The sequence below is a fragment of the Heptranchias perlo genome, chromosome 3, assembly GCF_035084215.1.
Source record: "Heptranchias perlo isolate sHepPer1 chromosome 3, sHepPer1.hap1, whole genome shotgun sequence".
Classification (NCBI taxonomy): Eukaryota; Metazoa; Chordata; class Chondrichthyes; order Hexanchiformes; family Hexanchidae; genus Heptranchias; species Heptranchias perlo.
In genome coordinates, this window is record NC_090327.1 from 6,219,344 (window position 1) to 6,291,432 (window position 72,089).

Here is a 72,089-nt window from a genome sequence, read left to right on the forward strand (position 1 = left end):
GTTAACTCTGTTTCTTTCTCCACAGACGCTGCCTCACTTGCTGAGCTTTTCCAGCATTTTCTGTTTCGATTTCCCTCAGGATACTGGCACAGGGAGTGTCAGCCTAGGTTTTGTGCTCAAAGTCTCCGGAGTGGGACCTGAACCTATGACCTTCCGACTCAGTTCGGCAAGAGTGCTGCTCACCGAGCCACAGCTGAGGCCTCATGCGAACTGTGGGCAGGTCCAAAAGCCAGAACAATGTCGATGATTGCTGTGACAAAAGCAGATTCAAACAAGGCATCTCTCTGTGTCCTCCATCTCCATTAAAACTATTAGACGCTGTTTGATTTCGATGTGATTCAGAGTCCTGTCTATTTCTGTACGTTGGAAGATTACCAGGGATTAGACAAGCTGAATTACTGTTTGCAGAATGTCACCAATGCATTCCCGCTCTCTTATCTCTTGCGGACTGTCTTTTGATATGGCAGGATATGAGTAAATATCTGACCGCAGCAGAGGCAGTGCAAGGAGGCTCAAAATTATTCACGAGGGAATATTGGGGGGGCGGGGGGGGAGCGGTGAGAATGGAAATGTGCTCTTGAAAGCTTTAAAACATTGATCTGTCGATTTCTGCGTTAATGCCTGCATCAGATTTTCAAATGCAAATCGCTGGGTTGCAGCTTTCTGGTCCCACTTGCATACTTTAAACTTGGAAGGAGGTGGGGGGAGGGGCAGAACAGACTGATGTTTGGATGAATTACAATGAAACTGGTAAGGGTCCTGACCCCAAAGGAGTAATGTAAGCAGTATGATGTTAACCTGCTACCCTACTAGGGTCACCAACCCTCCAGGACAGCCCTCGGAGTCTCCGGGAATTAAAGATTAATCTTCTGGACACTGCTGCGAACAAAACACCCAGGAGGAAAAATCAAAGGGGCATTAAAAAAAATTTAGTGCATTAAAAAAAAATTCTTTGCACACTTTAGTTTGTTAGTTGTAAAATTATCAGACATGGGAAACAAAGGCTGTTTGACTGAGAGTCAAGAACCATCCAATCGGGCAATGAAGAGTCTGTTCGCTTTCCGATTGACCGTGGGAAGGCAGAGTGTTGTGAGGATGGACGTGTCGGGCGACCAGTGGCGGGAGAGTGGGGGCAGGGCGGTTGGAGGCTGGAGGTCATGTGATGAATCCTCCAGGAATATGTCCAACCAGAGTTGGTAACCCTATGGACGGGGAGTTCAAATCTCAGCATTAACTTTTAATCATGCCTGTTAGCTGCCCGGGCGAAACCGGACATTTTAGATTCAAGTGCTGGTAAGCTAAAGCCTCATTCTAAAGACTGTGACGCGTGAGCAATTAGGCGTCGGGAATTTCCGCAGAGCTCTTCTCGCTCCACCGTCGTGCAAATGGGGGTTGCCAACTCTGGTTGGGCGTATTCCTGGAGGTTTCATCACATGGCCTCCCACCTCAAAATACCCCGCCCCCACACTCCCGCCATTGGTCCATTCTCCAGGTGCCACTGCCTTCCCACGGCCAATTGGAAAGGGACCAGGCTCTTTGTTACCCAATCGGGTGAATCTTGACTATGAGTGAAACAGCCCTTTCTTTCCCCATCGCCAATATTTTTATAACTAATGAATGGAAATGAGAGGGTAGTAGGTCTGTGGAATTTGCTGCCCCAGGAAGCTGTGGAAGCTACATCATTGAATAAATTTAAAACAGAAATAGACAGTTTCCTAGAAGTAGGGGGAACTAGGGGTTACGGGGAGCGGGCACGAAATTGGACATGAATTTAGATTTGAGGTTAGGATCAGATCAGCCATGATCTTATTGAATGGCGGAGCAGGCTCGAGGGGGCTGATTGGCCTACTCCTGCTCCTATTTCTTATGTTCTTATGTTCTTATGTCACAGCGGTCTCCTAGAGATTAATCTTCAATTCCCGGAGACTCCAGGACAATCCTGTAAGATTGGCAACCCTATAAGAGGAAGCAACACAGAGGAAATTCTCATGTTGCTCTTCATAGCTTGGGTGAAATCGCTCTTCGGTAAAGCTGTCAATTCACACTAAGTAATCAAGGAATGTAATTGCTGTAACTTCTGATGAAAGGTCTTCGACCTGAAACGTTAACTCTGTTTCTTTCTCCACAGATGCTGCCCGACTTGCTGAGCTTCTCCAGCACTTTCTGTTTTTATTGCTGTAACTTGTGTCAGATTGTGTTGGAGGAGGCAGTTTATTCCAACTAAATAGGTTAGGATGGACCAGGGGGTCACAATTTGAAGCTGTACAAGGCCAGATCGAGGTTAGATGTCAGGAGGTGGCTCTTTCCCCAGAGAATTGTGGGACCTCGGGAACAGGCTGCCGGCTCATGCGGTGGACGCTGATTAACTGAATTCCTTCAAGCGAGAGCTGGACCTGTTTCTGGCTGGGGCGGAGATCACCTCGTACAAAAGGAAGGCACTGTATCAGGGTCAGAGTGATCTCCTGGACTAGTTTCCAACCTCCCCTGGATTAGTTTCGTTCACCTAAGGGGGTTGGATAGGAATTTCCCAGATTTTTTCCCCCCAATTTGGCCTGGGCTTTTACCTGGTTTCTTGCCTCTCCCAGGAGATCACATGGTCTCGGGTGTGGGTGGGCAGTGAATATATTGTGATGCACAAGGTATCACAATTGTGTGGGACAGGCTGGATGGACCATAGGGTCATTTCCTGTCCGTCATTGCTCGTTTGTTCGTAGCTTGTATATCTATGCTGTAGGATGCGACTGAGTGATCTAAAAGGTCCCTCCCTATCTATGTAACCTCCTACAATCCTCTGAGGTCTCTGCGCTCCTCCAATTCTGGCCTCTTGCGTATCCCCGATTACCTTCGCCCCACCATTGATGGCCGTGCCTTCAGCTCGGCCCTAAGCTCTGGAACTCCCTCCCTAAACCTTTCCGCCTCGCTACCCCTTTCTCTTCCTTTAAGATGCTCCGTAAAATCTACCTCTTTGACCTCGTTGTCCTAATATCTCCTTATGTGGCTTAGTGTCAAATTTTGTTTGATAATTGCTCCCGTGAAGTGCCTTGGTAAGTTATACTATGTTAAAGGCGCTATATAAATGCAAATTGTTATTGCACCCTGAGCCTCCTGTTCCTGCTGTGCTATATGGGCGCTGGATGGGAAACCACAGGCAAGTTCATGGCAAGTATCGGGGCAATGCCCTATGTTGTCCCCCTCTCCCAATAATGCCCTTCTCAGGCCTGTGACAGCCAAAGGCACACCGCACAACAGCAGAATTTTAACTCTCTGGCCTGGATTGTCCTCCACAAAAGGGGGTTGGCGGGGGGTGGGATTGAGCGAAGAATAAGGCAAACCTGTACCATGAGGCTCACTGCCACCTCACGGCTCCAACCCCCCTTCCAATTTCCATCTTCAGTCTCCGCCGGGGACCACTGCTGCCATCTTATTCCCGCCAACCCATTTCCCTCCTGCCCAAGCTAGTTTTCATTTATTCCTGGGACCACCACGGGGAAAGTAGTGATGGGCCTTAGATCTGGGAATTCCAGAGAGTGGGGCCCGAGAATTGCCTTCCGTCTAATGGTACTGTAAAGGGATTCAGGAGAATGAAGAGTATGGTTCAAGATAGAAGACTTGAGGATGTCGCAGAAATAGGGTCGGGAGAGGTCGCGTAGGGATTTCAAGATGAGGACGAGGATTTTTTAATTTAGTATTTGTTGGGGGGAGTAGAGCCATTGTTGGTCGGTGAGGGTAGGGTGATCGGGACATAAAATGTGGGCTAGGATACAGGCGGCTGTGTTTGGGAAAAATTGGAGTTTGAGGAGGGTAGAAGGAAGGAGAACATTGAAGAAATCAAGCCTGGAAGTGATAAAAGCATAGATTAGGTTTGGGTAGTGAAGGGGTTAAGGCCAGGGTGGATGGAGGCAAAGTAATGATCCAGGAAATAAGTGATCTCATAGGTGAGGAATAGGATGTGGGAGTAACGTGGCTGATCAATTTATGCTAGAATTTCAAACTTTGGTGAAAGAGAAAGAGAAAGAGTGAAAAGTTTCACACCGAATGGTGGCAGATGTTTGTTGAGTAAATATACTAAATAGTACACTTATCTGTATTGTGTGAGTGCGTGTGAGGCGTTTTCCACTAAAATTAGTTCGTGTGGCTAAAACATAGCCTCACCTGTGTCTTGTCAGCGATTTCTATTGGACAACCCTGAGACAGGTAGTAGAACCATGTGAGGACAATTCCATAGTGCTGGACCACAGAGGAGAAGTAACACTTCTGTGTTACTTTGTGGGAGCTTGCTGTGTGCAAATTGGCTGCTGCCCTCCCTGTAGAAAGAGGGATGAGGTCCTGCAGGCAGAGTTTAAGGAGTTAGGAAAGAGATTAACAAGCAGGACTTCAAGGGTAGTACTCTCCGGATTACTCCCAGTGCCACGCGCCAGTGAATATAGAAATAGGAGGATAGAGCAGATGAATGCCTGGCTGGAGAGATGGTGCAGGAGGAAGGGCTTTAGATTCCTGGGGCATTGGGACCAGTTCTGGGGGCGGTGGGACCTGTACAGGTTGCACCTCATCAGGGCCGGGACCAATATCGTTGCGGGGAGGTTTGCTAGTGCTGTTGGGGAGGGTTTACTAACTTGGCAGGGGGATGGGAAGCTGAGAGGAGAATAGGAAGGGAGAATAACAAAGCTGGAAGTGGAAGGCAGAAAAGTAGTAAGTGAAATTGGAAGGCAGCAGAAACAAAGACCAGCAGCAAATGAGGTCAAAATAGGAAAAATTGTTAAAACGGCAAAACTAAAGGCACTTTATCTGAATGCACGCAGCATTCGCAACAAGGTAGATGAATTGACGGCATAAATAGAAGTAAATGGTATGATGTAATTGCCATTACAGAGACGTGGCTGCAGGGTGACCAAGGCTGGGAATTGAATATTCAAGGATATTCAACATTTAGGAAGGACAGGCAAAAAGGAAAAGGAGGTGGGTTAGTGCTGTTAATAAAGGATGAGATCAGTACAATAGTGAGAAAGGATCTTGGCTGAGAAGATCAAGATGTAGAATCAGTTTGGGTGGAGCTAAGAAACAGCAAGGGGCAGAAAACATTGGTGGGAGTTGTTTATAGGCCACCAAACGCTAGTGGTAATGTAGGGCACGGTATAAAGCAGGAAATTAGAAGAGCATGTTACAAGGGCAATACAGTAATCATGGGGGACTTTAATCTACATATAGATTGGGCAAACCAAATTAACACTAATACTGTGGAGGGCGAATTCCTGGAATGTATACAAGATGGTTTTCTAGATCAGTATGTTGAAGAACCAACCAGGGAACAGGCTATTTTAGATCGAGTATTGTGCAATGAGAAAGGGTTAATTAATAATCTTGTTGTAAAGGAGCCCTTAGGGAAGAGTGACCATAATATGATAGAATTCTTCATTAAGCTTGAAAGTGATGTAGTCCAATCCAAAACTAGGGTCTTAAATCTAAACAAAGGAAACTACGAAGGTATGAGGCGCAAGTTGGCTGTGGTTGATTGGGGAACTACATTAAAAGGTATGATGGTGGACAGGCAATGGCTGGCATTTAAAGAAATAAAACATAATTTGCAACAAATATATATTCCTTTAAGGCACAAAAACCCAACATGAAAAGTGGTCCAACGGTGGCTAACAAGAGAAATTAAAGATAGTATTAAATCAAAGGAAGAGGCGTACAAAGTTGCCAGAAAAAGCAGTAAGCCTGAGGATTGGGAGCGTTTTAGAATTCAGCAAGGGAGGGTCAAGAAATTGATAAAGAAAGGGAAAACAGAATATGAGAGTAAACTAGTGAGAAACATAAAAACGGACTGTAAAAGCTTCAATAGGTATGTAAAAAGGAAAAGACTGGTGGAGGCAAATGTGGGTCCCTTACAGACAGAGACGGGAGAATTTATAATGGGGAATAAGGAAATGGCAGAGAAATTAAATAAATACTTTGGGCCCGATATTAGTAGGGCAGCAGGTTGGCAGCGGGGGGCCGACTGGGCACGTGGGTAACGCGCCCAGTGAATTCAGGGTGCTCCGCACTCAATCGCAGCCTAATTGAAGGCACTTGCCCTGACTTCCGGGTTTCCCGTCCTAGACCTGCGCAGTGGGCGCACTGCGCACCCGCATCACAGGCTGTCAGCGGGAGCAGCCCTATTTAAAGGGGCAGTCCTCCAGCGCTCTTCCTGCAGCAAACAACCAATTCAGGAGCATGGAGCAGGCCAGAGGCAAGGCTGCTCCGAGGTTCTCTGACTCCTCACTCCAGGTGCTGCTCGATGGGGTGAGGAGGAGGAGGGAAATCTTTTTCCCATCGGATGGGAGGAAGTGCCCTCCCTCCGCCACCAAGAAGGTCTGGCTGAAGGTGGCCGAGGAGGTCACCAGCAGTGGCAATCTGTCCAGAATCTGGGTGCAGTGCAGGAAGAGATTTAATGACCTAACCAGGTCAGCCAAAGTGAGTATACTTATGCATTCTCGCACACTCTGTCTTCCACATCACCTCCACCACCACACAACTCCTTCTGCACTGCCACCACAATGCTCTCGCATCACTCCTCACATCCACTCAACCATCATTCTCACCTTGCCTGCACGTACTCACCGCCCCAGTTCCCATTCGAACATTACCACGCAACCCAATCCTCATACAATCTCATGGCTATGTCTCACACGCACCCTCCCATGCATCTCCCTCACGCTCAACCCCACCCACACCAATGCATGCAGCGGGTCACCATGCAACCATCACTCAATCACGCCTCTGTGTTTTGCCTTGATAGGAGAAGAGATGCCAGAATGCCCGGGAGAGGGCAAGGACCTGACGGGGCCCGCCACACCAGGTGGCATTAACAGATGCGGAGCACCAGGCACTCGAGATAAGTCGCACGCTGGAGTGCCTGTCCGTGGCGGATGCCGAGACTGGGATTGCACAAGTGGCTGGTGACAGAAATCTAACACTCAGCACTCATGATAGCGAATGATCTTAGCATCACTTGGCATCTGCAGCACCTTAACATCTGTCCACATGCTTAATATTGCTTTCTGTTCTCTTGCAGGGCCATCTGCGAGCGCCGTGACTGTGGAGGGCGATTCCTCAGAGGCCGGTCCATCGTCACATCTGAGCCATCCATCCACCAGCGCAGATATACACGCCTCGGTGGGTCCCCGTCCTCACTTAGTTGTGCTTGTACATGGTGAGTCACCACGCACGTGTGAGCACGAGCGGACCCTGGTGGCAGGGGCAGCTGTGGAGAGTCCGCGTCGGTGGGAGCACTCTTCTCCAGGCTCTGCTCAGCTGGACCCAGATGCTGAACCCTGGGGGCCAGCCTTGAAAAGAAGAGTCATCGAGGGCCAGCAGCACATTGCCGAGGTACTGGAACAGTTGCCACATGCACTCTCCACAATCGCGCAGAGGATGGAGGAGTCCAACTCCTGCATGAGTGGAATACTGTCACAGGGACATGAGGGCATCCCTGAGATAGCGTCACGGGTAGGTGCAGGAATGTCTGCGATGGAGGGAAGTCTAGCCTCCATCGAGCATCAAGCACGGCTCAACAATGAGTCCATTCAGGCCCTGACAACGGCTGTTCGGATTCAGGGTGAGGAACATTCTGCCGCCTTAAACAGGCTGACAGATACCTTACAACTGGCCTGCCAAGGCTTCACACATGTCCTCCAAACTGTCGTCTAGCAGGGTGGAAGGAGTGATGCGGACCTGGGCCATGAGAGAGATGATGGTGAAAGGGGACATGGAAGTGGGGACGCCACTCAAAGCGCTCCCACGTCTCACCCGTTGCCCCCCTCTCAACCTGTACCCACAATGCTGCCCCCTCTCCAGGTGGCTGAGTCTGCCCCTGCACAGGTGCAGGTGGAGCAGACTTTGGAGGGGCCCTCACGGGCACTGAAACCCAGAGGCCGTCCGCGCAAAGCATCTGATTGGTCAGGGCATGGGCAAGAGCAACCTACCACTACCTCTGCTGAAGCCACAGGGGTAGCACCATGTAGGGGTTCCCGTAAACGTAAGGCAAAGGATTTGTGAGCACAAAGGGGATACATAAGGGTGAAAGACGAAATGTCATGTTTTTCATTTATTTTGAAAAAAATCATAAAAATTGTTATCACTGCTACTGCCACGTCTTTGAAAATCTTGTCTGGTTTGTGAAATAATGCCCTTTCCTGAGGATCGCAATGAAGATCCACACCTGATGCCACCCATTGTGTCACTGCAGAGTGGGTGTAAGTGTATTTGCAGGGCTCTTTTGTGCAGACGACTGAGAGACGTCGGCGATGTCCCTGGTGGCACCCTGGAAGGATGCGGAGGAGAAGTTGTTGAGAGTAGTGGTGACTTTGACAACGACAGGTAAGAAGATGGTGCTCAGGCCAGCAGGGAGCAGCTCGGCATCAAGGAAGCTGCAGATGTCCACGACGACATGTCGAGTGACTCTGAGCCTCCGTGTGCACTGCTGCTCAGAGAGGTCCAGGAAGCTGAGCTTCGGTCGGTAGACACTGTGGCGAGGGTAGTGCCCTCTACGACGCATCTCTCTCTGCGGGTTTGCCCTCCCTCCTGCTGTGGAGGTGGATGTGTCACAGCACTGTGTTGTGGAGCTCCACGTGTCAGAGGTGGACGGCGTGGCCGGCGAGGCTGGTGATGCTGTTCATCCTCCAAGGAGGTCATGACTGCAGCTACGGTGGCCCCCATCCGGAAGATGTACGTTTGAGGGGGCCCGCAAGGTAGGTACATGTGTCTGCACACCGGGGTTGAGGTTGCAAGGTTGTGAATTTTATTGTCAGGAGGAGGGTGGTGGAGGCCAAACTTTGTCCAAAGTGACAGAGTGGCCTCCTGCAATGAGTGAGGGTCTCCCCCCACCCCACCTGTCAAATGGACCTTTGCAGCTGCCACAGGCTGATGGCTGCAACACGTCTATTTCAACTGGGAGTGTTTCCCCCAGTACAGGAAACAGTCTCAGTTGATATGAAAATCCCACCCCTCCAAAAATATCATGTCAATCAGGTCTGCAAACGACCTGAAGTACCGAATTAATTGGTTTAAGTGGGATCCCGCCGGATTTAATTTCCGGCGGGAGACCCGCATGCGGGGTCTGCGCGCGCATGTAAGCACGTCACTGGGGAACCCGGAAGTGGGCGGGTTGGAGCCGGGCTCCAGACCTGCCCCCGGGAATCCCCGATTTTCGGAGCCCCCCCGCCACGAACCCGCTGGCTCGGAGGTCCGAAAATCGAGCCCTTTGTGTCTGTCTTCACGGAAGAGGACACAAAAAATCTCCCAGAAATATTAGAGAACCAAGGGTCTGACGAGAATGAGGAACTGAAGGATATTAGTATTAGTTAAAAAATAGTATTAGAGAAATTAATGGGACTGAAAGTCGATAAACCCCAAGGACCTGATGATCCACATCCCAGGGTTTTGAAAGAGGAGGCTATAGAGATAGTGGATGCATTGGTTGTCATCTTCCAAAATTCTGTAGATTTTGGAATGGTTCTTGCAGATTGGAGGGTAGCAAATGTAACCCCACTATTTAAGAAAGGAGGGAGAGAGAAAACAGGGAACTACAGACCTGTTAGCCTAACATCAGTAGTAGGGAAAATGCTAGAATCTATTATAAAGGATGTGATAACAGGACAGTTAGAAAATAATAATAAGATTTGGCAGAGTCAACATGGATTTATGAAAGGGAAATCATGTTTGACAAACCTATTGGAGTTCTTTGAAGATGTAACTAGTAGAATAAGTAAGGGGGAACCAGTGGATGTGGTGTATTTGGATTTTCAGAAGGCTTTCGATAAGGTTCCACACAGGAGGTTGGTGAACAAAGTTAGAGCACATGGAATTGGGGGTAATATACTGGCATGGATTGAGAATTGGTTAACAGACAGAAAACAGAGAGTAGGAATAAGTGAGTCTTTTTCGGGGTGGCAGGCAGTGACTAGTGGGGTACCACAGGGATCGGTGCTTGGGCCCCAGCTATTCACAATCTATATCAATGATTTGGATGAGAGAACCAAATGTAATATTTCCAAGTTTGCTGATGACACAAAACTAGGTGGGAATGTGAGTTGTGAGGAGGATGCAAAGAGGCTTCAAGGGGATATAGACAGGATAAGTGAGTGGGCAAGAACATGGCAAATGGAATATAATGTGGAAAAATGTGAAGTTATCCACAAGGAAAAACAGAAATGCAGAGTATTTTTTAAATGGTGAGAGATTGGGAAATGTTGATGTTCAAAGGGACCTGGGTGTCCTTGTACATGAGTCACTGAAAGCTAACATGCAGGTGCAGCAAGCAATTCGGAAGGCAAATGTTACGTTGGCCTTTATTACAAGATGATTTGAGTACAGGAGTAAAGATGTCTAATTACAATTATACAGGGCCTTGGTGAGACCACACCTGAAGTATTGTGTATAATTTTGGTCCCCTTACGTAAGAAAGGATATACTTGCCATAGAGGGAGTGCAACGAAGGTTCACCAGACTGATTCCTGGGATGGCAGGATTGTCGTATGAGGAGAGATTGAGTAGACTAGGCCTGTATTCACTCGAGTTTAGAAGAATGAGAGGTGATCTCATTGAAACATACAAAATTCTTACAGGGCTTGACAGGGTAGATGCAGGGAGGATGTTTCCCCTGGCTGGGGAATCTAGAACCAGGGGTCGGCCATTTAGGACTGAGGTGAGGGGAAATTTCTTCACTCAGAGGGTGGTGAATCTTTGGAATTCTCTCCCTAGAGGGCTGTGGAGGCTCAGTCATTGAGTACATTCAAAACAGAGATCGATAGATTTCTAGATATTAAAGGCATCAAGGGATATGGGGATGGTGCAGGAAAATGGCATTGAGGCAGAAGATCAGCCATGATCTTGTTGAATGGCGGAGCAGGCTCGAGGGGCCGAATGGCCGACTCTATCTCTTATTTCTTATGTTTTTATGTTCTTCTTACATTACAACAGTGACTGCACTTCACAAAAGTACTTAATTGACTGAAAAGCGTTTTGGGACATCCTGAGGTAGTGAAAGACACCAAATAAATCCAAGTTTGTTCTTTCCTTCTTGAAAGTTATTTCTTTCTTCACTCAGAGGGTGGTGAATCTTTGGAATTCTCTCCCTAGAGCCAGGGGTCGACCATTTAGGACTGAGGTGAGGGGAAATTTCTTCACTCAGAGGGTGGTGAATCTCTCCATTCCCTGTACTCTTGCACGGACTAAAGGGAGCAGGTTAGCTCGTTCACATCATCAATTTATGAACATGCCGTGAAACAATAATAACATTTTTAAAAAAAGTGTTCACCTTTATCGATTTTATTCTGTTTAATTATATTCTAGTTTAAAAATATCAGTTTGTACGTTTTGCCAACACGGATATTACAAACTTGTTTCCACAGATTTCGGCTCCTTTCAAATAGCGTGAGGTATTTAATTTGTTTTGAAATCACACAACTTTGATTTATGACCAGCTATCCGTGTCACAACTGACTGTAGTGCTTTCCACAGTTTTACCTAAACTGCGGGCTGACATATATCTTTCTTCTCCCTCTGTCCCAGGCGCCATTATCAATGGAGAAGAGTCTGGTTATCCTGACTGTGTAAAACTTGCCCATTTGTTAAGCAGCAGCACCTTTTGCATGCGTGCCGTTATTGTAGAAAGAGTGTTGAAATAACCCAGTAGGGAATTCAGGAGATTTTCAACCTTCACCCAAAACCAGGTAGGAAGCTGCAGCCGCCCGATAGATTCAGCAGGAAACCTCAACCGTTCTAAGGTTTGGGGCCTCATTTGAGGTCCGTTGTCGCTCTGCTCGACCAGCAGCTTACTGGGAGGCTCCCGTGATGAAACCTCCAAGGAATACGTCCAATCCGATTTGCCAAACCCCAGGCGGGAAGTGGCCAGGCACCCATTTAAAAACCTGCTTGAAAAGTCGGATTTGGCATGGTTTTGGGCCTCCAAGGGGCAGCTGACATTCCCCTGCCAACTTCAACTGTCAGACGCACAGTAAACAGGGCAGACGGCAGTCGAAAATCAACCCCCCTAAGTGTCGGCTCAGTCATCAACCCGCTTTACTTCAACAGAATGATACCGGGGCTAAAAGGGTTAAATTACGAGGACAGGTTGCATAGACCAGGCTTGTATTCCCTTGAGTGTAGAAGATTAAGGGGTGATCCCTGAAGGCAGCTGGAAAAGCAGATAAGGTGGTTAAGAAGGGACATGGGATACTTTCCTTTATTACCCAAGGCATAGAATATAAGCCATGATGTGGAGATGCCGGTGATGGACTGGGGTTGACAATTGTAAACAATTTTACAACACCAAGTTATAGTCCAACGATTTTATTTTAAATTCACAAGCTTTCGGAGGCTACCTCCTTCCTCAGGTGAAGCCTCCGAAAGCTTGTGAATTTAAAATAAAATTGCTGGACTATAACTTGGTGTTGTAAAATTGTTTACAATAGAATATAAGAGCAGGGAGGTTATGCTGGAACTGTATAAAACATTGGTTAGGCCACAGCTTGAGTACTGCGTACAGTTCTGGTCACCACATTACAGGAAAGACGTGATTGCACTCGAGAGGGTGCAGAGGAGATTTACGAGGATGTTGCCAGGACTGGAGAATTTTAACTATGAGGAAAAATTGGATAGGCTGGGGTTGTTTTCTTTGGAACAGAGGAGGCTGAGGGGAGATTTAATTGAGGTATATAAAATTATGACGGGACTAGATAGAATGGATAAGGAGGACCTATTTCCCTTAGGAGAGAAGTCAATAACCAGAGGGTACAGATTTAAAGTGATTGGTAGAAGGATCAGAGGGGAGTTGAGGAGAAATTTTTTCACCCAGAGGGTGGTGGGGGTCTGGAACTCGCTGCCTGAAAGGGTGGTAGAGGCGGAAACCCTCAACTCATTTAAAAAGTACTTGCGTATGCACTTGAAGTGCCGTAACCTACAGGGCAATGGACCAAGTGCTGGAAAGTGGGATTAGGCTGGTAGCTCTTTTTCAGCCGGCACAGACACGATGGGCCGAATGGCCTCCTTCTAAATTTCTATGATTCTATGATCTAATTGAGGTGTTTGAGATGTTAAAAGGATTCGATAGGGTAGATAGAGAGAAACTATTTCCTTTGGAGGGAAGTCCAGAACAAGGGGGCTTAACCTTAAAATTAGAGCTGGGCCGTTCAGGGGTGATGTCAGGAAGCACTTCTTCACACAAAGGGGAGTAGAAATCTGGAACTCTCTCCCCCAAAAAGCTGTTGAGGCTGGGGGTCAATTGAAAATTTCAAAACTGAGATTGAGAGATTTTTATTAGGTAAGGGTATTATGGGATACGGAACCAAGGTGGGTAGATGGAGTTAAGATACAGATCAGCCATGATCTAATTGAATGGCAGAACAGGCTCGAGGGGCTGAATGGCCTCCTCCTGTTCCTGCGTTCTTACTTATTTGATCAGTTCGTGACATCGTGCTCTGAACAGTTTTTTTACACAAAACAGGTAGCATTACACAGCATACCAGGGAATTTCTGTGATTAAAAGTGATATTACACTGTTTGGCTAAAAGCAGGAACTCTTTTTTTTCTCATGAAAATTGAATTTTGCCACACACGGTATTAATATGCAAATGAGAATCACACGACAAAGAATGCAAAAAGAAATGTTCTGATGGGCGAACAATCGCTTGTAGCACCAAAACTTTCTGTGCGATCCATAATTTTTACAAAGGATCTGTTAGCAGCCAGGATTTCTGATGAGCGCTGTTGCTTTAAATTATGATGTGGAGATGCCGGTGATGGACTGGGGTGGACAAATGTAAGGAATCTTACAACACCAGGTTATAGTCCAACAGATTTATTTTAAAATCACAAGCTTTCGGAGATTATCCCCTTCATCTGACGAAGGGGATAATCTCCGAAAGCTTGTGATTTTAAAATAAATTTGTTGGACTATAACCTGGTGTTGTAAGATTCCTTGCTTTAAATTATAATATCGAGAGCTGAGGATCAGTAGGATTTGCTGGTAAACGTGCAGTTAGAATTTGACATTCAGGTTGTTCACAAAAATGTCATACTTCCATTAAGCAACAATGGGTGCTGCAAATCTTGCCATTCATAGTTAACGGGGTCGGGGCGGGGCAGCGGAATTATATTCATCTGAATATTGTTCCAAGATCCTTTGTTAAAATCCATTTCCGCCCTGATCTGGCCAACTGCAGTTTTAAATTGGCAAGGACAGCTGCCCCCTAGCCGACGGGGTCCCCTTTAAATATGCAGATTGGGCTCTGATGATGTCATTGGGGCCTGATCTCCCATTTTAACCTGAGGCCGAAGTAATAGTTGCTTCCCTGCCAGGAACAGCAGCCGGGGCCCAGCAAATGGTAAGTGTTTACATTTTAAAAAAAGTTTCCTGGTAGGCCAAGCGGAGCAGGGGAGTCAGCTGTGGCTCAGTGGGTGTCACTCTCACCTCTGAGTCAGAAGGTTGTGGGTTCAAGACCCACTCCGGAGACTTGAGCACAAAATCCACGCTGACGCTCCCAGTGCCGGTACTGAGGGAGGCGGTGGTGGAGGTGCCGTCTTTCGGATGAGACGTTAAACCGAGGCCCCCGTCTGCCCTCTCTGGTGGGTGTAAAAGATCCCATGGCCACTATTTTGAAGAAGAGCAGGGGAGATCTCCCCGGTGTCCTGGCCAATAATTTATTCTTCGCCCAACATCACTAAAACAGATTATCTGGTCATTATCTCATTGCTGTTTGTGGGATCTTGCTGTGCGCAAATTGGCTGCTGCTGCCGCCTTTCCTATATTACAACAGCGACTGCACTTCAAAAAGTACTTAATTGGTCGTAAAGCGCTTTGGGACATCCTGAGGTTGTGAAAGGCGCTATGTAAATGCAGGTTCTTTCTTTCCTTCATTTTCTTTTGCTCCTTCGGGCCCTACAAGGAAACATTGGGCATCCCCTGTCTCAGGCTTCGTCCTCCCTACCCCCCCCCACCCCATCCCGGGATTCCCCTCCCGGTAAGCACTTACCTTATGCCTGGGATCGTAACCCCTGAGTTCTCGGTGGCAGCCCAATTTTAACGCCTGTGTAGCTGCTTCTCACCGATTTCCTGGCCAATCTGGTTGGGAAATCGCCAAGTGACATGCCGTTAAAATCGCCGGGACCTGCCCGCTGTCATTCTCGGATGAATACGCCACTCGCTTTGCCATGTTGCTGCCTGGGAGTTAAAATCGGAGCCAAGATCTCTTTCCACCCCAGTTTCCATGTTAAATTTCCTGTGCGGTTACCAGATCTTGCTAACAGGGAGCCCTGACCCACAGTGCATCGCACAGAAACATTAAGGCTGAACATTGGAGGTGTGAAGATAATTTTCAGCAAATTAGCGCTAATTGTTCAATCTTCAGCGTGATATTTCTGGCTAAACATAGCTGGAAACAAAAGTGCCAGAAAAATCATTCACCTCCTTTACATGAAGCAGCTTGATTAGCTTTGGCAGGAGTAGGTGGTCTGGATATTTGTTCCTTGCTTGTTCTCATTTCTTCACTTTTGTTCACACTGCTCTGCTGATTTGCTCTTATTACATAGAATCAACAGCACAGAAACAGGCCATTCGGCCCAAATGGTCCATGCCGGTGTTTATGCTCCACACGAACCTCCTCCCTCCCTACTTCATCTCACCCTATGCAGCAAGACCCAAGCCTGGATGTTGTCCAGGTCTTGCTGCATACGGACACGGACTGCTTCATTATCTTGGAACAGAGAAGGTTGCGAGGAGATTTGATAGAGATATTCAACATCATGAGGGGTCTAGACAGAGCAGAGAGAGAGAAACTATTCCCATTGGCGGAAGGGTCAAGAACCAGAGGACATAGATTTAAAGTGATTGGCAAAAGAACCAAAGGTGACATGAGGAAAAACATTTTTACACAGCGAGTGGTTATGATCTGGAATGCACTGCCCGAGGGGGTGGTGGAGGCAGATTCAATCACGGCCTTCAGAAGGGAACTGGATAAGTACTTGAAAGGAAAAAAAATGCAGGGCTACGGGGATAGGGCGGGGGAGTGGGACTAGCTGGATTGCTTTTTGCATGGAGCCGGCATGGACTCGATGGGCTGAATGGCCTCCTTCTGTGCTGTAACCTTTCTATGATTCTAATTATGGCCGCAGTGCAAGGAGTAACAATATTTAGAGCATTAACAAATTATATTCCCATTTACCTTTTGAAGTTCTCTCACTCAAAGATTTTTTTTATGGAAAACATTTAAGTTCAACTAGAAACCAAAATTAATCTTCATCAAGGAGTCTCACATCCTGATCCTTTTAAAAAAAAAATCTGCCTATTTCTGTCATTTTGCTTGAAGTATTGACATCATTTGCTTGGAGGAGTTCCTGAGCCAGATATTGTCAGGGAGTAGCATTAACATGCTTAGTGAAAATGAGAGAAATCACTGAAGTAACTAGGGTTACCGATTTCAGTAATAATAATTCAACTCCCTCGCACTGTCATTAATTTCTTCAAGTGAGTTCCACCGTCGCTGGTGCCAGCTCTTACTGCTGAAACAAAACTATTATAAAAGGGGACAGAAATAGAGATCTTTAGAAGAATGTTGGATTCATTTTTAATTGGTGTGCTGAAAGAGAGCACCTTTTCCGTTTGATGTAATTTTCCTGATAATGGCAATGACATTTAAAAAAATATATATTTTCTGTGCATTGTGTATCAGAATAGTAAGGACAACCATCCTATGATGTTTACTGGTAGTTGTCTGGGAACTCGACAATACCCAAAGGGGTGAGTTTAAGGTTTTTCATGGCCTGCTGCCATGTTTCGACAAGGGAATGATTAACTCTGCTGTTCCACTTCAGGATACTTCAATCATTTTACCACAGGAAGGATTCAGTCGCGATTAATATTGAAGCGTCGCATTTAAGTTGAAGCCAGTCCACAAAGGGTTAAAATCCTGCTTGAAGCGAGAGCTGAAAGGGGAAGGAGAGTCGTGCAGTCAAGCCAGATAAGTCAAGCCAGATAAGTCTATTACCCTTGCAGATCTTGGAAATGGAAGGGTCCTTGTCTCTTTTCTGGAGTCGACAGTGTTGGGAGGAACGGAACTCAAACATACACAGTATTAAGCGGCCGAGCTGGTCCACCACTTAGTAGGGTGGTGATTGGTTTAATTGCTGGCCAACCTCCGGACAGGGAAGAAGTTGAAGGTAAAGCCTTCAGAACTGAGAGGATATCCTGATCAGGAAAGGCAGAACAAGCTGCAGCTCTCTTCTCTGGAAGGCTGAGGGGTGACCTGACAGAGGTCTTTAAGATAATGAAAAGGTTCGATAGGGTAAACATAGAGAAAATGTTTCCACTTGTGGGGGAGTCCAAAACTAGAGGTCATAAATATAAGATAGTGACTAATAAATCTAATAAGGAATTCAGGAGAAACTTCTTTACCCATAGATTGGTTTGAATATGGAACATGCTACCACAAAGCATAGAATCATAGAAAGTTACGGCACAGAAGGAGGCCATTCGGCCTATCATGTCCGTGCAGGCCGAAGAAAAGCTATCCAACCTAATCCCACTTTCCAGCACTTGGTCCGTAGCCCTGTGGGTTACCGCACTTCAAGTGTACATCCAAGTACTTTTTAAATGAGTTGAGGGTTTCTGCCTCTACCACCCTTTCAGGCAGTGAGTTCCAGACCCCCACCATCCTCTGGGTGAAAAAATTTCTCCTCAGCTCCCATCTAATCCTTCTATCAATTACTTTAAATCTATGCCCCCTGGTCACTGACCCCTCTGCTAAAGGAAATAGGTCCTCCCTATCAACTCTATCTAGTCCCATCATAATTTTATATACCTCAATTAAATCTCCCCTCAGCCTCCTTTGTTCCAAGAAAACAACCCCAGCCTATCCAATCTTTTTTTATGGATAAAATTCTCCAGCCTTGGCAACATCCTCTTAAATCTCCTCTGTACCCTCTCTAGTGCAATCACATCTTTCCTGTAATGTGGTGACCAGAACTGTACGCAGTACTCAAGCTGTGGCCTAACCAATGTTTTATGCAGTTCTAGCTTAATCGCCCTGTTCTTATATTCTACGCCTCAGCTAGTAAAGGAAAGTATCCCGTATGCCTTTTTAACCACCTTATCTACCTGTCCTGCTTCCTTCAGGGATCTGTGGACATGCACTCCAAGGTCCCTTTGTTCCTCTACATCTGTCAGTATCCTCCCATTTATTGTGTATTTCCTTTTCCTTGTTTGCCCTCCTTAAATGCATTACCTCACACTTCTCTGGATTAATTCCATTTGCCACTTTTCTGCCCACCTGACCAGTCCATTGATATCTTCCTGCTGTCTACAGCTTTCCTCCTCGGTATCAACCACATGGCCAATTTTTGTATCATCTGCAAACTTCTTGATCAAGTCCCCCACATTCAAGTCCAAATCATTAATATATACCACAAAAAGCAAGGGACCTAGTACTGAGCCTTGCAGGACCCCAGTTGCAAAAATACCCATCAATCATTACCCTTTGCTTCTGCCACTGAGCCAATTTTGGATCCAACTAGCCATTTTCCCTTGGATCTCATGGGCTTTTACTTTTTTGACCAGTCTGCCATGTGGGACCTTGTCAAAAGCCTTCCTGTAATCCATATACAATACCCTCATTGACCCTCCTTGTTACCTCCTCAAAAAATTCAATCAAGTTAGTCAGACACGACCTTCCCTTAACAAATCCATGCTGACTGTCCTTGATTAATCCGTGCCTTTCTAAATGACGATTTATCCTGTCCCTCAGATTTGATTCCAATAATTTGCCCACCACCGAGGTTAGACTGATTGGCCTATAATTACTCGGTCTATCCTTTTCTCCCTTTTTAAACAACGGTACGTTAGCAGTCCTCCAATCCTCCGGCACCACACCTGCAGCCAGGGAGGATTGGAAAATGATGGTCAGAGCCTCCGCTATTTCCTCCCTTGCTTCTCTTAACAGCCTGGGATACATTTCATCCGGGCCTGGCGATTTATCTACTTTCAAAGTTGCTAAACCCCTTAATATTTCCTCTCTCACTATGTTTATCCCATCCAATATTTCACACTCCTCCTCCTTAACTACAATCTCTGCATCATCCCCCTCTTTTGTGAAGACAGACCCAAAGTATTCATTAAGAACCATACCCACATCTTCCACCTCTCCACATAGGTTACCTTTTTGGTCTCTAACAGGCCCTACTCTTTACTTAGTTATCCTCTTGCTCTTTATGTATTTATAAAACATTTTTGAGTTGTCCTTAATTTTACTTGCCAGTATTTTTCCATGCCCTCTCTTTGCTTTCCTAATTTCCTTTTTAATTTCACCCCTGCACTTTCTATACTCCTCTAGGCTTTCTGCAGTATTGAGCTCTCGGTGTCTGAGATAAGTTTCCCTTTTCTTGCCTTACCTTACCCTGTGTGCTCCTTGACATCCAGATTTGGCAGCCCCACCCTTTTTCTTTGTGGGAACATGTTTACTCTGAACCCCTTGAATCTCCCCCTTGAATGCCTCCCACTGCTCTGACACTGATTTACCTTCAAGTAGCTGTTTCCAGTCCACTTTTGCTAAATCACTTCTCAGCTTAGTAAAATTGGCCTTTCCCCAGTTGAGAACTTTTACTCCTGTTCTATCTTTGTCCTTTTCCATAACTATGCTAAATCTAACTGAATTATGATCACTGCCACCAGAATGCTCTCCCACTGATACTCCTTCCACCTGCCCAGCTTCATTCCCTGAAACTAAATCCAGAACTGCCCCCCACCCCTCTTGTTGGGCTTGCTATGTACTGGCTAAAAAAGTTCTCCTGAATGCAAATTTAAGAATTCTGCACCCTCTATACCTTTTGCACTGATTGTATCCCAGTTAATATTGGGGTAGTTGAAATCCCCGACTATTTCTGCCCTGTTGTTTTCGCACTTCTGAGAAATTTGCCTGTATATTTGCTCTTCTATCTCCCTCTGTCTGTTTGGGGGTCTATAGTACACTCCCAGTGGTGTGACTGCCCCTTTTTTTGTTCTTTAGTTCAACCCATATGGCCTCATTTGATGATCCTTCTAACATATCATCCCTCCTCACGGCCGTAATTGTTTCTTTAACCAATATTGCCCCCTCCCCCTCTCTTTTTATCCCTCTCTCTATCTCGTCTGAAAACCCTGTAACCAGGAACGTTGAGCTGCCATTCCTATACCTGTTTAAGCCATGTTTCAGTATTAGCTAAGATATCGTACTTCCACGTGTCTACCTGTGCCCTTAGCTCATCTGCCTTATTTACTATACTCCTTGTATTGAGGTATATACCATTAAGCACTGCCAAACTCCTTTGTTGTCTAGTTTATGGTAGGCATGACATCAAGATTGTGGCCCATGGAATAAAGGGGGCAGTAGCAACATGCACACAGAATTGGCTAAGTGACAGGAAACAGGAGTAATGTTGAACGGTTGTTTTTCGGACTGGAGGGAGGTGTACAGTGGTATTCCCCGGGGTCAGTGCTGGGACCACTGCTTTTCTTGATATATATTAATGACTTGGACTTAGGTATCTAGGGCACAATTTCAAAATTTGCAGATGACACAAAACTTGGAAGTGCAGTGAACAGTGAGGAGGATAGTGATAGACTTCAAGAGGATATAGACAAGCTGGTGGCATGGACAGACACGTGGCAGATGAAATTTAACGCAGAAAAATGTGAAATGATACATTTCGGTAGGAAGAATGTTGAGAGGCAATATAAACTAGAGGGCACAATTCTAAAAGCAGTACAGGAACTGAGAGATCTGGGGGTATATGTACACAAATCGTTGAAGGTGGCAGGGCAGGTTGAGAAAGTGGTTAAAAAAGCATAAGGGATCCTGGGCTTTATAAATAGAGGCATAGGGTATAAAAGTAAAGAAGTCATGATGAACCTTTATAAAACACTGGTTCGGCCACAACTGGAGTACTGTGTCCAGTTCTGGGCACCACACTTTAGGAAAGATGTGAAGGCCTTAGAGAGGGTGCAGAAGAGATTTACTGGAATGATTCCAGGGATGAGGGACATTAGTTACATGGATAGACTGGAGAAGCTGGGGTTGTTATCCTTGGAACAGAGAAGGTTGTGAGGAGATTTGATAGAGGTGTTCAAAATCATGAAGGGTCTAGACAGATTAGATAGAGAGAAACTGTTCCCATTGGCAGAAGGGTCAAGGACCAGAGGACATAGATTTAAGGTGCTTGGCAAAAGAACCAAAGGTGACATGAGGAAAAACATTTTTACACAGCGGGTGGTTAGGATCTGGAATGCACTGCCCGAGGGGGTGGTGGAGGCAGATTCAATCATGTGCTTCAAAAGGGAACTGGATAAGTACTTGAAAGTAAAAAAATTTGCAGGGCTATGGGGATAGGGCAGGGGAGTGGGACTAGCTGGATTGCTCTTGCATAGAGCTGGTGCGGACTCGATGGGCCGAATGGCCTCCTTCTGTGCTGTAACCTTTCTGTGATTCTATGATTCTAACCTTTGCTTCCTCTGCCTTCCAACCGCGCTGACTAATTTTCTGCCTTCCATTTCCAGCTCTGCTTCTCTCCCTTCTGAATCTACACTCTGGTCCCCATGCCCCACCAAGCTAGTATAAACCCCTCCCCCCCAACAGCACTAGCCAACCACCCCGCAAGGACATTGGTCCCGGCTCCGTTGAGGTGCAACCCGTCCGGCCTGTACAGGCACAAGGAGTAGTTCAGGTGAATAGAAAGATACATTTAAGGGGACGCACATGAGGGAGAAAGGAATAGAAGGATATGCTGATAGGGTGAGATGAAGTAGGGAGGAAGGAGGCTCGTGTGGAGCATGAACGCCGGCATAGACCAGTTGGGCCGAATGGCCTGTTTCTGTGCTGTAGTTTCAATGTAACTCAACTTCCTGTGCTCAGAAGCAACAGGAGTGAATCAAACATTCAAATTCAGCTCCAACAAAGTCTACGAGAGTCAGGCCAGGGCTGAAGCCATATATAATATAATGTAACTGGTCAGATTACAACCAATGGATGACTATAAGTGGAAACAGTAATAATTCCAGCTACTAATCGGGATAGCGCAGTATGTTATTTTTTATGATACTGGAAGTGCTTACAGAAGAAGCTAATAATTTCTGCAAAAGGAAAGGACTTGTATTTATATACAGTGTCTTTCCCAACCTCAGGACGTCCCGAAGTGCTTTACAGCCAATGAAGTACTTTTTGAAGTGTTATTACTGTTGTAATGTCGGTAATGCAGCAGCCAATATGTGTACATCAAGATCCCACAAACAGCAGTGAGATGAATGAACACATAATCTGCTTTAACAGCGTTGGCTGAGGTATAAATATTGACCAGGACACCAATATTTTGTTCAGTTACATGTGTTCTGTAAAAGAAGCCAGTTTTCTTGATTTTACATTGATCTTGTCTTGCCAGAGCATTTATCAGTTCCACTTTCCAGAAAACTACAGAAGTGCATGTGTAGGCATGGGCAAAGACCATTGATATCAAGTTCATATAACGAGTGGGCCTCATTGATACACCTCCCTCAGGCGATGCTGCCGTATAACTAGATATGGGGCAGTAGGGGCAAACTCCTGAACATAAGGGACTCAGGGCCTGCTTAGGGAATGACCAGCACAGCTACATCCAAGAGAATATTTAAGGCAGACTTGAAATTTGTAACATCTGCGTTTAAGAATATGCACAGGATAGAATTAGAAAGAGCCACCTAATCTGCTCCCTCTGCAAACCATGGACAACTTGCTTGGTCATGGACTCCACTCAACCCATTCAATCATCTGATGGAACTGACTGCAGAATAAAAAAGCCAAGAACATAAAGCCCTATAAAATTTATCCTGGTTTATGGAAGGTAATGTATCTCCGGGATTAATTCAATCTTACAGCCCATACTGTGCAACTCTAACAATATACATCCTACAAATGACCCATTCTGGTTTCATTCGCTCCGGAATCAGTGTATTGCATGGAAAACGGATCAAAATTGATGCAGTTTGGAAGCAAGAATGAGGAGATGCAATGTAAATGAAATGGTGCAATTTTAAAGATGGTGCAGGAACAGAGAGACCTGGGGGTTCACATACACAAATCTTTGAAGGTGGCAGGACAAGTTGATAAGGCTGGTAAAAAAGCATATGGGATCCTGGGCTTTATAAATAGAGGCACAGAGTACAAAAGCAAGGAAGTTATGTTAAACCTTTATAAAACACTGGTTAGATCTCAGCTGGAGTCTTGTGTTCAATTCTGAGCGCCACACTTTAGGAAGGATGTCAAGGCCTTGGAGAGGGTGCAGAGGAGATTTACTGGAATGGTACCAGGGATAAGGGACTTTAGTTATGTGGAGAGACTGGAGAAGCTGGGGTTGTTCTCCTTAGAGCAGAGAAGGTTAAGGGGACATTTAATAGAGGTGTTCAAAATTATAATGGATTTCGATAGAGTAAATAAGGAGAAACTGTTTCCACGGGCAGGAGGATCAGAGATGAGGAGAATTTTTTTTACGCAGCGAGTTGTTATGATCTGAAATGCGCTGCCTGAAAGGGCGGTAGAAGCAGATTCAATAGTAACTTTTAAAAAGGAATTGGATAAATACTTGAAAAGGAAAAATTTGCAGGGCTAGGGGGAAAGGGCAGGGGAGTGCGACTAATTGGATAGCTCTTTCAAAGAGCCGACACAGACATGATGGGCTGAATGGCCTCCTTCTGTGGTGTATGATTCCATCTTTATCTATCCCTGAAGCAGAAATGCATCCAGCTCTGCTCGAAAGGAGTAACTTGTCTCCGGTTTATCTTCCTTTGGTGGAAGTCTATCCCACACGTCCTTACTCTATGGGGGAAATCTTTAGTCTCACTTGAGGCTTATTGATTTTGTACTCATGTTTTTCTCTTCCACCTCACAGTTCAAGTTAAATAACCAGATTGCAGCTGGCGTATCCGTGTGTTCTTCATTGTATAGACCTAGAATGTCCCCTCTCAACACTTTGTCTCCACGTTCCACTTCTAGGTTTCTTTCCCCAGTATAAGTGGCCTAAGGTATGGAATCATCCTGTTGCTGTTTTGTTGAAAGCATTTCAATAGATCTTTTTTCTTTTGAAGGTTTCTTTTTTTTGCACCCAGTACTTGAAGGTCCTTTTAACAACAGTTTCTCAATAATTGGATACTTTCAGGTAAAAAGCCACTAATGACAGCTTGGCTCGTTTGGTAGCACTCTCACCTCTTGCGGGTTGAAGCTCCACTCAAGCACAAGAGAATATCATCTAGACCGACACTTCAGTCAGTGATGAGGGGATGCTGCACTGTCACAGGTGATGTCCTTCTGATGAGATTTCAAACTGGGGACTGTTCAGGTAGATGTGAAAAGATTTTGAAGAAGAGCAAAGAGTTCTCACCATTCCCTGGTCAACATTTCTCCCTCAACCAGCAACCCCCCGCAGAAACAGATCAACTGGCAATTCGTTTGGTTGCTGTTTGTAGGATCTGCAAGGCTGCAACATTTGCCTACATAAAAACAAAAATAATTCATGTGAAGTGCTTTGGCATGTTTCCGAGAGTTGTGATAGGGCGTTATATAAATGCAGTTCTAATAATCCCATTCAAAGTCTCTTTCTCATCTTTGCTAATGCGCCTCCATTAATTTTGTACCTATGTAATTGTGGACTGTTCTATATTTATCGACATCGAAGCCCATCTCCTATTCCTTGGTATTAGCCGTGGCTCAGTGGGTAGCAGTCCAGCCTCTGAGTCAGAAGGTTTGGAGTTCTAAGTCCCACTCCAGAGACTTGAGCACAAAATCTAGGCTGACACTCCAGTGCAGTACTGAGGGAGTGCTGCACTGTCTGAAGTGCCACCTTTCACATGAGATGTTAAGCCAAAGGTCCCAGGACACTATTTCGAAAAAGAGCAAGGGAGTTGTCCCCGGTGTCCTGGCCAATATTTATCCCTCAATCAACATCATTAAAACAGATAATCTGGACATTATCACATTGCTGTTTGTGGGAGCTTACTGTGCGCAATTGGCTGCCATGTTTTCCTGCACCACAACAGAGATTACATTTCAAAAGTACTTGATTGATTGTAAAGTGCTTTGGGAGGTCCTGACGTCATGAAAAGGTGCTAAATAAATGCAAGTCTTTCTTTCATTTCCAATTAATTTGTTCAGATTGATATGGATGCCATCAATTTCTTTACACTATATCTGGCTACGTTGCTAGGTGTTCTCAGCAAATGTTATGATATTACTAGAAGTTCCCATTCCTACACAATCAATGAGTAACTAGAGACCCAGGACAAACCTCTGGAAAACTCCACCAGTTATTATCACAAGCCTGAACTTTTATCATTTATCATCACTTTCTGCTGCCCTTTGTCGAATCACCTCACAATCCGGACAGTTTTATCTGCTATTAATTCTATAGACTTTAACTTTTTTTTAAAAGCTTGAATACTTTGTCAAATGCCTTCAGAGAATCAAAGACAGGGTAGATGCTGAGAGGCTGTTTCCACTGGCTGGAGAGTCTAAAACTAGAGGTCATGGTCTCAAGGTAAGGGGTCGGCCATTTCATAGAATCATAGAAAGGTTACAGCACAGAAGGAGACCATTCGGCCCATCGAGTCCGTGCTGGCTCCATGCAAGAGCAATCCACTAGTCCCACTCCGTCGTCATTTCCTGTAGCCCTGCAAATTTTTTCCTTTCAAATACTTATCCAGTTCCCTTTTGATTGAATCTGCCTCCACCGCCCCCTCGGGCAGTGCATTCCAGATCCTAACCACTCGCTGTGTAAAAAAGTTTTTCCTCATGTCACTTTTGGTGCTTTTGCCAATCACCTTAAATCTATGTCCTCTGGTTCTTGGCCCTTCCGCCAATGGGAACAGTTTCTCTCTATCTACTCTGTCTAGACCCTTCATGATTTTGACTACTTCTATCAAATCTCCTCTCAACCGTCTCTGTTCCAAAGAGAACAACCCCAGCTTCTCCAGTCTATCCACGTAACGAAAGTCCCTCATCCCTAGAATCATTCTAGTAAATCTCGTCTGCACCCTCTCTAAGGCCTTCACATCTTTCCTAAATTGCGGTGCCCAGAACTGGACACAATACTCCAATTGTGGCCGAACCAGTGTTTTATAAAGGTTCATCATGACTTCCATACTTCTGTACTCTATGCCTCTATTTATAAAGCCCAGGATCCCGTATGCTTTTTTAACCGCTTTCTCAACCTGCCCTGCCACCTTCACGATTTGTGCACATATACCCCCAGATCTCTTTGTTCCTATACCCCTTTTACAGTTGTGCCCTCCAGTTTATATTACATCTCCTCGTTCTTCCTACTGAAATGTATCACTTCGCATTTTTCTGCGTTAAATTTCCAGAGGGGCCATATGAACATAAGATATAGGAGCAGGAGTAGACCATCCGGTCCCTCAAGCCTGCTCCGCCATTCAACAAGATCATGGCTGATCGTCTATCTCAATGCCATTTTCCCGCCCTATCCCCATATCTCTTGATTCCCTTATATCCAAATATCCACCGATCTCTGTTTTGAATATACTCAATGACTCAGCATCCACAGCCCTCTGGGGTAGAGAAGTCCAAAGATTCACCACCCTCTGAGTGAAGAAATTTCTCCTTATCTCAGCCCTAAATGGCCTACCCCTTATTCTGAGACTGTGACCCCTGGTTCTAGGCTCCTCAGCCAGGGGAAACATCCTCAATGTATCTACCCTGTCGAGCCCTGTAAGGATTTTGTATGTTTCAATGAGATCACCTCTTATTTTTCTAAATTCTAGAGAATACAGGCCTAGTCTACTCAATCTGTCCTCATACCACAATCCCGCCATCCCAGGAATCAGTCTGGTGAACCTTCGTTGCACTCCCTCTATGGTAAGTATATCCTTTCTTAGGTAGGGAGACCAAAATTGTATACAATACTCCAGGTGTGGTCTCACCAAGGCCTTGTATGACTGCAATAAGACATCTTTACTCCTGTACTCAAAACCTCTTGTAATACATGCCATATGCCTTCCTAATGGCTTGCTGCACCTGCATGTTAGCTTTCAGTGACTCATGTACAAGGACACCCAGGTCCCTTTGAACATCAACATTTTCCAATATCTCACCATTTAAAAAATACTCTGCATTTCTGTTTTTCCTACCAAAGTGGATAATTTCACATTTTTCCACATTACATTCCATCTGTCATGTTCTTGCCCACTCACTTATCCTGTCTATGTCCCCTTGAAGCCTCTTTGCATCCTCCTCACAACTCACATTCCCACCTAATTTTTTGTCATCAGCAAACTTGGAAATATTACATTTGGTCCCCTCATCCAAATCATTGATATAGATTGTGAATAGCTGGGGCCCAAGCACCGATCCCTGCGGTACCCCACTAGTCAGTCTGCCAACCTGAAAAAGATCTGTTTATTCCTACTCTCTGTTTTCTGTCTGTTAACCAATTCTCAATCCATGCCAGTATATTACCCCTAATTCCATGTGCTCTAACTTTGTTCATCAACCTCCTGTGTGGGACCTTATCGAAAGCCTTCTGAAAATCCAAATACACCACATCCACTGGTTCCCCCTTATCTATTCTACTAGTTACATCTTCAAAGAACTCCAATAGGTTTGTCAAACGTGATTTCCCTTTCATAAATCCATGTTGACTCTGCCAAATCTTATTATTATTTTCTAAGTGTCCTGTTATCACATCCTTTATAATAGATTCTAGCATTTTCCCTACTACTGATGTCAGGCTATCTGTTTTTATGTTTCTCGCTAGTTTACTCTCATATTCTGTTTTCCCTTTCTTTATCAATTTCTTGCTCCTCCTTTGCTGAATTCTAAAATGCTCCCAATCCTCAGGCTTACTGCTTTTTCTGGCAACTTTATATGCCTCTTTGTTTGATTTAATACTATTTTTAATTTCTCTTGTTAGCCACGGTTGGATCACTTTTCCTGTTGGGTTTTTGCGCCTTAAAGGAATATATATTTGTTGCAAATTATGTATTAATTCTTTAAATGCTAGCCATTGCCTGTCTACCGTCATATCTACTCTTGCTCCTATTTTTTATGTTCTTATGTTAACAATGTCCGCAGGATAGCCCTCTGTTGAACACGCGCGAGTGAGAAACTCCTTAAAGTAAATGCCAAGCAGACATTAAACGTACAGCAATGACAAATCACCAGGCATTGTGGCAAATGTCAAAAAGATTGCCGAAAGCTTTGAGTATTTGAAAACATCTTGTTGGCCATTGGTATCCTAACTAGACCCCTTCACCCATCACCCCGTGCTCGCTGACTTACATTGGCACTCGGTCCGGAAATGCCTTGATTTTAAAATTCTCACCCTTGTTTTCAAATCCCTCCAGGGCCTCACCCCCTCCCTATCTCTGTAGCCTCCTCCAGCCCTAAAACCCTCTGAGATCTCTGCGCTCCTCCAATTCTGACCTCTTGCGCATCCCCGATTTTAATCACTCCACCATTGGCGGCCGTGCCTTCAGCTGCCTAGGCCCTAAGCTCTGGAATTCCCTCCCTAAACCTCTCCACCTCTCTACCTCTGACTCTCCTCCTTTAAGATGCTCCTTAAAACCTACCTCTTTACCAAGCTTTTGGTCACCTGTCCTAATGTCTCGGTGTCAAATTCTGTTTGATATTCGCTCTTGTGAAGCGTCTTGGGACGTTTATTACGTTAAAGGCGCTGTATAAATGCAAGTTGTTGTTATTGTATTGGTGATCTATTGAAAGAAGAACTGGGATAGGGTGGAAAGTTTTCATAGACACATATTAATGGAAAGAAAGCTAAAATTGTGAAATCATTAGTTTGGAGCGCCTCCTATATGCTGCAGAAATTTGGACACTGACGATACGTGCTGAGAAAACGATCAGGGCTTTTGAAATGTGCTGCTCCTGCCAACATATGAACAAGTGAAAAAGGACAAGAAAAGACTAGCTGCCCATCGCGCCTGTCCTGTCCTGGCGTTGTGCAATTTACAACTCATTAAGGTAGCCAGGACAGCTACACAAACCAATGATTCAATTGTTTAAGAATTGGAATGTGACGATCGTGTTGATGGGGAGAATCTTCGAAGCAAGATGTTCCATTCTTGCCATGCAGTTTACGACAGTATTGGAGCATTTACATGCTATTTTGGATTGAAAACTTAATGGACAGAGAAAGAATCTCATGGAATTCGTGATCTGACGCACAACATAAGGCAGGTGAATAAGACAATAAAAAATGCAAACAAAGCACTGGGGTTGATTTCTAGAGGAACAGCATTGAAAAGCAGGGATGTTATGTTAAACTTATATAAAACCTTGGTTAGACCACACTTAAGAGTACCGTGAACAATTCTGGTCTCCATATTATAAAAAGGATATGGAGGCATTGGAGAAGGTGCAAAAAAGATTTATAAGGATGATATCAGAACTGAGAAGTTGTAACTATCAGGAAAGACTGAACAGGCTGGGGCTTTTTTCTCTAGAAATGGGAAGGCTGAGGGGTGACCTGACAGAGGTCTTTAAACTATGAAGGGGTTTGATAGGGTAGACGTAGAGAAAATGTTTTTGCTTGTGAGGGATACCAAACTAGGGGTCATAAATATAAGACAGTCACCAATAAATCCAATAAGGAATTCAGGAGAAACTGCTTTACCCAAAGAGTGGTTAAAATGTGGAACTTGCTGCCACATGGAGTAGTTCAGGTGAATAGCTTGGATGAATTTCAGGGGAAGCTAGATAAGTAGAAGTAAAGGGAATTAGGGGTTACGGGGAGCGGGCAGGAAATTGGACATGAATTTAAATTTGAGGTTAGGATCAGATCAGCCATGATCTTATTGAATGGCGGAGCAGGCTCGAGGGGCCGATTGGCCTACTCCTGCTCCTATTTCTTATGTTCTTATGTTACATGAAGTAGAAAGAAATAGATGTTTCCCCATAGAGTAAATAAGGAGAAACTGATTCCAATGGCAGAAGGGTTGGTAACCAGAGGACACAGATTGGCAAAAGAACCAGAGGCGATATGAGGAAACATTTTTTTTTTGCAGCGATTTATTGTTATCTGGAGTGCGCTGCCTGAAAGGGCAGTGGAAGCAGATTCAATAGTAATTTTCAAAAGGGAATTAGATAAATACTTGAAGGGAAATAATGTACAGGGCAATAGGAGAAGAGCAGGGGAGTGGGACTCATTGGATAGCTCTTTCAAAGAGTCAGCTCAGGCATGATGGGCCGAATGGCCTCTTCCTGTGCTGTACCATTCTATGATACTATGATAGGTTTATGCTGATAGGGTGAGATGAAGTAAGGTGGAAAGGAGGCTTGTGTGAAGCATAAACACTGGCAAAGACCAGTTGGTCGAATGGCCTGTTTCTGGGCTGCGATTTCTATGTAATTTTATTAAAAAGTAATGGTTGTTTGAAAATATTTTGACCTGTAGATTTACAGCCCACAATAAGTGAGATTGGGACACCTTTGTTTGAGCCTGTGACCTAAAGCTTGAACCTTGATTGAGGATGATAAACTGGATTGATAGATAGACCTCATCCATTTGATTAGTTACCTTTTCAAGGGTTTCCAATTGATTTGAAAGTCATGGCCTATATTAAATTCATGCTGACTACTTCTTATGGCCTCTGCATTCTTTAGATCAATATTATATAAATATCTTGTTTGAGCTAGTGAATATTTTCCCCATCGCAGATGCTAGACTGAATATTGGAATGATCTTCACTCTCCTCCAATTTCCGTGCATATTGAACAGAGCCCCAGATGATAATGCTGTCTGTAAGAAAGCTGTACAGGGTGTATAAAGCTTAATTGCTGCTATTCTATGTAAATTATTTTCAGATTAATAAAGAGGGGGCAATTTGTGAGGCTTAGGAATAGAATTCAAAAGCAGAGAAGTTGTGTTAAACTTATATGGAACCTTGGTTAGACCGCACTTGGAGTACTGTGAACAGTTCTGGTCTCTATATTACAAAAGGGATATAGAGGCACTGGTGAAAGTGCAAAAAAGGATCACACCAGAGCAATCAGGAAAGACTGAACAGGCTGGTGCTCTTTTCTAGAGAAAAGAGAAGACTAAGAGGTGACCTGATAGAGGTCTTTAAGATTATGAAGGGGTTTTGATAGGGTAGACGTTGAGAAAATAGTTCCATTTGTGGAGGAGACCAAAACTAGGGGCCACAAATATAAGATAGTCACTAATAAATCCAATAAAGAATTCAGGAGAAACTTCTTTACCCAGAGACTGGTAGCTTGCACAGATGCATTGAAGGGGAAGCTAGATAAACACATGAGGGAGAAAGGGATAGAAGGATATGTTGATGAAGTGAGATGAAGTAAGGTGGGAGGAGGCTCATGTGGAGCATAAACGCTAGCTGAATGGCCTGTTTCTGTGCTGTAAATTGTATCTAATACTATGTAAATGTTGTGACTGTTCAAAATTTAGAAACCCGAAATCCCGAAACAGACTGGCAGTGGGAATGGGAATTGGGGCTCCCTAGATCAAGACTCACTCACCAGGGAAGTCGGACAGAAAAAAACCAAAGGTAACCTTCTGCTGTCAATCATTTCCTCCAGTTGGTCCTGATTCCAGGTTTTGATATAGAATCATAGAGGAGGCCATTTGGCCCATCGTGTCTCTGCTGGCTCTTTGAAAGAGTTCTCCTATGAGTCACACTCCCCCTGCACATTTTCTCCCATTCAAGAATCTATCCAATTCCCTTTCGAAAGTTATTATTGAATCTGCTTCCACCACCCTCTCAGGCAGCGCATTCCAGATCGTAACAACTCGCTGTTATTATGATGTCCAATATCATGTATGGAGAGAAAAAAATTATCCATCTGCTTGTGCTCAATGACAATACTTTTAAAAGGACAGGTCCTTCGAAATCTTAATTGGTCGAAATTGGGCCAAAATTTTCAGTGCATTGAATTTATTCCAATTTTGACTGATTAGGACGTCGTCTTTAGCAGCGATTCCTGCAAGCTCGCGGAGCATAAATGATACTGTATCTGCAGTGAATGTTCATATTGTGCTAAAGAAACAAAGTGGGAATCAGTGAGTATTGTCAGTGCTGAATTAAAAAATATTACAGTACATTCGTTGTAGTGCTGTTAAGCAGAGTTGTGAACCAAACGTATGATGCGCAAATAGTTTTAAGGCATGCGTTATGTATTTCTTGATCTTATCGTTTCTAGAAATACCCTATTATATATAAAAATATTAAATATAATTCAAAAAAAGTTAACCATGCAGAGTTGATCTAAACTATAATTTCTTAAACTATAATGAGAGGGAAGGGATTTGCACAGTGTGTGTGTTCATGAATCTACTATTGTATAGTGATGGACACAGTAAGTCAGAGGTGCTATTTTCTAATGCTCTGATCATAAGTGCCCTGCCTACGGTGTCAGCCGTGCCTCAGTGAGTAGAACTCTCGCCTCTGAATCCGAAGGTTGTGGGTTCAACTTCCACTTTAGAGGCCTGAGCGCATAATCTAGGCTGGCACTCCCAGTATAGTACTGAGGGAGTGCTGCATTGTCAGAGGTGTTGTCTTTCAGATGAGATGCTAAACTGAAGCCCTATCTGCCCTCTCGGGTGGATATAAAAGGTCCCATGTCACTATTTCGAAGAAGAGCAGGGGAGTTCTCCCCGGTGTCCTGGCCAATATTTATCCCTCACCCAACATCACTAAAGCAGATTGTCTGGTCATTATCGCCTTGCTGTTTGTGGGATCTTGCTGTGCATAACTAGGATACCATGTTTCCTACATTACAGCAGTGACTACACTTCAAAATTACTTCATTGGCTGTAAAGTGCTTTGGGACGTCCTGAGGCCGTGAAAGGTGCTATATAAATGCAAATCTTTCTTCTGCTTCCAGCAGTGTCAGAGATGGCTACCCTCTAATGGGATTTCCCTCCCTCCCCTCTTCCACTTCCTAGACCCTTTTGTTCAACAGTCTCTTTTTTTTTCTCTCTCCACTCTTCAGTGAGGTTTCTCTTTCCTCCTCCTTCACCTAGGTGTTTCCGTCTCATCAGATCACCTCTCCACCACCTATAGCAGGGCACCTCTCTCTCTTTCTGCACTTTCGGTAATACTTTCTGTCTCTCTGCTGTTCTTTAACGCTCGTCATCCGGCCCTGCATTGCTTCACCCTCCGATCCCTGAACCCGCGTTACCTCACCCCCCCCTGGCCCCGCGTGGCCTTGCCCCCCGACCCCCGGCCCCACCCGATCCTGGACCCATTTACCTAAGGGTGGCTGCGACTCCAGCAGCGGTTCAATTTTTCACTAGTCTTCACCGGGGGGGCTTGTTAAACTTGGCCGGCTCCATAATGATGAGGCCCAAGGTCCAATATCTGGGAAGCCTTGTACCTCACCATTCTGGTGCAGGGAATGTACTCTCTGGTCCCCGAATTCCTGGGGCTTTAGCAACATACAATAAAAGTGTAATTAGAGAGGAAGTTAGTATTTTACAAGATAAAAGTGGTACCGAAACTTAAAAAGATAAGCTCACCCTCAAAACCAGGTAAATGAATGAAATTAAAGGGTAAGCAGGAGCAAAAGATTAATAAGAAACAGTCAGCTTTAATTTAGAAAGGGCCAATCCTGCCTGAGAAACCTCCCTGATAGAATACTGTAGGAGTATAGGAGCAGGAGGAGGCCATTCAGCCCCTCGAGCCTGTTCCGCCATTCAATTAGATCATGGCTGATCTGTTTCTTAACTCCATCAACCAGCCATGGTTCAAGAACCCTTAATACCCTTACCCAACAAAAATCAATCAATCTCAGTTTTGAAGTTTTCAATTGACCCCCAGCCTCAACAGCTTTTTGGGGGAGAGAGTTCCAGATTTCCGCTCCCCTTTGTGTGAAGAAGTGCTTCCTGACATCACCCCTGAATGGCCTAGCTCTAATTTTAAGGTTATGCCCCCTTGTTCTGGACTCCCCCCACCAGAAGAAATAGTTTTGTTCTATCGACCCTATCAAATCCTTTAATCATCTTAAACACCTCAATTAGATCACCCCTTAATCTTCTATACTCGAGGGAATACAAGCCTACTCTGGGCAACAATTAGGGACATTCAAAATGAAGCAGGGTGCTTATAACAAGAGGTAGGGCTCTAGAGGGATGAACTTTGATGAGATCAATGACCTTCTGTCATTCTTTTCTTATTTTCTGATGTGCCTGTGCCGGATCTTTGAAAGAGCTATCCAATTAGTCCCATTCCCCCGCTCTTTCCCCATAGACCTGTAAATTTTTTCCCTTCAAGTATTTATCCAATTCCCTTTTGAAAGTTACTATTGAATCTGCTTCCACCGCCCTTCAGGCAGCGCGTTCCAGATCATCACATCTCGCTGTGTAAAAAAAAAATGTTACAAAGGGAAAAGTGATCGAACAAAATTTTAAAAATCCACAACTTTTTGAACGTTAAAATGATTTTTCTCCCGGGTGTTTGCTCCTAACAGTGCCCCGGAGATTAATCTTCAATTTCTGGCGAGTCCAGGACAATCCTGGAGAATTGCCAATCCTACTTCCGCCCCAAACGCCGCCCGAGTTAAAATGAACCCCATATTAACTGTACCGTGATAACCATGCGTAAATCGCTGCCTTACAAGAAATAGGAGCAGGAGTAGGCCAAACGGCCCCTCGAGCCTGCACCGCCAAAGGCACACTGCACATAACATTTTTACAAAGCTGGAATATGGTTCATTTTCAAGCAGATGCTGCGATACTTGGCCTTTATTTTTGATATCTTTGAATTTAGGCCAACAAAGAGAGAGAGAGGGAGAGACAGCTTCTGTTCTACTGTGGGGGCTGAATATTTTATCAGCATGAACCAATATATCAAACTCAATACATAAAGTCATTACTTAGCAAAATCTTGTCCCTATCATCTGTTATTTCAATGTCGGTTTCATCTGAACCCAAAGAAACGTCAGGATAACCCCTCAGGCATTTTCTTGTCTGAATAATGATGTCTATAAATCAACAGCGTCCAAAACAACATTTGGTTTCAGATCAAGTGACTTACCCTCCTTCCATCTGTCAACCAACAACAATTAGTTTTGTGGTACATTTGGCAAGTGTTCCAGTGATGTTCACTAATTAGGCCCTTATTTGTGTTCTGTCCCTGTGTTGAGCTTTGTCCTAATTACTGGTATCTACACAGCTGTGGTTTGTCATATCATCTAGCTTCTTTTTTAAAAAAAAAATTCCTTTGTCCTTGAGTATATTTTTCTTCCGATTACTGATAAAATAATAAGGCGTTCAAGTCTTATCGACAATCTCTAGGTAGCAGCAGCCTGGATATTTTGAAGAGGCCTCAAGACAATCATTGTCTCGGCAGGACTGACGAGAGCCACAGAACTGACTAACATCGTGCCAAATCTTTATGTACCATGCCAGGAATCCAAACTTCTTCCCATCCCATATGTTGGTCATGCATTTTTGCCACAGGAGGAGTATAGAACTCTATTTGTGCCCAGGTTATAATTGTCACCCATTTTTAGTGCAGGGGTGACACCTGGGTTAAGGGTATGTGTGTTGGGGGAATGAGGGGGGGTAATTTGGTTTGGTAGTGAGGTGACTGATTGCTTCCTGGGATGGCAGGACTGACGTGTGAGGAGAGATTGGGTCGACTAGGCTTATATTCACTAGAGTTTAGAAGAACGAGAGGTGAAACATATAAAATTCTAACAGGACTAGACAGACTAGATGCAGGGAGGATGTTCCCGATGGCTGGGGAGTCCAGAACCAGGGGTCACAGTCTCAGGATACGGGGCATGCCATTTAGAACCGAGATGAGGAGAAATTTCTTCACTCAGAGGGTGGTGAACCTGTGGAATTCTCTACCACAGAAGGCAGTGGAGGTCAAGTCATTAGATGTATTCAAGGAGGAGATAGATATATTTCTTAATGCTAAAGGGATCAAGGGATATGGGGAAAAAGTGGGAACAGGGTACTGAGTTAGATGATCAGCCATGATCATTTTGAATGGCGGAGCAGGCCCGAAGGGCCGAATGGCCTACTCTTGCTCCTATTTTCTATGTTTCTATGTTTATATAGCCATGTGAAATTTGTAACAGTGAATGGAAACAGGCAGATTTTAAATCATGAGCAGATAAAACCTACCAGTTGCAGATGTACTAATAATAGGGATACATATCTGCTCAGCACAGATCTTATCTTGGTCTAAATTGTGGTGGAAAAAAAAATTGAGCGATCAACATAATTTCTTTTTGTTTACTTGTTACCCTGAGACATAGATTGTCATGAGCCTTTGTGAAAAATTGTTTTGTTTGTCTGCAGCGCTATTACTGCTGTCAAAGGGTTTTCCAATGGGAATCCCCCAATGTGAGTGCTGGGAATTATATAGAATTACATAGAATGTACAGCGCAGAAACAGGCCATTTAGCCTGATGGGTGTTTATGCTCCACATGCGCCTCCTCCCTCCCTACTTCATCTCACCCTATCGGAGGAGAACCCTTGAAGGGGTGGAAGGTGACTCAGGGAGCACAGGCAGTGCTCCATGCACATCTGCTGGTAATCACACATCTGCATTTGTAGACGGACCTCGTCTTGGCAGATGATTAGTGTGTGTGCAGGCTTCAACTCTCAAGGTGGGCTTGTGAACACAGGCGTGATAACACACATAAGTGTGAAAGGATGACTAGAATCATAGAATCATAGAATCATAGAAGTTTACAACATGGAAACAGGCCCTTCGGCCCAACATGTCCATGTCGCCCAGTTTATACCACTAAGCTAGTCCCAATTGCCTGCACTTGGCCCATATCCCTCTATACCCATCTTACCCATGTAACTGTCCAAATGCTTTTTAAGAGACAAAATTGTACCCGCCTCTACTACTGCCTCTGGCAGCTCATTCCAGACACTCACCACCCTTTGAGTGAAAAAATTGCCTCTCTGGACCCTTTTGTATCTCTCCCCTCTCACCTTAAATCTATGCCCCCTCGTTATAGACTCCCCAATTTAGACTAAAGACTATGCCGGGCGATTCTCCGGGAACATCCCAATCATAGTATGTGATGCTTTAACTGGTACTGAATAAAAGGAAGACCTGCTGGGAAATTAGCTACAATTACCAAGGTGCCATCATCTATATTTATAGGCATTGTCATATCTACTTGGCAGTGGCTGTTGTAATCTTGAAATGTTTCACTGTAGCTTGTAAGGCGCCATAATGGTTGAAGCAGCTGAAGAATAACATAGAATTGCACAGAATGTACAGCACAGGAACAGGCCATTCGGCCCAACCAGTCCATACAGGTGTTTATGCTCCACACGAGCCTCCTCCCTCCACTCTTCATCTAACCCATTCACCCTATCCTTCTATTCCTTTCTCCCTCATGTGTTTATCTATGCTAGTCGCCTCAACTGCTCCTTGTGGTAGCAAGTTCCACATTCTCATCACTCTCTGGGTAAAGAAGTTTCTCCTGAACTCCCTATTGGATTTATTAGCGACTATCTTATATTTATGACCGCTAGTTTTGCTCTCCCCCGCAAATGGAAACATCAGGGAGAAACAAAATGGAAGCATGTCCATATATGGGTAAAACTGGCTACAGTGCCACGGATTAGCTGAGGGTGGATTATGTCATGTAGGATGCCTCGTGGAGCTGGGGGTATGTAAAGAACCACCTTAAGTGGGGCGGGGGGAGGATGGACAGAGCAGGAGAAGCAGAACAAAGGATCAGACAGCATGAACACATGACCATCTGCTTGCCAAAGGATTGGGGTGGTACCCATCCTTTGCACTTACTGCCTTGTTGTTGTGTGTAAATGGTTGTACTTGATTATTAAAATTGCTGATTGCGAACGTATTGGTTGTCTCATCAAATCAGTCTACACCGTTGGAAAGAGACTTCACAGGATCAGCAGAGAACCGTACCATCTGCTGTGAGGATACCAGCTGCTACCAAGCGCAGCGAGTGACAGAATTGGTCAGCTGTAGTCTCAAGCCTGCACTTGGGCTGTCCCTTCTCCTCATTTTGTGTTTATCACTTCTCAATCCTCTGCCTCTTCAGTTTTGGCAAAGGTCACAACAACAACAACGACAACGACAACAACAACCACCCACATTTATATAATGCCTTTAACATAGTAAAACATCTCAGGGAACTTCACAGGAGCGATTATCAAACAAAATTTGACGCTGAGCCACGCAAGGAGATATTAGGACAGGTGACCAGAAGCTTGGTAAAAGAGGTAGATAGAATTACAGTACAGAAACAGGTTCATGCCGGTGTTTATGCTCCACACGAGCCTCCTCCCACCCTTCTTCATCTAACCCCATCAACCTAGCCTTCTATTCCTTTCTCCCTCATGTGTTTATCCGGCTTCCCCTTAAATGCATCTATGTTATTCGCCTCAGCTACTCCTTGCGGTAGCGAGTTCCACATTCTCACCACTCTCTGGGTAAAGAAGTTTCTCCTGAATTCCCTTTTTGCATTTATTGGTGACTAGTTCTGGACTTCCCCCACAAGTAGAAACATCTTCTCCACATCTACCATATCGAACCCCTTTATAATTTTAAAGACCTCTACTAGGTGAGGTGAATTATGTGCCTCTTTACGCTAGCTGGCATAGGTACAGGCTATTTAGTTTTCAGAACCATGGTGACAATTATGCCCCACCCAATAATGGCCTTAATCGTAGTTCTCACCACATTTTCAGGACGCTGTTACTTTCCCAGTGACTGATTTGTGATCGACAGAAAGTGCCCATTTCATTCTTGAAAATGGGTAAAGTGACACGGAACGACCAAGGAAACTCCAAACTCAGTAACAGGGCAATGGGTTCAGGCGAGATTGTGCTGCAATAAAATAAAAAGTGCTCAATTCAGTAAATGCAGTTGTATTGATCGGGTCAAGCAGAGCTTGAAGTGAAGGAGATAGAAGCAACACAGATTGATAATGGAACAAATACAACGACGAGCTGTCATGATGGGGGAGGTGAGGTGTTAAGAGTGGGTAAAAATTAATAAATGAATACCTGGCACCAGGGAACATTCCTATATTTATAACTCCCAAGTTGATTTTAAATAATATGAGGAAAACGAGAAAGAAAGGTACTGGACCTTGAAGGTTGCATCTGGAATGAAAGAGTGAATACAATCAGAGGCATGGTTAAATTCTGTGAATTGATGCGTGATATTTGAAACACAAAATGCAACAGTTTGGAAAGAGCTAATTTTGCACATAATGGGGGATCTGTTCGCCATTTAAAAACAATAGGCCATATTTTTCTGGGGTGGGGTATCTCACGGCATGGCCCCATTAGTTAGACTTTCTCCTGCACCCTTCAGCTCAAAAATATTTTGCCCTGTAACTCGATGGAAGTGCGAGCTGATAACGGGCATAGCGAGGGCAACGGGGCATCTGGGACCTTAGTGAACGATGGGACCAACAGTCTATCTCCTTAATCCATGAGATTTAAAGGGTTGAGAAATAAACAGAGGAAGGACTGAGAAGGAAAGAAGGTGAATTACAGTCAAATCGGGTACCGAAAGAGAAATAAAGAGATTGAAATAAAAGATCGGATTAAGAGAGAAAAAAGTGACAGAACGGGAAAGTAAGAAGAAATTGTAAAAATTTAAAATTAAAATTTTTTAAGTCTCCGTGAAGAATTTACTACCCGCAGAAATGAGATGCAACAGTTTAAACAGTTCCCTTTCTGGGCCAGAGAGGTTGATTGGCATTGCATTAGCAATTATCACATCGTTGAAAGGGTACTCACGCTGTTAAGTACCAGCTCTAACTTTCTGCGGCGAGTTTAATTCAAGTTTAATGTGCGAATCCAGCAAGATCTTAAAAAATAACGGGGAGGTTGAGGGCGAGATGCCGTTTGTGTGAAGCAGATGGTGGAGTGGCGTAAATCGACCAGCCAGTTCTGGCGATTCACAACTTACGGCGTATCTCTTCATCCCCCCCGAACCCGCTGGCCGATTTGCGCATTAATAGCGGCGTGCGTTGTTAGCACGACATTATTTTTCCAGGATGATTTGGGCCATTGTGTGGGGGTGTGATAATCTGAGCTGAGAGTGTTTTAGGGTCTGATTGTTTTTAAATGTTCAATGTGGGGTTTGGGGGTGGGGGTCGCCACTGCTCCCCCGCTCAGGCCTCCAGTTAAAATAGCAGAACGGGCCCTGATGATGTCATCGCAGCCCGATCTGCATATGTAAAGAGGACCCTGCAAGCATGGGTCAGATGTCTATTAAATTCAAGACGACCAGATCGGGGCAGGAAAGAAGTGAGTAAGCCCCCCGCCGTTCCATTTTAACTGCGCCGTCCCTCCCCACCCTGGTTTCCACGGCGGTGGGGGGGGAGGGAGTTAAATTGGGGCTATAAACTACATTGCTGACTGATAATTTCACCGGTCTCCACCCCTGCCTCAGCCCACCTGCTGCTGAAACCCTCATCAATGCCTTTGTTACCTTCTGTCCCAACTATTCCAATGTCTCCTGGCCGGCCTCCCATCTTTCACCCTCCATAAACTTGAGCTCATCCAAAACTCTGCTGCCTGGATCCTAACTCGCACCAAGTCCCGTTCACCCATCACCCCTTGTGCTTACTGACCTACATTGTCCAGCAACGCACCAATTTTAAAATTCTCATCCTCGTGTTCAAATCCCTCCATGGCCTCGCCCCCTCCCTATCTCTGTAACCTCCTCCAGCCCTACAACCCTCCGAGATCTCTGCGCTCCTCTAATTCTGGCCTCGTGCGCATCGCCGATTTTTATCGCTCCACCATTGGCGGCCGTGCCTTCAGCTGTCTAGGTCCTAAGCCCTGGAATTCCCTCCCTAAACCTCTCCGCCTCTCTCTCCTCCTTTAAGACGCTCCTTAAAACGTTTTACTATATTAAAGGTGCTATGTAAATGCAAGTAGTTGTTGAACTTTCTGACAACAGTAAAACCAAATTTCACAAGATCATGAGATAATTACGGAAGAGGAGGTCCATTCAACGAGAATGACCCTAAAGTCTCCCCACTGCAGGATCCAATTGGCCAGAAGTGCCGAGTGGATGATCCATCTCGGCCTCCTCCCGATATCCCCACCATCACAGAAGCCAGACTTCAGCCAATTCGATTCACTCCACGTGATATCAAGAAACGGCTGAGTGCACTGGATCAGCAAAGGCTATGGGCCCCGACAACATCCCAGCTGTAGTGCTGAAGAATTGTGCTCCAGAACTAGCCGCACCTCTAGCCAAGCTGTTCCAGTACAGCTACAACAATGGCATCTACCTGACAATGTGGAAAATTGCCCAGGTATGTCCTGTCCACAAAAAGCAGGACAAATCCAATCCGGCCAATTACCGCCCCATCAGTCTACTCTCAATCATCAGCAAAGTGATGGAAGGTGTCGTCAACAGTGCTATCAAGCGGCACTTACTCACCACTAACCTGCTCACCGATGCTCAGTTTGGGTTCCGCCAGGACCACTCGGCTCCAGACCTCATTACAGCCTTGGTCCAAACATGGACAAAATAGTTGAATTCCAGAGGTGAGGTGAGAGTGACTGCCCTTGACATCAAGGCAGCATTTGACCGAGTGTGGCACCAAGGAGCCCTAGTAAAATTGAAGTCAATGGGAATCGGGGAAAACTCTCCAGTGGTTGGAGTCATACCTAGCACAAAGGAAGATGGTAGTGGTCGTTGGAGGCCAATCATCTCAGCCCCAGGACATTGCTGCAGGAGTTCCTCAGGGCAGTGTCCTAGGCCCAACCATCTTCAGCTGCTTCATCAATGACCTACCCTCCATCATAAGGTCAGAAATAGGGATGTTCGCTGATGATTGCACAGTGTTCAGTTCCATTCGCAACCCCTCAAATAATGAAGCAGTCCGAGCCCGCATGCAGCAAGACCTGGACAACATCCAGGCTTGGGCTGATAAGTGGCAAGTAACATTCGCGCCAGATAAGTGCCAGGCAATGACCATCTCCAACAAGAGACAGTCTAACCACCTCCCCTTGACATTCAATGGCATTACCATCGCAGAATCCCCCACCATCAACATCCTGGGGGTCACCATTGACCAGAAACTTAAATGGCCCAGCCATATAAATACTGTAGCTACGAGAGCAGGTCAGAGGCTGGGTATTCTGCGGTGAGTGACTCACCCCCTGACTCCCCAAATCCTTTCCACCATTTACAAGGCACAAGTCAGGAGTGTGATGGAATACTCTCCACTTGCCTGAATGAGTGCAGCTCCAACAACACTCAAGAAGCTCAACACCATCCAAGATAAAGCAGCCCACTTGATTGGCATCCCATCCACCACCCTAAACATTCACTCCCTTCACCACCGGCGCACCGTGGCTGCAGTGTGTACCATCCACAGGATGCACTGCAGCAACTCACCAAAGCTTCTTCGACAGCACCTCCCAAACCCGCGACCTCTACCACCTAGAAGGGCAAGAGCAGCAGGCACATGGGAACAACACCACCTGCACGTTCCCCTCCAAGTCACACACCATCCCGACTTGGAAATATATCGCTGTTCCTTCATCGTTGCTGGGTCAAAACTCCCTTCCTAACAGCACTGTGGGAGAACCTTCACCACATGGACTGCAGCGGTTCAAGAAGGCGGCTCACCACCACCTTCTCAAGGGCAATTAGGGATGGGCAATAAATGCCGGCCTCGCCAGTGACGCCCACATCCCATGAACGAATAAAAAAAAAAAAATCCCAGGGATTTCATCTTCACTGCTCTATGCAGGGGGTGGATTTTGCCTTTTTGGGGGGTCCTAACGGCAGAGTGTGCTGTCTGGCCGCCCAGTCACGAGAATTTTGGGGCATCAAACAGGCATCTCGATGCAACTCGTCGGGTTGAGGCCTCAACGAGCAGGCCGAGGGGGTCGCCAGCAAGGTACATTGTGGTTGGGAGTGGGGGGGCGGGTGTCGTGATCGTGGAGGGTGGGAGTCCTGAGGCGGCAGCGGCCCAGATTATTTTTGTGGGCCCCGGAGAATTCACTCCTGCTGTTCCGAGGCCCACAGAAAATGATTCGACGCTAACCATTGGCCGAGCCTCTTCGGTTCCACCGCCCTTGGAACTGATCGGAGTGAGCATGGCGCAAGCTGCGACCAGTTATACAATCGTAGAATCTTACAGCACTGAAGGAGGCCATTCGGCCCGTCGTGCCTGTGCCGGCTCTTTGAAAGAGCCGTCCAAATTAGTCCCACTCCCCAGCTTTCTCCCCACAACTCTGCAAGTTAGTCCTCTTCAAGTGTCCAGTTGCCTTTTGAAAGTTCCTATGGAATCTGCTTCCACCACCCTTTCAGGGAGTGCGCTCCAGATCATAACGACCCATTGTGTGAAGAAATTTCTCCTCATTTCCCCTCTGGTTCTTTTGAAAATTATTTTAAATCTACGGCCTCTGGTTACCGACCCACTTGTGAGAGGAAACAGTTTCTCCCTACTTGATCTACCAAAATCCCTCATCATTATTTTTTAATTCATTGCTTGAGAAGGTGGTGGTGAGCTATCTTCTTGAACTGAGTGGCTTGCTGGGCCAATTCTCAGGGCAGTTAAGAATCAACTATATTGGTGTGGGCCTATAGGCCAGACAGGGTAAGGTAAGGACAGCAGGTTTCCTTCCCTAAAGGGGATTAGCAAAACAGATGGGTTTTTATGACAATCCAGTAGTTTCATGGTCACCATTACTGATACTAGCTTTTTATTCCAGATTTTATTTAATTAACTGAATTGCCGTTACAAGATTGGAACACATAGGGCTCGAATTTCGCACCCGCGATCCGGTGCGTTCCTGGCGGGGGGGGCTGCGAAAATCGGGGATTCCCGGGGCGGGTCGGGAGCCCGGCTCCAACCTGCCCACTTCCGGGTTTTCCACTGACGCGCTCACATGCGCGCGCAGCCCCCGCATGTGGGACTCCCGCCGGCAATTAAAGCCAGCGAGGTGCCACTTAAAGTACTTGAACAGGTACTTCAGGTTGTTTACAGACCTGATTGACCTGATATTTTAGCAGGGATCGGATTTTGCAACTGACTGAGACTGTTTCCCGTACTGGGGGAAACACTCCCAGTTCAAACGGACGTGTTGCAGCCATCAGCCTGTGGCAGCTGCAAAGGTCCATTTGACAGGTCGGGGGGGGGAGACCCTCACTCATTGCAGGAGGCCACTCTGTCACTTTGGACAAAGTTTGGCCTCCACCACCCTCCTCCTAACAAGAAAATTCACCAACTTCCACACTTACCCCGGTGTCCAGACACATGTACCTACCTTGCGGACCCCCTCAGATGTACATCTTCAGGATGGGGGCCGCAGTGGCTGCAGTCATGACCTCCTCCGAGGACGAACAGCATCACCAGCCTCGCCGGCCATGCTGTCCACCTCTGACACATGGAGCTCCACAACACAATGCTGTGACACATCCAACTGCACAGCAGGAGGGAGGGCAAAGGCAGCGACAGATGCATCGCAGAGGGCACTACCCTCGCCACAGGGTCCACAGACCGAGGCTCAGCTTCCTGGACCTCTCTGAGCAGCAGTGCACACGGAGGCTCAGAGTCACTCGACATGTAGTCGTGGACATCTGCAGCCTCCTTCATGCCGAGCTGCCCCCGGCTGGCCCGAGCACCATCTTCTTACCTGTCGCTGTCAAAGTCACCACTGCCCTCAACAATTTCTCCTCCGCATCCTTCCAGGGTGCCACCGGGGTTATCACTGACGAGTCTCAGTCGTCTGCACAAAAGAGCCCTGCAAATACACCTACACCCACTCTGCAGTGACACAATGGGTGGCATCAGTTGTGGGTCTTCATTGTGATCCTCAGGAAAGGGCATTATTGCACAAACCAGACAAGATTCGCAAAGACGTGGCAGTAGTGGTGCCAATATAATATGTAATGTGAGTTGATCAGAAATTAAATACAAGTAAAAACCATGACAAACCCTCAAACACCCTTGTGCATCCCCTTCATGCTCACGACACGTTTGCCTTACGCTGCCTACTGCACGTATGTGATGCATGCCCTGTGGCTGCAGCACAGGTGGTGGCAGGTTGAGTGAGGCTGACCGTGAAAGAGATGCATGAGAGGGTGAGTATGAGATAGAGCCATGAGATTGTATGAGGATTGGGTTGAGTGGTAGTGGCGGGATGAGTACTGGCGAGGTGAGTAAGTGCAGGTAAGATGAGGATGAGGTTTGAGTGGGTGTGAGGAGTGATGTGACAGAGTAGTGTTGGCTGTGCAGAAGGAGATGTGGGGTGGGGGCGGTGATGTGGCAGACGGAGTGTAGGGGAATGAGTAAGTGTACTCACTTCGGCTGACCTACTTAGGTCATTGCAGCGCCTCCTGCACTGTATGCAGGTGGGCGATATGTTGGTGGTACAGGTGACCTCCTCTGCCACCTCGAGCCAGGTCTTCTTGGTGGCAGAGGCAGGCCGCTTCCTCCCGCCCGCCGGGGGGATGATCTCTGTCCTGCCCCTCCTCCTCACCCCATCCATTAAGAGCCTCACCATCATTAAACCTGGGAGCAGCCTTCCCCCTGGGCTGCTCCATGCTGTAATTTTTCCTATTTCTTGCAGCATCAGTCAGTGGAGGACTGCCCCTTTAAATTGAGCTCCTCCAGCTGACAGACCTTACTGCGCATGCACAGTCCGCCCGCCGCGCAGCTCAGCAGCGGGGAAACCGGAAGAGCAGGTAAGTGGATCCAATCAGCCTGCGATTGCGCGCGGGGCAGACTGATTTCAACCCCAGCTTCTCCAGTCTCTCCACATAACTGAAGTCCCTCATCCCTGGTATCATCCTAGTAAACCTCCTCTACATCGTCTCCAAGGCCTTGACATCCATCCTAAAGTGTGGTGCCCAGAATTGTACATATTACAGTTCTGACCAAAAATGGTAATCGAGCTCCTATTTAATTCATATGACCCCGATTACCATAAGAAAAGGGGTCTATCGCCTGAAACAGGCAGGCGCTTTGGACACCCAGCTGGTAGGCCCCTTTCAAAATGGCGCCAGCCGCACGGGGGTGTTAACGGGGGCGTTAACGGGGGCAGTAAAGATACGGACACCATTTTCAGGCCGTTACTGCCCCGTTAACCCCAGGTGAGGGCGATGAAAATCGACCCTACAGGAGCCCATTCCATGTGTTGTTCGCCGTTTGATTCAAGCAAAGCTTTCTGATATCAATCCTAAACTTGCCAAATGCTAACTTGACCCTGTATCCCCTTGTCCTACTCTCACAAAACTTGTTTAAAATAATTTTCCAGGTTTACCTTTTCCACAACATTTACAAACTTGTATACCTCTATAACATCACCTCTCAGCTGTCTCGTTTCAAGGCTGAAGGGCCAATTATTTCTCCAGTCTTTCTTCATAACTCAAACCTCTGAGACTGGGGATCGTCCTTGTGCCTCTTCTACCAGTACTTGACTGTTTCCTTAGTCTTGGTGACCAGAACCGGGCACAATACTCAAGGTGTGATCTGACCCCAGAGCACTTCATTTGACTTGTATTTGAATGTTTTGGCTACATAGATCAATATACCAATGCTTTTGCTGATTGCTGCTCTGCATTGTTTAGACATTTTGAGTTCCCTTTACGATACTCGTAAGCAACAAATATGGCTCAGCATCAGTGACCGATACAGATGTGGTGTTTGTAGCCTTTGATTTCATAAAATCATAGGAATTTACCGCACAGAAGGAGGCCATTCGGCCCATTATGTCTGTGCCGGCCGAAAAAGAGCCATCCAGCCTAATCCCACTTTCCAGCTCTTGGTCCGTAGCCCTGTAGGTTACGGCACTTCAGGTGCACATCCAAGTACTTTGTGAATGAGTTGAGGGTTTCTGCCTCTACCACCCTTTCAGGCAGTGAGTTCCAGACCCCCACCACCCTCTGGGTGAAAAGTTTTCTCCTCAGCTCCCCTCTAATCCTTCTACCAATTACTTTAACTCTATGCCCCCTGGCTATTGACCCATCTGCTAAGGGAAATAGGTCCTTCCTATCCACTCTATCTTGGTCCCTCATAATTTAAGACACCTCAATTAAATCTCCCCTCAGCCTCCTCTGTTCCAAAGAAAATAACCCAGCCTATCCAATCTTTCCTCATAGCTAAAATTCTCCAGTCCTGGCAACATCATCGTAAATCTCCTCTGCACCCTCTCTAGTGCAATTACATCTTTCCTGTAGTGTGGTGACCAGAACTGTACGCAGTACTCAAGCTGTGGCCTAACTAGTGTTTTATAAATTTGGTGCACACCTCCTCCATTAATGACCAATTATGGTGGAGACAGCCAGCACCACTAAGCCAATACCTCTATTAAGCACATTAATGCACGACAGACTCAACACTGCCATAGTAAATCAACAACAAATGGAAGGAGACTCGAGAAGCGTGCACAATCTGCGCTCCCAGCGTTACTGGCCACATTACATACTTACCACCAGTGTATCCCCAACAGCAGTGTGCGTCTAAGCTTGTATTACTGCATTCATTGAGACTAAATCATATGATGTAATTATCTTTTTGATGATATTAATGATTTGGACTTGGGTGTACAGAGTATAATTTCTAAGTTTGCAGATGAGACGAAACTCGGAAATGTAGTAAGCAATTTGGAGGATAGTAACAGACTTCAGCAGGACATGGACAGACTGGTGAAATGGGCAGACACATGGCAGATGAAATTCAATGCAGAGAAATGTGAAGTGATACATTTCGGTAGGAACAATGAAGAGAGGCAATATAAATTAAATGGTACAATTTTAAAGAGGGTGCAGGAACAGAGAGGCCTGGTTTTGCACATATACAAATCTTTGAAGGTGGCAGGACAAGTTAAGAAGGCTGTTAGAAAAGCATATGGGATCCCGAGCTTTATAAATAGAAGCCATGATGTGGAGATGTCGGTGATGGACTGGGGTGGACAAATGTAAGGAATAAATTTGTTGGACTATAACCTGGTGTTGTAAGATTCCTTACATTTATAAATAGAGGCAGAGAGTACAAAAACCAGGAAGTTATGTTAAACCTTTATAAAACATACTGGATGGGCTAAAATTGATAAAGAAGAGGTGCTAGAAAGGCTACCTGTACTTAAAGTCGATATGTCACCCGGTCTGGATGGGATGCATCCTAGGTTGCTGAGGGAAGTAAGGGTGGCAATTGCAGAGGTACTGGCCATAATCTTCCAAACATCCTTAGATACGGGGGTGGTGCCAGAGGACTGGAAAATTGCAAATGTTACACCCTTGTTCAAAAAAGGGTGTAAGGATAAACCCAGCAACTACAGGCCAATCAGTTTAACCTCGGTGGTGGGGAAACTTTTAGAAACGATAATCTGGGACAGAATTAAGCGTCACTTGGACAAGTGTGGATTAATTAAGGAAAGCCAGATGGGTTTGTTAAAGGCAAATCGTGTTTAACTAACCTGATTGAGTTTTTTGATGAGGTAACTGAAAGGGTTGATGAGGGCAATGCAGTTGATGTGTATGTGAACTTCCAAAAGGCGTTTGATAAAGTGCCGCATAATAGGCTTGTCATCAAAGTTGAAGCCCATGGAATAAAAGGGGCAGTGGCAGCATGGATATGAAATTGGCTAAGTGGCAGGAAACAGAGAGTAGTGGTGAACGGTTGTTTTTCGGACTGGAGGTAGGAATACAGTGGTGTTCTCCAGGGGTCGGTGCTGGGACCACTGCTTTTCTTGATATATATTAATGACATGGACTTGGGTGTACAGGGCACAATTTCAAAATTTGCAGATGACACAAAACTTGGAAGTGTAGTGAACAGTGAGGAGGATAGTGATAGACTTCAAGAGGACATAGACAGGCTGGTGGAATGGGCAGACACGTGGCAGATGAAATTTAATGCAGAGAAATACAAAGTGATACATTTTGGCAGGAAGAATGAGGAGAGGCAATATAAAATAAAGGGTACAATTCTAAAAGGTTTACAGGAGCAGAGACATCTGGGGGTATATGTGCACAAATCATTGAAGGTGGCAGGGCAGTTTGAGAAAGCGGTTAAAAAAGCATACTGGATCCTGGGCTTTATAAATAAAGGCATAGAGTACAAAAGCAAGGATGTTATGTTGAATCTTTATAAAATACTGGTTTGGCCACTACTGGAATATTGTGTCCAATTCTGGGCACTGCACTTTAGGAAGGATGTGAAGGCCTTAGAGAGGGCGCAGAAGAGATTTACCAGAATGGTTCCAGGGATGAGGGACTTCAGTTATGTGGAGAGATTGGAGAAGCTGGGGTTGTTCTCCTTAGAACAGAGAAGGTTTATGGAAGATCTTATAGAGATGTTCAAAATCATGACAGTTTTGAGAGAGTTTCCAGAGGCAGAAGGGTCGGTAACCAGAGCTCACAGATTTAAGGTGATCAGCAAAAGAGCCAGAGTGGACATGAGGAAACATATTTTTACGTAGCGAGTTTAATGATCTGGGATTCACTGCCTGAAAGGGCGATGGAAGCAGATTCAATAGTAACTTTCAAAGACATTGGATAAAAACTTGAAGGGAAAAAATTTATTGGGCTTTGGGGAAAGAGCGGGCGAATGGGACCAATTGGAATAGCTCTTTCATAGAGCCGGCACAGGCACGATGGGCCGAATGGCCTCCTCCTATGCTGGACCTACTATAATACTGTGATTACATGGTATTGTATAGAATTTTACAGCACAGGAACAGGCCACTGGTCCATGTTCATGTTCCATTTGAGCCTCCTCCCACTTTATTTCACCCGATCAACATTTCCTTCTATTCCTCTCTCCCCTCATGTACTTATCTAGCTTCCCCTTCAATGCAGACTAATTGTCGTGAGATGTAAGTAACTAACGTAGTTGCTGGAAATGGACCTTGTTTTCTGTTCAAACCTTCACATCTCTCGTTACTGATGAGTCAAATGACACTTCAACCAATGCTGCACTGCATTACTAATGGCGGCTGGATGGTACCTTATTTGTGTAGGTGTATGATGGATGATTGAGAGCAAGCTAAATTAGGCACTATATATTAAAGCCTAGATAAAAACGTAAACCCAGATCCATATGTCCTGGATTCACTATATTACGCACATCATTATAACGCACAAAATGCTTGGCTCCTAATGGGTCTGTTAAAATGCGGATGGTGTGTGTGCTTAGCACAAAACCATCCAAGTTATAATGAGTCACCAATGTCCATCTACTCTTCTCAATGACGTTCCACTTACTGTGCAAAGTGATTCATTCCTGATTGACAGATGCCAACAGGGTGATCCAGACACAGCTAATCCCTGCTGGTTAGAATCTGTGTTGCCTAGCAATTTCATTATATGCTGCGATCTACTTATTTAATGTGTATTTGCATAAAAAACAGATTCAGGGACTCCAGTTTGAACTTGGAACTCCACCTGTAATATACTTCTGTGTGTTGCGATGTTCACCTCTGATTGAGCTAGTCATGTCATCAGAGGTCCATAGAATCATAGAATGGTACAGCACAGAAGGAGGCCATTCAGCCCATCGCGCCTGTGCTGGCTCTTTGAAAGAGCTATCCAATTAGTCCCATTCTTACTCTTTCTCCAGAGCCCCTCAAATTTTTCCCCTTCAAGTATTTATCCAATTCCCTTTTGAAAGTTACTATTGAATCTGCTTCCACCGTCATTTCAGGCAGTGCATTCCAGGTCATAACAACTCGCTGCGTAAAAAAATGTTTTCCTCATGATGTCTCTGGATCTTTTGCCAATTACCTTAACTCTGTGTCCTCTGGTTACTGATCGTTCTGCCACTGGAAATAGTTTCTCCTTATTTACTCTTTCAAAATCCATCATCATAATATTGAACACCTCTAACAGATCTCCCCTTAAACTTCTCTGCTCTAAAAAGCCTCTATGCCTTTATTAATAAAGCCCAGGATCCCATCTGTCTTTTTAACAGCCTTCTCAACTTGTCCTGCCACCTTCAAAGATTTGTGTATGTGCACCTCCGCGTCTCTCTGTTCCTGCACCCCCTTCAAATTTGTACCATTTAGTTTATATTGCCTCTCCTCATTCTTCTTACCAAAATGAATCACTTCACACTTTTCTGCATTAAATTTCATTTGCCATGTGTCTGCCCATTTCACCAGTCTGTGTCCTCCTGAAGTCTGTTACTAACCTCCAGTCCAATAGTATTTACATAGGTCTCCTCATATTGTACTCTGCTGTCTCAAGCTTAGCATCTGCAGTTCGAGGTCTATATCCAGTCTGCAAATGCAAGTTCTTTCTTAGAAATTGCTGACTAGCTACAGGTGTGCCTAAGACGAGACCATTTTAGCCACATGTGCTAATTTTAGTAGAAAATGCCTTTCATACAATCACACAATATGGGTAAATGTACTTCATATGTGTACATTTACTTAACAGACATCCACCGCCATTCAGTAACCAGGGAAGTAAAGCATTTGCAATGATCAAAAAACACTTACAAACTCTGCGTTTCCTCTTACTATTTCACCAACAAATGCACAGAAAGGTTAAAATTCACATGCACACGTCATGCAGATATGAGTGTTGAGATCACATGACCAACGACGGTGTCTAGAACTCATTTTTTATTCACTAATCAGAAATTCAATTAGCCACATCTGGATTCCCAATTCGCCACATGTGGCTAGTGACGAATTTATTGGACAGCACTGCCAAAAGGTAACCAAGCCAATATGCAAAGTATTTACCTATCCTCAGATCTACACTCTTCAGTTCTGACTTGCTGCCCTTCAGTAATAACTCTCCCCCACCACCTTTTCTCAGGATCCAGCAGCAGAGGTACCAACAAGCATGATGGGCCGAATGGCCTCCTTCTGTGCTGTGTCATTTTACGCTTAGAGTTAAGTTTTCATTCTTATTCAAAGACATGTCACTGTTATGTAAACTATTTTCTTCATTGATTGTTCCACAGTAAATTCTCACAGCTGGTTGATAGATTGATTACCAAGTCTCTATAATCTCACCCCTTGCAGATATCTTGGTATAATGACTGACAGTTCTGTTACTCCTGGGACTATCGCGTCCTAAGCCTTTCACTTGCAGGTTTTCCTTTCTGTCACTTTTGAGGCATTCATCACAAAACACTGTCACTGGACAAATAATGACAATGTACGATGGCAACTCAGATACCCAGCACTGACAGCTTCATGTGTTGGTTCAAGATAATAAAATAGTTCAGATCATCCAAGAGCTACTTTTGAAATTACATCAAATTGAGCACACGCCTGGTTGTGTTCCGACAGCTGTCAGTACCTGAAGATCTCAGATCCTGGTACAGATAATTAAAAAAGTGATAACATTTATACGCATGACATAATAATGTGTCGCTTTGAAATCCACCCACCCTTCAGCTTTTGAAAAATTCATACTCTTTAAACTCTCAATATTCAAATGCTAGATTTTTTTTTTGTTTCTTATTTTGTGAATTTTTGTGCTAATTAAGGTGAGGGATGTTAGTGCCAGGAATTACATAGAATTACATAGAATTTTACAGCACAGAAACAGGCCATTCGGCCCAACTGGTCTATGTCGGTGTTTATGCTCCACACGAGCCTCCTCCCACCTTTCTTCATCTCACCCTATCAGCATATCCTTCTATTCCTTTCTCCCTCATGTACTTATCTAGCTTCCCCTTAAATGCATCTATGCTATTCGCCTCAACCACTCCATGTGGGAGTGAGTTCCACTCTCTCAATACTCTGTGGGTAAAGAAGTTTCTCCTTTTGTAAGGAGTCTTACAACACCAGGTTACAGTCCAACAGTTTTATTTGAAATCACAAGCTTTCGGAGGCTTCCTCCTTCATCAGGTGAGTAACGAAGGAGAAAGCCTCCGAAAGCTTGTGATTTTCAAATAAAACTGTTGGACTATAACCTGGTGTTGTAAGACTCCTTACATTTGTCCACCCCAGTCCATCACCGGCATCTCCACATCATGGCTACTTTCTCCTTTTGAGACATTGGAACGTTTTCCATTTTGGGACCCAGTGAGATGTGATTTTTGGTAAGAGCACTAATTTCCCTGTTTTGTTCCTGTTCCAAATGTGTTTCAACACGAAAGCCCACATTTTCTGCTGGGAGCAATCTTTCATCCTTTGACGTTAATACTAACACCAGAAATCTGGCCCTTCAAGACTAATAATGCTGGCTTCACATGTCCCAAATGGCTTATCGGTCATTTAACTCATGTATGTAACACGCGTCCATGTTAAGTCAGCAGCGGGGAGCGGATTTCTGGAATGACTATACTTGATAGTCGTGGATTGAGGCAAAGGGTTTGTATATGGGTTTTGGGTCCGATAGATCAAACCACAGTTGATGCCAACGAATCCTCTGAGTTGACCCTAATTAAGCTGAGTTCGGATCGGTCAATGCCCTGTGGGTGGCGGAGAGGGCCCAGGGGCTGTGTGGCCGGGTCCTGCTCCTACTTCTTGTGTTCTTTAGATTTGTGGTTGGGATCAGATCAGCCATGATCTTATTGAATGGCGGAGCAGGCTCGAGGGGCCGATTGGCCTACTCCTGCTCCAATTTCTTATGCTCTTATGTTCTTATATAGCGAGCAGGCTTGAGGGGTCGTATGGCCTACTCTTGCTCCTATTTCTTATATAGGGATTGAACAGGCTGGGGCTCTTTTCTCCAGTAAAGAGAACTGAGGGGTGACATCATAGAGGTCTTCAAGATTATGAAAGGGTTTGACATGGTAGACGTAGAGAAAATGTTTCCACCTGTGAGGGAGACCAGAACTATTGAAACATACAAAATTCTGACAGGGCTAGACAGACTGGATGCAGGGAGGATGTTTCCCCTGGCTGGGGGGGTCCAGAACGAGGGGTCACAGTCTCAGGATACGGGGTAGGACATTTAGGACTGAGATGAGGAGAAATTTCTTCACTCAGAGGGTGGTGAACATGTGGAATTCTCTACCACAGAAGGCTGTGGAGGCCAAGTCACTGAATATATTTAAGAAGGAGCTCGATAGATTTCTAGACACAAAAGGCATCAAGGGGTATGGAGAGAGAGCGGGAATATGGTATTGAGATAGAGGATCAGCCATGATCATATTGAATGGCGGAGCAGGCTCGATGGGCCGAATGGCCTACTCCTGCTCCTATTTTCTATGTTTCTATGTAACTAGGGACCATAAATATAAGATAATCACTAATGAATCCAATAGGGAATTCAGGAGAAACTTCTTCGCCCAGAGAGTGCCGTTAGGGTTAGAAGGGTGGCAGGAGGCTCACTTGGAGCATAAACACCGGCATGGATATGTTGGGTCGAATGGCCTGTTTCTGTGCTGTAAATTCTTTGTAATTCTTTGTATATATTAATGGCAAGCTCCAGGCATAAGATTCACCCGTCACAGCCATTTAAAAGGCTGCAGTAGCAGTATAAAGGAAAAGTTTTTTTTTGTCGCAGGTAAATATGAAGAAATTATTGTACCTTTTTGACACTCTACAGTTATAATGGAACAGCGCCAAGGAAGAGGAGCCAGAATTACAGGTGCAGCCTTTGAGATACTGTTATAAAAAGCGGGAGATAGAAGGGTAGACCTGCTGAAACTTCAGGACACCCTTCTCGCAAAACAGAGGGCCTGGCAGGAGTGGCACAGGGTATCCTTGGGCTCTGCACCACCACAAGTCTTGAAGCCAAATAAGAAAAGAAACACTGCAGATTAGTAGAAATCGGCCACCAGATGGTCACCGTTTGCAATGTCACGCAGTGTTTCCACACACCCTGTTTTTATCTTTGACTGTCACCCTGTACAATGCACTCTGATCACCTTTAAGCCTTTTGAATGCTTATCATACATAGAATTACATAGACTCCTACAGCACAGAAATAGGCCATTCGGCCCAACAGGTCTATGCCGGTGTTTATGCTCCGCACGAGCCTCCTCCCAACTTACTTCATCTCACCCTATCAGCATATCCTTCTATTCCCTTCTTCTTCATGTGTTTATCTAACTTCCCCTTAAATACATCCATGCTTTTCGCTGCAACCGCTCCATGTTATGGCGAGTTCCACATTCTAACCACTCCCTGGGTAAAGAAATTTCTCCTGAATTCCATAATTGGACTTTTAGTGACTATCTTATATTTATGGCCCTTAGTTTTGGACTCCCCCACAGCTGGAAGTATCTTCTCTACGTCTACTCTATCAAACCCCTTCATCATCTTAAATATATTCCCATGTGGCAGCAGGACAACAATTCTACCCCAGAGGGCTGTGGATGCTGAGTCATTGAATATATTCAAGGCTGAGATCGATAGATTTTTGGACTCTAGGGGAATCATGGGATATGGGGATCGGGCGGGAAAGTTGAGTTGAGGTCGAAGATCAGCCATGATCTGATTGAATGGCGGAGCAGGCTCGAGGGGCCGAATGGCCTACTCCTGCTCCTATCTCTTACGTTCTATTCCAGCTGCAACTTATCACTGAAACACCTGCCATACTGACACCTTTAAAGTACTTCACACGACAAATGCTTCTGTCAAAACCTAGCTGCACGAAGAACATTCATGTACTCACACAAACAATAAACTCCAGCATCGGAATTTGGGTTATTTCATGCATTGCAATACTTCCAACATCTCAACCCAACTTCTTTGCTTGAAGGATAAGTTGGTGCATAATAGACGGGAGGAGGCACCTGAAATTATTTGCTGTGGAGGAGGTGACTTTGCAAATCCTCGGGAATGACAGCACAGGGGGACTAGGAGAGGGTGAAGGTGGAGCGGGCAGGAAATTGGACATGAAGCTGAGTTCGGATCGGTCAATGCCCTGTGGGTGGCGGAGAGGGCCCAGGGGCTATGTGGCCGGGTCCTGCTCCGACTTCTTGTGTTCTTTAGATTTGTGGTTGGGATCAGATCAGCCATGATCTTATTGAATGGCGGAGCAGACTCGAGGGGCCGATTGGCCTACTCCTGCTCCAATTTCTTATGTTCTTATGTTCTTATGTACCCACCTTTCTCATGCCCCTTCTTCTCCATTCACTCATTTGTTCCTGATTCACTCTCACACAGATGTATAATCGCGCGCCGTGTCACACATTACATTGCCGTGTGTTATTTGAAGGAGTGCCACAGAGTCAGTATTGTAGCATGTTCTTCTTCTGTTTCTACAAGCATCCTCTGAGAAGCATGTATCGTCGCCTGCCAAGAAGGCAGCACCTCACAGCATCCTGCATCACGCACTTCACCCATCGCAAGCACCAGCACTGATACATCCGCCCTGCGGGAATTTAGATCGTCACTCTGAGGGAGGTGAGTCACAGAGCAAGAGTGAACAACAACAACTAAAACAACTTGCATTTATATAGCACCTAGGAGCGTTTTCAAATAAAATTTGATAGTGAGCCACGTAAGGAGATATTAGGACAGCTTGGTCAAAGGGGCAGGATTTAATGAGCGTCTTCAAGGAGGTAGAGAGGTGGAGAGGTTTAGGGATGGATTTCCAGAGCTTGGGCCCGGGTGGCTGAAGGCCGCCAATGATGGAGTGATGAAAATTAGGGGTGCGCAAGAGGTCAGAATTGGAGGAGCGCAGAGATCTCGGAGGGTTGTCGGGCTGGAGGAGGTTACAGAGAATGGGAACAGAGGCATGTGGTGGTGGCATTGGAGGAGCTGGAAGATTAGCTCATGTGCTTCAGCAGCTGCAGAGCCCTGAGATTCAGACCTGACAGGCGCTTCAGTTGAAAAGGAGGCTGCTCCCTGAGCACGGATATTTTACGCAGTCATTTTAGAGTGTACAAAACATGAGGCATGGTCTGGCAGTGAGTGTGGAGAAGTCCGTTACACACTTTTCTGAACTGCAGTTCACTGTGGAGCAGTAACAACTACAGGTGCAATTTGGGCATTTAGAGTAGAGCTTCCAGTGCAGATTGTTCCCTTTCACTGTGGGAGTGTTTTTCATGAATGTTCACACTGCTTCTATGGATGTCTTGGGACCTCAATCTCCAAGAGGCTCACTTCAAGGATTTCAGCATTCTGGGGAAGCAGAGAATCATAGAAAAGTTACAGATCAGAAGGAGGCTATTCGGCCCATCGAGTCCACGCCAGCTCTATGCAAGAGCAATCCAGCTAGTCCCACTCCCCTGCCCTATCCCTGTAGCCCTGCAAATTTTTGCCTTTCAAGTACATATCCAATTCTCTTTTGAAGGCCATGATTGAATCTGCCTCCACCACCCCCTCGGGCAGTGCATTCCAGATCCTAATCACTCGCTGTGTAAAAAAGTTTTTCCTCATGTCACCTTTGGTTCTTTTGCCAATCACCTTAAAACTATTCCCTTCCGCCAATGGGAATAGTTTCTCTCTATATACTCTGTCTAGACCCTTCATGATTTTGAATACCTCTATCAAATCTCCTCTCAACCTTCTCTGTTCCAAGGAGAACAACCCCAGCTTCTCTAGTCTATCCATATAACTAAAGTTCCTCATTCCTGGAATCATTCTAGTAAATCTCTTCTGCACCCTCTCTAAGGCCTTCACATCTTTCCTAAAGTTTGGTGCCCAGAACTGGACACCATACTCCAGTTGTGGCCGAACCAGTGTTTTATAAAGGTTCATCATGACTTTTTAAAAAATTCATTCATGGGAAGTGGGCGTCACTTCCTTGCTTTTGTACTCTATGCCTCTACATATAAAGCCCAGGATCCCATCTGCTTTTTTAACGGCATTCTGACCTGCCCTGCCGCCTTCAACAATTTGTGCACATGTACACCCAGATCTCTCTGTTCTTGTACCCCTTTTAGAAATGTGCCCTCTAGTCTATATTGCCTCTCCTTGTTCTTCCGGCCAAAATGTATCACTTCGCATTTTTCTGCAATAAATTTAATCTGCCACGTGTCCGTCCATGCCACCAGCCTGCCTATATCCTCTTGAAGTCTATCACTATCCTCCTCACTGTTTACTATGCTTCCAAGTTTCATGTCATCTGCAAATTTTGAAATTGTGCCCTGTACACCCAAGTCCAAGTCATTAATATATATCAAGAAAAGCAGTGGTCCCATCACTGACCCCTGAGGAACACCACTGTGCACCTCCCTCCAGTCTGAAAAACAACCGTTCACCACTACTCTCTGTTTCCTTTCATTTAGCCAATTCTGTATCCATGTTGCTACTGCCCCCTTTTATTCCATGGGCCACAATCTCGATGATAAGCCTACCATGTGGTCCTTTATCAAACGCCTTTTGAAAGTCCATGTACACCACATCAACTGCATTGCCCTCATCTACCCTCTCTGTTACCTCATCAAAAAACTCTATCAGGTTAGTTAAATATGATTTGCCTTCAACAAATCCATGCTGGCTTTCCCTAATCAATCCACAATCATCCAAGAGACTGTTAATTCTGTCCCGGATTATCGTTTTATCGTTTCTAAAAGTATCCCCACCACCGAGGTTAAACTGACCGGCCTATAGTTGCTGGGTTTATCCTTACACCCTTTTTTGAACAAGGGTGTAATATTTGCAATTCTCCAGTCCTCTGGCACCACCCTCGTATCTACGAATGTTTGGAAGATTACAGCCAGTACCTCCGCAATTTCCATCCTTACTTCCCTCAGCAACCTAGGATGAATCCCATCTGGACCGGGTGACTTATTTACTTTAAGTACAGCTAGCCTTTCTAGTACCTCTTCTTTATCAATTTTTAACCTATCCAGTATCTCAACTACATCTTCCTTTACTGAGACTCTGGCAGCATCTTCTTCCTTGGTAAAGATGGATGCAAATTACTCATTTAGTACCTCGGCCTGCATGAACAGATCTCCTTTATGGTCCCTAATCGGTCCCTTCCCTCCTCTTACTATAACTGGCAAAAGAACCAGAGGGGAGATGAGGAGAATTTTTTTTCACGCAGTGAGTTGTTATGATCTGGAATTCCCTGCCTGAAAGGGTGATGGAAGCAGATTCAATAGTAACTTTCAAAAGAGCATTGGCTATATACTTGAGAAGGAAATATTTGCAGGGCTATGGGGAAAGAACAGGTGGAATGAGACTAATTAGATAGCTCTCCCAAAGAGCCAGCACAGACGCGATGGTCAGAATGCCCTCCTTCTGTGCTGTATGATTCTATGAGAGTAATTATGTAGGCTTCAGTGCCCTCGTTGCTGTACAAAGGTCTTGTCCCATGCAGAGCAGTGGACATGCTGAGGCAGTACCCAGTGCCATGGAAAATGGCTGGAGTAGGCATGGATAAGATTGGTGTTTTTAGGGCAATGTCCCTCTCAACTGAGAGTGAATGTGCCAGAATGCTGGTGGGACCAGTCAGCCACTGTCGCAGTGGCTATGATGGAATCAGGGCAGTGTCCTAGGCCCAATCAGCTGCTTCATCAATGACCTTCCCTCCATCATAAGGTCATGAATGTTCGCTGATGATTGCACAGTGTTCAGATCCATTCGCAACCCTTCAGATAATGAAGGAGTCCGTGCCCGCATGCTACAAGACCGAGGCAACATCCAGGCTTGGGCTGATAATTGGCAAGTAACATACGCGCCAGACAAGTGCCAGGCAATGACCATCTCCAACAAGAGAGAGTCCAACCACCTCCCCTTGACATTCAATGGCATTACCATCACCAAATCCCCCACCATTAACATCCTGGGGTCACCACTGACCAGAAACTTAACTGGACCAGCCAGATAAATACTGTGGCTAGAAGAGCAGGTCAGAGGCTGGGTATTCTGCGGCGAGTGACTCACCTCCTGACTCCCCAAAGCCTTTCCACCATCTACAAGGCACAAGTCAGGAGTGTGATGGAATACTCTCCACTTGCCTGGATGAGGGCAGCTCCAACAACACTCAAGAAGCTCGACACCATCCAAGGTAAAGCAGCCCGCTTGATTGGCACCCCATCCACCACCCGAAACATTCACTCCCTTCACCACCGGTGCACCATGGCTGCAGTGTGTACCATCCACAGGATGCACTGCAGCAACTCGCCAAGGCTTCTTCGACAGCACCTCCCAAACCCGCAACCTCTACCACCTAGAAGGATAAAGGCAGCAGGCACATCGGAACAACACCACCTGCACGTTCCCCTCCAAGTCACACACCATCCCGACTTGGAAATATATCGCCGTTCCTTCATTGTCGCTGGGTCACAATCCTGGAACTCCCTTCCTAACAGCACTGTGGGAGAACCTTCACCACATGGACTGCAGCGGTTCAAGAAGGCGGCTCACCACCACCTTCTCAAGGGCAATTAGGGATGGGAAATAAATGCTGGCCTTGCCAGCGACGCCCACATCTCACGAACGAATAATTTAAAAAAAGCAGCAGGTCCATCTTTGACCCTGCACAACCCCTGGTAGATGCAGGAACCTTGTTGTCTTGTGTTACCTTCTGACCATGGGTTTTGCAATGGCTTCATTAACCAGGGCTACAGATTGTCGCCCTGATCTCCTCGGAGCTATACTTCAAGTCTGCCTTCTGTTTCGAAGTAACCCATGAGATTGCTGAGAGGAGCCGAGCCGAGCGGAGGGAGCGTCCGATAAAAGGCGGGATTTCAGAGCGCTGAGAACAGCTGAGAGGGGCCGAGCCGAGCGGAGGGAGCGTCCGATAAAAGGCGGGATTTCAGAGCGCTCGGAGGAGCCGAGCGGAGCGGAGGGAGCGTCCGATAAAAGGCGGGATTTCAGAGCGCTGAGAACAGCTGAGAGGAGCCGAGCGGAGGGAGCGTCCGATAAAAGGCGGGATTTCAGAGCGCTGAGAGGAGCCGAGCGGAGCTGCGACCGAGTTCGAAGTGACGTCAGGAATCAGATCGGGACGCGACACAGGGGAGGCACCTGATTGGGGAGTAGGTTCAGGTGAGTATTTCTACTTATCGACAGTAACTGAAGGAAAAGGAAAGGGAAGGTCTGCAGGTCTTATAGGAAGTAGCGTTTATTTTTTAGTGAATCAAGGTCCCTAGTGTAGTTAACATTCTCTAAATTGAGAACGATTTAAAGGAGTAAACTCCTTAAAGGGAGTGGTAAGTAGTTTTTCTTTCCTTTTTTTTCTCTTGACATTGCAGTTGTTGTTAAGCTAACTTAAGGGTTAAGTCATGGCAGGAGATCCCAGAGCCGTGTCATGTTCCTCTTGTGAGATGTGGGAATTCAGGGCTCCTTCCTGTATCCCTGATTCCTTCACCTGCGGGAAGTGTGTCCAGCTGCAGCTATTGTTTGACCGCTTGACGGCTCTGGAGCTGCGGATGGACTCACTTTGGAGCATCCGCGATGCTGAGAAAGTCGTGGATAGCACGTTCAGTGAGTTGGTCACACCGCAGATAAAAATTACTGAGGGAGATAGTGAATGGGTGACCAACAGACAGAGGAAGAGTAGGAAGGCAGTGCAGGGGTCCCCTGCGGTCATCTCCCTCCAAAACAGGTATACCGTTTTGGATACTGTTGGGGGAGATGGCTCACCAGGGGAAGGTGGCAGTGGCCAGGTTCATGGCACCGTGGCTGGCTCTGCTGCACAGGAGGGCAGGAAAAAGAGTGGCAGAGCTATAGTGATAGGAGACTCGATTGTAAGGGGAATAGACAGGCGTTTCTGCGGACACAACCGAGACTCCAGGATGGTATGCTGCCTCCCTGGTGCAAGGGTCAAGGATGTCTCGGAGCGGCTGCAGGACATTCTGGAGGGGGAGGGTGAACAGCCAGTTGTCGTGGTGCATATAGGCACCAACGATATAGGTAAAAAACAGGATGAGGTCCTACAAGCTGAATTTAGGGAGTTAGGAGTTAAACTAAAGAGTAGGACCTCAAAGGTAGTAATCTCAGGATTGCTACCAGTGCCACGGGCAAGTCAGAGTAGGAATGACAGGATAGCTAAGATGAATACGTGGCTTGAGAGATGGTGCAAGAGGGAGGGATTCAAATTCCTGGGCCATTGGAACCGGTTCTGGGGGAGGTGGGACCAGTACAAATTGGACGGTCTGCATCTGGGCAGGACTGGAACCAATGTCCTAGGGGGAGTGTTTGCCAGTGCTGTTGGGGAGGGTTTAAACTAATGTGGCAGGGGGATGGGAACCGATGCAGGAAGTCAGTGGGAAATAAAATGGTGACAGAAACAAAAGGCAGTAAGGGAGAGTGTACAGAACATGACCGGACAGATGGTCTGAGAAAGCAGGGCAAAGACCAAGGGAAGTCGAGATTAAACTGCATTTATTTCAATGCAAGAAGTCTGATGGGCAAGGCAGATGAACTCAGGGCATGGATGGGTACATGGGACTGGGATGTTATAGCTATTACTGAAACATGGATAAGGGAGGGGCAGGACTGGCAGCTCAATGTTCCAGGGTACAGATGCTATAGGAAAGATAGAGCAGGAGGTAAGAGAGGAGGGGGAGTTGCGTTCTTGATTAGGGAGAACATCACGGCAGTAGTGAGAGGGGATATATCCGAGGGTTCGCCCACGGAGTCTATATGGGTAGAACTGAAAAATAAGAAGGGAGAGATCACTTTGATAGGATTGTACTACAGACCCCCAAATAGTCAACGGGAAATTGAGGAGCAAATATGTAAGGAGATTACAGACAGCTGCAAGAAAAATAGGGTGGTAATAGTAGGGGACTTTAACTTTCCCAACATTGACTGGGACAGCCATAGCATTAGGGGCTTGGATGGAGAGAAATTTGTTGAGTGTATTCAGGAGGAATTTCTCATTCAGTATGTGGATGGCCCGACTAGAGAGGGGGCAAAACTTGACCTCCTCTTGGGAAATAAGGAAGGGCAGGTGACAGAAGTGTTAGTGAGGGATCACTTTGGGACCAGTGATCATAATTCCATTAGTTTTAAGATAGCTATGGAGAAGGATAGGTCTGGCCCAAAAGTTAAAATTCTAAATTGGGGAAAGGCCAATTTTGATGGTATTAGACAGGAACTTTCAGAAGTTGATTGGGAGAGTCTGTTGGCAGGCAAAGGGACGTCTGGTAAGTGGGAGGCTTTCAAAAGTGTGTTAACCAGGGTTCAGGGTAAGCACATTCCTTATAAAGTGAAGGGCAAGGCTGGTAGAAGTAGGGAACCTTGGATGACTCGGGAGATTGAGGCACTAGTCAAAAAGAAGAAGGAGGCATATGACATGCGTAGGCAGCTGGGATCAAGTGGATCCCTTGAAGAGTATAGAGATTGCCGGAGCAGAGTTAAGAGAGAAATCAGGAGGGCAAAAAGGGGATATGAGATTGCTTTGGCAGATCAGGCAAAGGTGAATCCAATGAGCTTCTACAAATACATAAAGGGCAAAAGGGTAACTAGGGAGAGAGTAGGGCCTCTTAAGGATCAACAAGGTCATCTATGTGCGGAACCACAAGAAATGGGTGAGATCCTGAATGAATATTTCACATCGGTATTTACGGTTGAGAAAGGCATGGATGTTAGGGAACTTGGGGAAATAAATAGTGATGTCTTGAGGAGTGTACATATTACAGAGAGGGAGGTGCTGGAAGTCTTAACGCGCATCAAGGTAGATAAATCTCCGGGACCTGATGAAATGTATCCCAGGACGTTATGGGAGGTTAGGGAGGAAATTGCGGGTCCCCTAGCAGAGATATTTGAATCATCCACCGCTACAGGTGAGGTGCCTGAAGATTGGAGGGTAGCAAATGTTGTGCCTTTGTTTAAGAAGGGCGGCAGGGAAAAGCCTGGGAACAACAGACCGGTGAGCCTGACATCTGTAGTGGGTAAGTTGTTAGAGGGTATTCTGAGGGACAGGATCTACAGGCATTTGGAGAGGCAGGGACTAATTAGGAACAGTCAGCATGGTTTTGTGAGAGGAAAATCATGTCTCACGAATTTGATTGAGTTTTTTGAAGGGGTAACCAAGAAGATAGATGAGGGCTGTGCAGTAGACGTGGTCTACATGGACTTCAGCAAAGCATTTGACAAGGTACCGCATGGTAGGTTGTTACATAAGGTTAAATCTCATGGGATCCAAGGTGAGGTAGCCAATTGGATACAAAATTGGCTTGACGACAGAAGACAGAGGGTGGTTGTAGAGGGTTGTTTTTCAAACTGGATGCCTGTGTCCAGTGGTGTGCCTCAGGGATCGGTGCTGGGTCCACTGTTATTTGTTATTTATATTAATGATTTGGATGAGAATTTAGGAGGCATGGTTAGTAAGTTTGCAGATGACACCAAGATTGGTGGCATTGTGGACAGTGAAGAAGGTTATCTAGGATTGCAACGGGATCTTGATCAATTGGGCCAGTGGGCCGATGAATGGCAGATGGAGTTTAATTTAGATAAATGTGAGGTGATGCATTTTGGTAGATCGAATCGGGCCAGGACCTACTCCGTTAATGGTAGGGCGTTGGGGAGAGTTATAGAACAAAGAGATCTAGGAGTACAGATTCATAGCTCCTTGAAAGTGGAGTCACAGGTGGATAGGGTGGTGAAGAAGGCATTCGGCATGCTTGGTTTCATTGGTCAGAACATTGAATGCAGGAGTTGGGATGTCTTGTTGAAGTTGTACAGGGCATTGGTGAGGCCACACTTGGAGTACTGTGTACAGTTCTGGTCACCCTATTATAGAAAGGATATTATTAAACTAGAAAGAGTGCAGAAAAGATTTACTAGGATGCTACCGGGACTTGATGGTTTGACTTACAGGGAGAGGTTAGACAGACTGGGACTTTTTTCCCTGGAGAGTAGGAGGTTAAGGGGTGATCTTATAGAAGTCTATAAAATAATGAGGGGCATAGATAAGGTCGATAGTCAAAATCTTTTCCCAAAGGTAGGGGAGTCTATAACGAGGGGGCATAGATTTAAGGTGAGAGGGGAGAGATACAAAAGGGTCCAGAGAGGCAATTTTTTCACTCAAAGGGTGGTGAGTGTCTGGAATGAGCTGCCAGAGGCAGTAGTAGAGGCGGGTACAATTTTGTCTTTTAAAAAGCATTTGGACAGTTACATGGGTAAGATGGGTATAGAGGGATATGGGCCAAGTGCGGGCAATTGGGACTAGCTTAGTGGTATAAACTGGGCGACATGGACATGTTGGGCCGAAGGGCCTGTTTCCATGTTGTAACTTCTATGATTGTGTTGTGACTGCTGCTTAGGAAGCTGTCGTTCACTTGCATGATCCTGTATTGTGATCACTGCCCACCTGGATATTGATGGAGTGGAGGCTCCATCAAAAACACTGCATTTTTCCTAGCATCCAGAGGGCCACATGGGTATGATCAACAATTCGCTGGACTTTAGGGCGTCCTGTGAGCCAGGAGAATTGCAGTGCCCTCTCCTTACACTGTTGGTTTGCAAGGGGAAAGCAATCAAAATGGTTACCCTCACGAGCAAAGCATCAGTCACAGGCTTGGTGCATCTATGCACTACAAATGAACTGATATTGAAGATATCCCCTTGAAAGGAAGTGGAAGCATAGAACCTGAGAGTATTTATGATTGTCATAATGTCAGCTGTGGCTCAGTCGGTTTCACTCTCCCCTCTGAGTCTGAAAGTTTGTGGGTTCAAGTCCTACTCCAGTGCAGTATCGAGGGAGTGCTGCACTGTCGGAGGTGCTGTCTTTTAGATGATACGTTAAACCGAGGCCTCATCTGATCTCTCTGGTGCATGTTAATGATCCCATGGCACTATTTTGAAGAAGAACAAGGGAGTTCACCCCGGTGTCCTGGCCAACATTTATCCCTCAACCAACACCACTAAAAAACAGATTACCTGGTCATTATCTCAGTTCCATTTGTGGGAGCTTGCTGTGCACAAATTGGTTGCCGTGTTTCCTACATTACAACAGTGATTAAACTTCAAAAAGTACTTCATTGTCTGGAAAGTGCTTTGGCACATCCTGAGACCGTGAAAGGCGCTATACAAAGGAGGAGATTGCGGGGGCTCTAACACATATATTCAGAACCTCTCTGGCCACAGGGGATGTGCCAGAGGACTGGAGAACCGCTAATGTAGTACCATTATTCAAGAAGGGGAGTAGGGAAAAACCGGGGAACTACAGGCCAGTGAGCCTAACATCAGTGGTAGGAAAATTATTGGAAAAAATTCTGAAGGACAAAATTAGTCTCCACTTGGAGAAGCAAGGATTAATCAGGGATAGTCAACGTGGCTTTGTCAAGGGAAGATCATGTCTGACTAATTTGATTGAATTTTTTGAGGGGGTGACTAGGCGTGTGGATGAGGGTAACGCAGTGGATGTGGTATACATGGATTTCAGTAAGGCCTTCGATAAAGTCCCGCACAGGAGACTGGTCAAGAAGGTACGAGCCCATGGAGTCCAGGGTGCCTTGGCACTTTGGATACAAAACTGGCTTAGTGGCAGAAGGCAGAGGGTGATGGTCGAAGGTTGTTTTTGTGACTGGAAGCCTGTGGCCAGTGGGGTACCACAGGGATCTGTGCTGGGGCCCTTGCTGTTTGTGGTCTACATTAACGACTTGGATATGAATGTAAAAGGTATGATCAGTAAGTTCGCTGATGATACAAAAATTGGTAGGGTGGTAAATAGCGAGGAGGATAGCCTCAGTCTGCAGGACGATATAGATGGGTTGGTCAGATGGGCGGAACAGTGACAAATGGAATTTAACCCGGAAAAGTGCGAGGTGATGCACTTTGGAGGGACTAACAAGGCAAGGGAATACACAATGAATGGGAAGACCCTAGGCAAGACAGAGGGTCAGAGGGATCTTGGTGTGCAAGTTCACAGATCCCTGAAGGCGGCGGAACAGGTAGATAAGGTGGTAAAGAAGGCATATGGGATACTTGCCTTTATTAGCCGAGGCATAGAACATAAGAGCAAGGAGGTTATGATGGAGCTGTATAAAACACTGGTTAGGCCACAGCTGGAGTACTGTGTGCAGTTCTGGTCGTCGCACTACAGGAAGGATGTGATCACTTTGGAGAGGGTGCAGAGGAGATTCACCAGGATGTTACCAGGGCTGGAGCGCTTCAGCTATGATGAGAGACTGGGAAGATTGGGTTTGTTTTCCTTGGAGCAGAGGAGGTTGAGGGGGGACAGAGGGGCATACAAAATTATGAGGGGCATAGATAGGATGGATACTAAGGAGCTTTTTCCCTTCGTTGAGGGTTCTATAACAAGGGGACATAGATTCAAGGTAAAAGGCGGGAGGTTTAGAGGGGATTTGAGAAAGAACTTTTTCACCCAGAGGGTGGTTGGAGTCTGGAACTCACTGCCTGAGAGGGTTGTGGAGGCAGGAACCCTCACAACATTCAAGAAGCATTTGGATGAGCACTTGAAATGCCATAGCATACAAGGCTACGGACCAAATGCTGGAATATGGGATTAGATTAGACTGGGCTTGATGGCTGGCGCGGACACGATGGGCCGAAGGGCCTCTATCCGTGCTGTATAACTCTATGACTATGACAAATGCAAGTCTTTCTTTCTTTCTGTCGGGGGTGGTGGTGTGTGTCAGCTTCGCCTCTGACTTCTGAGCGGTTCGAATCGCTCCCACTCCCTGGGTTCTGGACCTTGGACTTATTTGGGGGTTGTGACAAAGTGCAGAGACAACTGGTTTTGGTGCAAGAAACTTTGACCTTTATTCAAGAGAGAAAATACAACACAACAATCTTAACACTCTAATAAAATGGGGAACACTTCAGTACACACAAGGGAAATTACAGTAGAAAGATACCTCACCCCTCCCAATCCCACTGTACTAGCTAAGTTGGACTCTAAAGGGGCCAGAGATAATGCTCACCAAACGAATCCTTGACAGTAATTCACCCAGAGGTAAATCAGAAATAGATCGTAGAGTGGAAACTTTGCGGATCTTCGGTTTTCTCCCGAGTTGGTTTTCTTTGGTCACGGTGGCCCAATATTACCCGGTTGGTTGGTGGCAATATTCGGTTGGTTGTTTCGTAAGGCCCTTGTTGCCGCGAGGTGTCTGATGGTCACTGGGGCTGTTGCTCTGGTTTCTTCTTGTGTGTCGGCCTGCTTCTAGAGCTGCTGACCTTCCCTGTCGAATTGCTTTCCTGTTGCCCCCTCGCCTTGTTGTTCGCTGGAAGCTGCTCTTCCTTCCAGAGACAGGCAGAACAAGAGAAGCAGAACACCAGCGCCAGCAAGAGCCAGAGAGAGAGAGTGAGAGAGGTTTCGAGTTTCCACTTCTATATCCCTCTCTTACAATGGTCTTCGTCACTTTAAAAAAAACACTTCATGTCTGTTTAAACAGTTCTTACAAAGTCCTTAAGAATCTTTGATGGCTTTTTGATGGTCCCCCATCATGTTGCAATTACTTCTCCCGATGGGTCATTGTTCATTCCGATTTTTAGAGCTTGTCACACAAGGCTTCCTTTTGTATCTAACGTCCTAGGTGTTGATCGGTTTTGCTTTAAAACAAAGACATGGCCCCACCATGTCTGGAGCAGTTGCCTCTTTCAATGGCAGTGAGTGTTGACCACCAGCTGTAGGTTTTGCATTAAAACAGAGACATGTCTGAGGCAGTAATTCTCCCACATTCCACTGTGTGTGTGTGTTGTGGATTCGTCTGGTGACCTCTCACCTATCCTTCCATCTTAGGATTTCAGTCAATGGCCAAAGTTTTTCCATACTCAGGGAAAAGGTGAATTCCCAGAATTCTTACAGTCGCCCCTAAGAGGAAGCGAGTCCCTTAAAGGACGTGGATTCCTCGAAAAGTACTTTTCCCTGGTTGATGCTTCCTGGTGCGGCGCATGTGTGAGTCACCCTGAAATGGTTAGAAAAGAGTCCAAAGTCCTTTTCTTTTGGGTTTTTCTCCGAGTTTTGGGGGATCTGTGAATTTTGAGAATCTTACATTCTTTACTGCCACTGGCAGTGCCAACCCTCTGGTTGATGTTTGCAGATCATCTTCCAGTAGATGACACAAGTCTGTCACTGCCTTCTTAGCGGACCCTTAACCTGTGAAGACAGGTGTCTTCTGAGAGTTTCAGAGCGTTGTACCAGAGTTGGTAAGTGCTGGTCAGTAAATATAGGCAGATGTGGACAGACCACCTCTGGTGCAAGTGAACCATCCCATTATCCCTTAGTTCACCATTTTTTTCCAGCTTCAATTGCTCCACCATTGGCGACCGTGCCTTCAGTTGCCTACGCCCCATGCTCTGGAAATCCCTCCTCAAACCTCTCTGCCTCTCCACTCCCTTCTCCTCCTTTAAGACCATCCTTAAAACCTGCTTCTTTGAACAAACTTTTGCTCATCCCTTTTAATATCTCCTCCTTTCGTTCGGTGGCCATGTTTTTTTTCTCCATACGCCTCTGTGGCTCCATATAATGCAAGCTCTTGTTGTTGTTGTAAAATATGTTTGAGAATGTACCTCCACATGTATATCAGCTTCATAAAATGTACCCAATAAAATTAAAATAAAAAATCTTCCACGTGGTGCTCTGAGTGAACCATCGCAGTTTTGTCGGTGTCAGGTAAGTGGAGGATTGAGCCTGGCTCTGATGCCTCCTGTAGGCGAATAGCTCGGTGATGCTCACTACCCAGACGTAGATGAAGAACGGAAACCTGGGTGAGATACTGGAAGGACGCTGGCACCCCTGGGTCTGGTACGCCAGAATAACTCGCTACATTTAAGAAGAAATGTTTTTCAACTTCCAGTTGCTTCTTGCATACACAAGCACACATTGTTCCCTGTACCTTAACCAAATTTACATAGAATTACATAGGCCATTCAGCCCAACAGATCCATGCCGGTGTTTATGCTCCACACAAGGCCCCTCCCTCCCTTCTTCATCTAACCCCATCAATATATCCTTCTATTCCTTTCTCCCTCATGTGTTTATTTAGCTTCCCCTTAAATGTATCTCTGCTATTCGCCTCAACTACTCCTTGTGGTAGCGAGTTCCACATTCTCGCCACTCTCTGGGTAAAGAAGTTTCTCCTGAATTCCCTGTTGGATTTATTAGTGACTATCTGATATTTATGGCCCCTAATTCTGATCTCCCCCCACACACAAGCGGAAACATCTTCTTTATAAATAGCAAACAACATTTTGCTAATTTCGGGATCAAAGTTTATTGGTGTGGATCATATCATTGAAAGTAAAAAAAAAATAAGTAAAAAAAATATCAAGAAGCTATAAAGCAGTGTGGGAATATTTGTCGCCCCGGAGAGTTTTATACATATTGAACCAAGCCGAACATTCATTACAATTTACTTTAGTTGGAGTGCTGTCGGGGTTCACAAAGTGAACGTGTGTGTGTTGGTTTGCGAAATGAGGAGAATGAAGATCAAGTGGCATGTGTCCAGTTTAAATGAAAAATCATGATATGTACAAAAACAAAATGCTCTTTGTCTACATTACAATAGATTTAGACTTTACGGTATGTGAGAATCACCTCACATAGGGGATGAAGCTGAGGTAATTTTTGTTCCTTCAGCACCATCTTTTGAATAGCTATTCTAACGATCGATATGTTTGAATGATATACATGTGCTCAGCTGTGGGTGATGTATGGCGCTGACTCGCTTATCTTGGCTTTGATGGATGCTCTGTGCGATACTTTAATGAATGGTTGGGAAAAATCTGAAATTACACGTATCTTGCCACCTCAGAGAATTTCAAAATTAAAATGAATCTTTTAAGGCTTATCAGTTTCACACAAGCCTTGACGCAAAGAATCACTGCTTCCTGGGTGAAGAAAAGAAGAATTGCTTGACAGGTGGGTCTTTTTTGCTTTGGATTGTCGTCTTATTAAATGAAAAATTCAAGATAGATAATGATATAGTGCCACGGGAAGGACAAATCTCTTCTCTTGATGATTAATGTAGTTCTATTTCACATGACTGCAGCGTTAAACCATATTGGAAACAAGTTTCCTGTCACTTTGAAATGCTGAATATTCCTTTACCTGCCTATTAAAATGATTGTAAAGTAAGGATTAATGTGTGGTGCATATGTACCTACTGCAAACATCATTAAATGAAAATGATTTTGAAAGAAGTATTACTTTACAGTAACTGCCGTATGGAATAGGTTTGTACCCAACTCAGAGTAACATTTGCAAAATAAATGGAAGACATAATTTAGTAAATGGAGTCTATCCCTGTGACCTCCTCCAGACCTACAACCCTCTGAGAACTCTGCGCTCCTCCAATTCTGGCCTCTAGGCCCCAAGCTCTGGAATTCCCTCCCTAAATCTTTCCACCTCTCTCTCCTCTTTTAAGACGCCCCTCAAAACCTACCTTCTTGACCAAGCTTTTCTGTCCTAATACCTCCTTATGTGGCTCAGCGTCACATTTTGTTCGATGACACTCCTGTGAAGCGCCTTGGGATGTTTTACTGCGTTAAAGGCACTATATAAATGCAAGTTGTTGTTGTCTACCAAATGCACGTGTATAGTTCAGAGAACTGTAGGAGGTAGGTCTGTAGATCAGGACTCTGAAAATTCATGGGGCGGGGGTCACCAGTCTCCCACAGGAGACCAGTGTAACCCACCGGACAATGGCAGGGACCTTGTTGCACCAGGTCTCCACTGTTCCTGGGATTTTCCGGCATTCCTTGGAAGCGGCAGAAACTCCACCTGTGCCGTACAAGGCAAATATCGTTCTGGGGTAGGTGGGCGTAGCCAGGGGCAAGGATTCCCATGCCCATGGCTCTTTTTGGGGCCCAGCGTAGGTGGCCAGGAAGCTGAGGGAACTAAAGGTGTATCAGCTTCCAGAAAGACAGAAGTGGGTCCCACCTTAAAAAAAAAACCTTGACTGGGCCCCTTAAACGGAGGCTGAGTAGGTCATGGGATCTGAGCGAAGGGGCCTTGGCAGCCCTGCCCCAACAGTAGGCTGAAGCTAGATTCTCTGGCTCCACGGGGCGGGGTGCAGGCCAGTGCAAGAAACGCAGTGGTGCTGGCACCCATCTGCCACGTCAAATTAGGTGTCCTCTGATTGACTCCACAATCTCTGGAGGGGTTAACGCTGAAGGACACCAGCAGCATGATCCAGCATAACAGCTGGATTGCACCCAGAGGACTTTTGGGACCAGATGTTTTTCCAAGGACGGAAGCTTGAAAATTCAAGATTCTGATTTTTTTCTTTTGGTGCAAAAGTGGCCTAGTTCTGGCGTAGAGGATGGAATTTGAGGCATAAGTCAGATATCCTACCCATTATAAGATACACACTGAACTCCAGTGGAATTAGTTGCTAACAAGCTTATA